A 67,958-nucleotide genomic window follows, 5' to 3' on the forward strand; every position below is an offset into this window, starting at 1 on the left:
GGACGCTTAACCGACTGCGCCACCCAGGCGCCCCTCCAGGTCACCTGAGTTTGAGAGAGGTGCTGAGATAGATACACGCGGGGGCTCTGGGGACACAAAAGTGCATTTGCAGCCCAGCCCTGCCCTTAAGGCGCCCTGATCTAGAGAGAGGAGACAAGAGGTAGAAGCAAACAGAACTCAGCACTCACACTATGAGAAACTCTGGTTCGGGGTTAAGGTGGGCAGGCTTTAGGGTCCCAGCTGCGGCACTCATAGCTACAAGGCACTTCCTTCACCTTCACTGTCCTCATCCAAAAAAATGGGGACAATAATCCCTGTCCCCTGGCAGGACCCCTGTGGAGATCAAAGGAGACAAAGGAGCCTTGGGGGTGGGGGGGCAGGAGAGGGTTCCACTGTACTTGCCTCTTGACCTTGGATGGTAACTTGACCTTGGATCGTGACCTGACCCTTAGAGCTTTTCTTCTTTCTCTGTGCAGAGAGCAAGGATACCACCAGTTCCATCCCAGGGAAAGGATTAAGACCTGGGCTCGGGACCTGGCCCTTGGGAAGGCCGCATACCCCTTAGTCCTTATAGCGATGAGTGAAATTCACAGCCCTCCATGCCAAAGGCCCTACCCCTCCGCCCCCCTCTCCTAACATCCCACACCCTGTTCTCCCTGTTCTTTCACTGGCCGAGCACATCCAACCTCAGGGGCTCTGTGTAGACCGTTCGCTCTGTTCTCAGAGAACAGCCCAGCTAGACCTTCCCTTCTTTCCAGTTGTTTGGTTTATTTCTTATTTATTTTAATTAAAAAAATTTTTTTTTAAGTTTTATTTATTTATTTTTGAGAGAGAGACAGAGAGAGTGAGTGGGGAAGGGGCAGAGAGAGGGAGAGAGAGAGAATCCCAAGCAGGCTCTGTGCTGTCAGCACGGAGCCCGACGCGGGGCTCGAACTCACACACTGCGAGATCGTGACCTGAGCCAAAACCAGGAGTCGGACTCTTAACCGACTGAGCCACCCAGGCGCCCCTCAGTTGTTTGGTTTAAATGCTACCTCCCCAGAAGGACTTTTCTCAGCCATCTGATCTAAAGAGACGTCTACTTGTGACTCCGCTCTATTTTTCTTGTTAGCCCTGAACTTCAGTTACATATTCAGATATTTATTGCTTGTCTCCCTCACCAGACTGTGAGCGCCACGAAGGCAGGGAACGATTCTGTTCCTTGCTATTTGCCCATCACCCGGAACAGTGCCTGACAAACAGAGGGAACTCAGTAATGCCCTGTGAAGCGAATGACAGAGTCAGAGTAGAGCGCTCTAGGAACACACGGGGGGGAGGGGGTAACACACGGGTAGCAGCAGTAGGATGATGCCAGGGATGACGTTTGAGCTGGTCTTGAAGGATGAATCGTTTTCCAAGTGGATGGAGGTAAGAAAAGGCATTGCAGGCAAATGAAGGAGCCCGGGCTTGGGTGCGAGGGAGCAGCACCCTGTAGATTGTCCGAGCGAGGACCGATGTCCAGTAGGGTGTCTGCCTGGCCGGGATAGGGGGCTTCATGCATTCATGTATTCATTCCTCCCAGAAATGCCTATCGAGTGTCTCCTGGGTGACAGGTGTAAGTCTTAAGCATTGGAGATACAGCTGGGAACACAGCAGACGGAAGCCCACCCCACACTCTCCAGGGCTCGTATTTTCATGGGGGAGCCAGCCGGACAAATAAGTTGTCCGTGAGGCATCTGGGATGTCAGCTGGTGATAAGCGCTATGGGGAAAAATACAGGGGGTGAGTGGAGGGGGGGGGGGAGATGGCAACCTAACTAGGGAAGCCTTCCCTGAGGAGGTAACAGGTGAGGAGCCTGGACGCGGCCAATGAACGAACGAATGAACCGATGAGTGACTCAATTTCTGGAGTTGAATGGAAGCCTTTGGAGAATATATTTTTTTTTAAGATTTTTCATCTTTATTTTTGGGAGACAGAGATGTGGCACGAGTGGGGGAGGGGCAGAGAGAGAGGGAGGCACAGGATCGGAAGCAGGCTCCGGGCCCCGAGCTGTCAGCACAAGAGCCCGACGCGGGGCTCGAACTCACGAGCTGTGAGATCATGACCTGAGCCAAGGTCGGACGCTCAGCCGACGGAGCCGCCCAGGCGCCCCATAAGCCTCTGGAGAATTTAAGCGAGAGGTGACCTGATCACATGTTTTCAAAGCGTTATTCCACGGGCAGAGACCAGCCTAGAAGCAGGGCCTTTGATTCCGTTAGAATTTTGAGTTCATGCCCGAAGCGACATTTTTATGTAAAACATCCTTGCCTCCTCTTTTAAAAATTGTCCACGAAAGAGATGAGGTTGGGGAGGGGACCAGAGGAAGTCCCTCAGCCTTGGGAGCCGTGGAAAGAAAGTTCTTTTGTTGCTGTCGCTGTAAATGGTTGTTTAGAACTGCGTGCTATCAAGGGGGTTCTCGGGACCCAGCGTCCAGCAGAACAGACCCTAACAGACGCTGACTCGGGGGTGCTGGATAGAACACAGTCGCCCTGTGAACCACTACCCTGGGCTCCTCCCACAGTGCCTCAGTGGGTGAGTCCTGGGCCCTGGGGAGGTCTGGCAGTGACACGAAGCAGCCCAGAGGTGCGTACGACAGAATGACCTCTCGGTTGTCATGAGAAGGCCACATCGGGATCAGCCCGGGAGAGGAGGTTGCTGGAAGGGTGCCCAGGTAGAGGAGACAGGAAGTGTGGCAGAAAGCAGAGTCCGTTGGAGGGACAGGAAGTGAAAGGGAGCAGGAGGTGTGAGCACAGGGAGGTGTGGGAGCCTTTAACGTCCGCTTGATGATGCAATTGCCGGATGGCTCCTCTGGGCCGAGAGAACAGAGTGGTTTGAGGGGCGCCCCAGTCAGTAGAGCTCCCCGGTGAGTGGAGGTGACAGGCTGGCGGAGCACGGCTGGCTCAGGGAACTGGTGGCGGGGATGGAGGGCAGCCCAATCTACCCCCGTAGGAGTAGAAGGGGCAAGACGTGGCGGGCGGTGGCGAAGAGCTGGCCAGAGAGGAGGAGCCAAGGGGCCCTTGGCTTAGACATTCAGACGGTAGTAATATCTTCCCTCCTAAGTTAAGGAGCCTGGGGGCAGGGTACGGGGCTCGTGCTGGGACCCTAATGCCGGCTGACACCCCCTTCCCCACCCTTCTGCTTCTGCCCCCAGCAGCACGAGACACTGGAGAAACACAACCGCTTGCTGCGGAAGGAGATCCAGACTCTGCAAGCCGAGCTGGGGTGGTGGAGCCGGACCCTGCATGCTCACGAGCGGCTGTGCCTGATGGACTGTGCCAACTGCTTGGCTCCGGTGCCCCCTGGCTGCTGGGGCCAGACTGAGCAGCCCCCGGACCCCGTGCCCTGTGGACAATACGGCTTCCAGGAACAGCCGGGCCTGTTCCAGACCCCCGTCTCTTCTCCCTCGGCTCACCAGCTCTCTTCACATCTGCGGCCTCATAGTTCCCCTGGCCGCCTCCTGTCCCCTCTGCCTTCTCTGTCCCTTGGCTCCCCCGCGGCCCCTGCACCCCTTCCCCAGCTGTCCCCCGGCCCCGTCCAGTCAGCCTCGCCCACTGGCTCCAGCCTGCTAAGGCCTTCCTCCAAGCTCGACACCCTCCTGCCCAGCCCCCCAGCCCAACCTGCCCCTCTACAGCCCCTTGGGGTGGAGCACCCCACCAGGGGGAAGCTGGGGTCCCCACCTGACAGCGCCTCACCTGCTCTGGGGCTGGCCGGCCTGCAGGGTAGGGAGCACAAGCCTGTGTCAGCAGCAGCAGACCGGCAAGGGCTGGGTGTGGATCCCAGTCCCCACCCACTCCTGGCCTTCCCCCTGCTCTCCTCTGCTCAAGTTCACTTCTAAACCACCCCCTGGAGCTGAGCCAGCCCCTTCCTGGGGCTGAAGGAGCAGCCATAGCACACAGGGACCTCCTCCATCACCCCCGGAGGTTGCCTTTCTTGGCTGACCCGCTGGCCCAGCATTTCACCAAGAAAAGAGAGTCATTCCTGCTGCCCACCACTCTGCCGGGCCCTGTCACTGCTATTATCTTATGTCGAGTCTGTGGTCACTGTGCAAAATCCGGATCGTCGCTCCCCTTTTTTAGATCAGGAGATAGAGGCCAGAGAAGCCGTGTGATGTGCCCAAGGTCACGTGGTCTTTTGTGGGCTCTGAAACCCCACCATCTGCTCCTCCTTTTCTTGGTGGGATCCTGGCCCGGGCACCCTAGGAACTGACGTCCTAGAAAGCGGGGGCTGGTGTGAAGAGGTTGAAGTGCTGGGAGCAAGGAGGAGACCTTTCTTCTGGTCTGTGCCTCCCAGGGCCACAGACCCCTGCAGTCCTTGAAACCTCGCCCTACTGGGGCTGGTCCAGAGTCCAGGCCTAGATGGGGAGAGGCCAGCCAAGCAGGAGCCCGGAAGTGGACTCTTTCTTCCCTAGCCGCACTTTCAGTGCCAAGGAACCGCACTTGTGAGTTGGAGGTGGGGAGAAGCCTAGAACAGTCTCCCCGGGGATGTCTGCCGGAGGGGCACCTATACACGTGCCAAGACCTCTATAGGAGAGTCTCCAGGGTCAGCTCTCCAGGCTCTTCCCAAACAGCTCCCTGCCTTTCCCAGGCAGGAGCTCAGCTGTAGTATCGGCTGGGATTGGGGGTGGGGGTTCTCAGACTCAGCCCAAGCTCTGTAAGGGGCCTGAGCTGAGAAACCCCAACCCTCCACCTGGATTCTCATACAGACACTATGCAAGTATTTGACACGCTCCAAGATGCTGAGCACGTCTTGGCGTACGTGTTGTGGTAAATACATTAAAGTGTTTTCCAAGTCTTTTTGCTTTGGCTAGTTTTTTTAAAGCTCTGACCGTACTCTGCATGATTGAAACTGAAGGGCCTTTGAAAGAAGAGGGAATAGTCCAGGGTCTTAGAGGTGGGCAATCCCTCATGGGCCTCCCAATCTAACCCCCTCCCCATGTTACGGATGAGGAAGCTGAGGCCCAGAGATGGGATGTACTTGTCCGGGGCCACGCAGCTAGACCACGGGTGATGGTTTCAGGATTGTGGGTGGTGCCGGGGTGGGGGGTCTGAACCACAGGTTCATGAAGAGCAGACTGGTGGGAGGAAAGCCAAGATACTTTTCACTGAAGGTCAGCGGGAGTCTGGGACAGGAGTTGATATCATGCGCCATGGACTGAGACTTAACGAGGGGCAGGCCCTGTGTGTGAGGACACTGTGGTCTGGCTTGTGTCCGTATGACTTAAAATTTGTCAGGTACTGTGCTGTGTTTCACCTGGGTTAACCCCCGGGTTGTGCCTCTAATAACTCTGTGAGGTAGGTACGGTTGTTCTTCCCACTGTTCAGAAAGGGAAACTGAGGCCTGGGGGTGTTAAGTAACAAGCAAAGGACACGTAGCCAGGAAGCGTTATAGGCTTGATGCAGCATGAGAAACACTTAAACATAGGTGATCCTGCCTTCTCCCTACCCCATACCCCAGACCCCCTCTCCCCACAAGCCCTGCTTGAAGGGGCCAGCATGCGCCGATAGACGTGAACCGAAGAGTTAAAACCCCATCTTGAGCTCAAAACATGAAAGAGGGGAAGTGACTAAATTAACGTTGGTGCACTCATCAAATGGGCTGCTGGAGAGGCGCGAGGAATAAATAATGCTTCGAAGTACAGTTAATGAGATGAGAAAATGCTCCTAACACATTAAGCCGGGGGAGAAAAAAAAAAGAATGTGTAACTGTCACTGTAGTTTGATATTCTGTTTCTTTAAAAATATAAAAAGGAGTGGGAGGAGATGTTGTAGATTCTCCCCAGAAGGGATATGAGCTAATATCTGTGAATCCTCGAATTTGTCAACATAGCTACGGTTATAGCCTGAGCCTTCCACGTGGTTGAGTAGAGCCTAGAAATTTATATCTGGGTGTATCTATCGCTGTACAACAAATGACTCCAAAACTTAGCGGCTTCACCGATGAGTGTTTATCATCTCACAGATTCTGTGGGCACAGCGTAGCTGGGGGCCTGGGGCTCAGGGTCTCCCACAGGCCCCAATCAAAGCGTTGGCTGAGGCGGCAACATGGGAAGGTTCAGCTGGGGGTAGAGGAGATCAGGTTCGAAGCTCACTCCTGTGGCTTGTCTGCCGGCCTTGGAAGGTCCACTTCCAAGCTTGCTCACAAGGCTGTTGGCGGGCTTTAGTTCTCTGAGGGCTGCTGGACCAAGGACCTCGGGTTCTTGCAGGCTGTTGGCTAGAGATATCAGTTCCTCGCCACACGGGCCTCCCACAGGGCGGCTGGATATGGAAGCTGGCTTCCCTAGAAGCAAGGAAGCTAGAGAGTGAGGCAAGGTGAGCAGTACAGAAGCCACAGTCTTTTGTGACCTAATTTCGGAAATAAGATCCTGACATTCTTACTGTATTGTATTTAGTAGAGGGAAGTCACTAGATCCAGGCCATGCTTGAGGGGGAGGGGACGACATGTAGACATAAAAACCAGGAGGGGAGATCATCGAGGGAACATCCGTCTTAGAGGCTGCCTACCATTCTTGGACCCCTTCTTTTTCCTTTCTTTTTTTTTTTAATTTTTAAGTGTTTATTTATTTTTGAGAGAGAGGGAGAGAAAGAGAGAGAGCAGAGGAGGGGCAGAGAGGGAAACATAGAATATGAAGCAGGCTGCAGGCTCCAGGCTCACAGCTGTCAGCACAGAGCCTGACTCGGGGCTCAAACTCTTGAACCACGACATCATGACCTGATCCCAAGTCAGATACTTAACCAACTGAGCCACCCAGGCACCCTTCTTTTTCCTTTCACTATCTGCATAGCAGGTGACTCTCTTTGGAAAGGCTATTTTCTGGAAAGAAACTATTTTGCCCCCTTAATCGTAGTGGCAATACCCCCCCCCCAGTAATGAGCAGAGAGGATCTGATGGGTTTGGGGTTGCAGCAATGCCCCTGGCTAGACTCATAGCCCCGAATTAGCCTTGCAGCGAGCACAATGCAGACACTCCCTCCTCACAATGACCTTTGAAGTGATGCGTGGACAGTCAGTGCTGAAATAGCAAGTATGTGCAGGGCAGGAGTCTTCTATGCTTTGAAAAGGAATCGCTCACTGGAGGACTAAAGTTTAAACTCAGTTTACACTCTTTCAGCTTTTTTTTTTTTCTTTTGAGTTTCACCTCTGCACTGGGTTGTACAGTACCTTTTGGCTCCCTAAAAGGTATGTCCACCCAGGAGCTATGCATGTGACCTTATTTGGAAAAAAGATCTTTGCAGATGTAATTAAGTGAAGGGTCTTAAGATGAGATCATCGTGGATCATCCAGGTTGGCCCTAAAAAAATAAGAGGAAGTCACCAATAATAGGGAGAGAAGATGCAGGGAAGAAGGCCACGTGAAGACAGAGTAGAGATTGGAGTTAGGAAGTCCCAAGCCAATGAACATCTGGAGCCACCAGAAGCTGGAAGAGGCAAAGTAGGCTTCTCCTTGTGGCCTTCGGGAAGAACACAGAAACAGGAAGGCAGGGAGGATGTTGTTGCAGTTGTCCAGGTGAGCGATGGTGACAGTCGTGACCAGAGAGGTCCCGGGGAGGTGGTAAGGAGAGACCAGATTCAGGATGTGCTTTGTAGATACAGCTGAGGGGGAGTGCTCATGGGTTGGGTATGGGAAAGGAAGGAAGGAAGGATGATGCTGTGGTCTGGAGCCTGAGTAATTAGTGGCTGGTAGTTCCTAAGAGCAAGAAAGACTGGAAGAGGAGCAGTTTGGAGTGAGTGTGAGTGGACGGGGTTGGGAGCCCTGTCTTGGCAATGTTAAATTTGAAATGCAGATTTGTCACCCAACTAAAAAGAAAAGAGTTTGGAGATCAGAGAGATGGTCAAGACTGGCTATATAAATTTGGAATCCAGCAATGCAAAAATGGGTGAGTGGACAACGGTGACTGGACAAGGTGATCTCTGAGGGCCCTTGTGGCTACGATTATATGAGGACTTACTCTTCTTGTGCCCTCAGACTCTCTCAGCCTGGCACTCCTTCCCTTCACCCTGGCATGCCCAGAATCTTCCCCCATCTTTTCTCTTTAGGTGCTTTTTCCTTTAGGAAGCCTCCTAAAGGATCTTCCAAGATACAAATGACCCCTTTTTCCTTAGACTTCTTGTCACACCCATGTGCCTTACCAACATCCATCGTTTTCCTTCTAGAGTGACTGTGCATTCCTCTCTTTTTTTTATTTCCCTCAGTGGCAGCAACCAGTCTGGCACATCATGAGTACCTCTAAATGGCCTGTGTGCCAGGAGGCAGTAAAACATGACGGATAGACAGCTTGAGCTCCAATGCCAGACGGGATAGGATTAGCAGCCCAGCTCCACTACTTTCTGGCTCAACTTCTTCAAGCCTAAGTTTTCTCATCTGAAAATGGGAATTTAAAAACACACTGCCGTCCACCCGATGTATATGTGTGTATGTGTATACATACTCCTCTATACATGTGTATCTAATATATGTTATAGAAAAGCATATGTTTGCCAAAATATATGAACAAGAGTGTTTATATCAGCAATATTCATAATGGCAGAAAACTGGAAACAACTCAAATACCCCATCAGCAGCGGAACGAATAAATTGCATAATGTCTTACACAAGGTAATGCTACATGACAACAAGAATGAACAAACTACAACTATCTAGAACAATATGAATAAACTTCCCAAGCATAATAGAAGCCAGACACAAAAGAGAAGACAATTTGTATGATCCATTTATGTAAAGTTCAAAAGTAGGAAAAAACTAATCTTATAATGTTCGGTTTCCAGATCTTTGTTTTGGTTACATGAATATATTCGCTGTATGAAAATTCATTGTGTTGTATGTTTATGATCTGTGCTCTTTTTCCTTATGTCTGGAAGACCACAATAAAAAGAGGCTGAATGTAAGGACATCACAGTCCCTGGGGCATAATAAGTGCTCAATGTATATTAGTTATCGTGAAGGAACGCAAGAACCCACGCCTTGCCCTCAAGTGAAATACATTAACAATCAGAACCATGGACAGATCAGAGTCTGCTCTCAAGGAAAGCGGAAGGGAAAGGAATTGATCTCAGGTCTCATCCTGGGGACTGGAAGAGGGAGAGAATCTGAGACCTTTACTCTTGGATTAGTGGTTCATTGCCTCCTGGGGGGCAACCTTCAAGGCAGAAAGGAGACTATTCCTAGAGGACCATGGGTGTGTGTGTGTGTGTGTGTGTGTGCGCGCTCATGCAGAATTTCATTCCATTTTAAAAGGTCTGCAGCTCTTATTTTTCTAAGCCAGTGAATACTGAAATCTCCCCAGAGAGGTCATTCCTGGACTTAGCATATCCAATAGCTTGCTCAGGCTCTGCAGGCTTCGCTCACTGTTTGGGCTTGGTTAGGGGAGATAGGGAAGAGAGCCCAGGCAGGATAAAAACAACCTATGACAGAAGATCTTCTCTCAGTCATGCCCAAACTCCAGGAAGAAAGACATATCTTGTTATCAGTTGAAGGAGCTGCTTTATTTGATAGTGAGTTCCCCATCACTAGGAGTATCCACACAGAGGCTGCACAGCTACCTGTCAGGATATTGCAGGGAAAACTCCTGCAAAGTGAAAAACTTACCCAGGTGACTTTCAAGGGCACTCCAAGTCTAAAATTCTATTATTTAATTCAACACAACATTCCCTTGAAGGCATGAATTGCTTCTCTATGCGTTGCCCCTGCTTATCAGTACTTTTCCTTTTTCCTGAGAATTAATATATTTCATACTCAGTAGGAAATTTGAAAAGCAGGTGAGCAGAATTACTTATACCATTGAATGAATACTACTCAGCAATTAAAAGGAATGAACTACAGATACACCTAACAACTTTGATGGGTCTCAAGGACATTATGCTGAGTGAAAAAAGCCAATCTCAAAAAGCCACACACTATATGATTCCAGTTATGTAACATTCCCAAATGCCAAAATTATAGAGATGGAGAACAGATTAATGGTTGCAAAGGCTTAGGGATGGTGGGAGAGGAGATGGGTGTGGCTATAAAGGGTTGCATCTTTGAGGTGATGAAACAATTCTGTACCTTGCATGTGGTGGTTATACGAATTTACATGTGTGAATGAATGATACAGAACTATACACACACTTTATAGCAAGGACATTTTTCTGGTTTTAATATTGTACTAAGTCATGTAAGATGTAACCATCGAGGACAGTGGATGAAGTGTATGGGATTTCTTTGTACCACCTTGACAGTTTCTTCCAAATCTATAATTATTTATAAAAATAAATAAAATTAAATTAATTTTAAAAATTTAGAGCACAGAAAACCCACTGTTAACATTTTAGCATATTTTTATGAATTATTTTCTTCACACAGTTGTGATCATATTGCATATAAATTTTGTATCCTGAAATTTTTTTCTTTTTTTTTTTAATTTTTACTGTTTTTAAACTTATTTTTGAGAGAGAGAGAGAGAGAGAGAGAGACGGAGCATGAGCAGGGGAGGGGTAGAGAGAGACAGAAACACAGAATCTGAAGCAGGCTCCAGGATCTGAGCTGTCCACACGGAGCCCAACAGGGGGTTCCGACTCATGAACCGCAAGATCATAACCTGAGCTGCTTATAACATGGCCGCTTAACCAACTGAGCCACCCAGGTGCCCCCTGAAATGTTTGTTAATAGAATATCATGGGCATTTCCTCTGTCCTGAACTACTCTACAACACCATCGCCATACTAGTTATGCCCATCAGTTGGAAAATGGGTAAAGAAACTGTAGTATGTTCATACAATACAATATTATTCAGCAATTAAAAGGAACAAACTGCACCAATATGGATAAATCTCAAAAACATTACATTGAGCAGAAGAAGCTTTACACAAAATAGTATACACTATATGCTTTCAATTATATAAAGTCCCAAAACAAGCAAACAATCTATGATGGAAAAAAATTAGGTTAGTGGTACCTCTGGGGTGGAGGTGGGGGATGAAGTGAGGGCAGGGATTGAGTAGGAAGGGGCATTGAGTAGGAAGGGATTGAGTAGGGAAGGGATTGAGTAGGAAGGGGGAACTTTTTGGCATGTTGGTAACGTTCCATATCTTGATAGGGATTTGGGTTACACAGGTACATGCATTTGGTAACATGTAGCAAATGTACGCTTAAGATTGAGGCATTTCATTTTATATAAATCTCCTCTCAAAAGTAAAAACTTGTAAATCAATACTGATCCCCATTTAATGAAGTGCATGCTGAAGTATTTACAGGAAGTATACTGATGTCTGCAACTTCTTTGAAATGCCTCAAAAAAAGAACGAATTGTTGGGGGGAAAGAAGGATGGGTGGGTGGGTGGAACGGATATGTGATGAAGCAAATAGAGTTAAATTGGAATGACAGTCTAGAATGTGGGTATATCACTTTTCTGTCTGTTTGTAGATTTTCATTATATACACATATATATATTTTTAAATTTAGACAAAAATCACTTGGAATCTTTGGTACAATGCAGAATGTCCCCCATCCCGGTCCCCCCGGCAATGTGACTCCCTGCTCCGGGCCTGGGACCCAGTGTCTAGATCAGTTTCTGTGGAAGATTCTCGGCACACTTGAGCCTCTAAGGGCTCAGTCTCCCAGCTAGGTCCAAACATGAACTCTTTCCAAGCATCCTTCTTCTAAAGAGGTTTCTCCAGAGTCTCTCCCACCTCCTTGCTAAGGTTCGCTGCTTCTGTCCTATGGCAGCCACCGCCCGCAGAAGTTAGCTCTCTTTACTGAATTCACAAAGGCCTCCAAGGTCTAAGCTGAGCCCAGAAGATTCTTCTTTCTGGGGGGAGAGGGGGTGATAAAACATAATAATACTCTATAGGGAGCATATCCAGCTCCAAGAGTTCCCCTCCAGATTATAAGGAAGTTCTCAAAAATAGCTACATTTGCTAGAGCCTGGCCCACTGCTCAAGGGAGGGAGAGGGAGTGGAATGGGCAAAGCACTGAGGTTGGTTCTCTTGTCACTCGTGGATCCGGTTCTAAGCCCAGCTCTTCCAATCTACCAGCTCTTCAGGCTGAAACCATAAGCCAACCTTCTTCTCTGCACCAGGCCAGCAAGGAATGGACGGTCCTTCAGGTCAATGTGGTGTTCCTTGAGAAGGTCTTCAGAAGCCTGAATTGATTTCATAGCAGTGAGGAGAATCCCTTTTGCTCAGAACACTTGGTGATCTCTCCCACGAGGCTGCGCTGGACCCCATCAGGGCTTGATGGCAATGACAGGTGTGTTCACTGCTGGCCATAGTCCTGGGGATAGACAGCCCTCCAGCTGCTCAGGCTGTGACTCCCGCAGCCCCTCTGGGGCTGCCGGCACCGGAGAAGCCCAGAAGGATTCTGAGGCCTCTTTGAGCAGCCCTAGCCCAACCCATTGCATCGCTGAGCTCTACAAGGCTCACACTTGGGGAGTCACAGGGTGTCACAGACTTGCTGTGAGCCAACACTCAAAGAAGGAGAGAAAAACAGCCAATCAAATGATAGTTTCCCTTAGGAACCACTCCTCCTCCCCTCCTCCTACCCCCAGGGTTGCCTCTCTGAGCCGGTTTTCCTGGTCTCCAGTCCCCTCGAGATGAGACCTGAAGAACATCCAACGTCGCCTGACTCTGGTAATTGACCTGGGAAGCCGGAAGGGAGGTGGCAGGGGCTCAGGGGAGGCAGAGCCCCAGGTGCTGCAGGAAGTGGAGCTGTTAATTTAGTGGCTTCTTCCCACCCTGGGGGAGGGAGATGGGGGCACTGCAGAGGCCCAGGAAGCAGGGGTCTTAAAGGGGACAAGACCCCTTTCTGACCCTATCAGAAAGAGCCACGTTATATCCCAGGCTTCTTCATGGGTCATACTCAGGATTTGTCCTGTCCTCTGGGGCTCGCTGGTGGAGCTATTCAATGGGAGGGAAGCCTGTTAAGGAACCCATGTGACCACGCTCCCTCTGAGAAGCCTTAGGGAGTCCCTGGGAGAAAAGGACCAGGAGAGGGCACTGTAATGCCCAGCTCCAGCTCCAAGGGGTGGGACAGAGTAAAGACTAAGGAAATCCCCTGAAGGGATCCACTGAAGCTTCAGGTGGTCAGACAAGAAACAGCAGCAACAGCAGCAAAGAGGGCCCCTTGACAATGCCCAGCCCAGGGCTTGTCTGTGAGAAGCACCTGAATTGTAACCACCGCCACATCAAAGGTTCCTTGAGTGTGGTCCTCAGCAGCAGCAGCGTGATCACCTGGGAACTTCTTTTGCATGTCCAACATGCAAATTTTCAGTCCCCTTCTCCTTCCCAGACCTATGAATCAGAAACTTGGGGGCTAAGCCCAGCAATCCACAAGCCCTCTAGGTGATTCTGACAAATACTTAAATTTGAGAACCACTAGTATAATCTGACAGATTCTGGAGCTGGGCTGCCCAGAAAACTTCTATTCACAAATGCATTCACATTCATCGAGCATTTGTGTATTTGTTTATTTTTAGTTTGTTAGCGTTTATTTATTTTTGAAGGAGCAAGAGACAGGGCACGAGCAGGGGAGGAGGGGCAGAGAGAGAGGGAGACACAGAATCGGAAGCAGGCTCCAGGCTCTGAGCTGTCGGCACAGAGTCCGACGCGGGGCTCAAACTCACAAGCCGTGAGATCATGACCTGAGCCAAAGCCAGAGGCTTAACTGACTGAGCCACCCAGGTACCCCTCATGAAGTATTTATCAGCACCTTCTATGTGTTGACCCTGTGGCAAGCGTCACGAGGAACCCAAAGTGGGGTGAATGATAGTTCCCACCCTCCAGGCAGACTGATAGTAAGTACAAAAGATGGGTGAAGAGCCCCAGGAAGGAGCCAAAGTTTCTGGTTAGGATGATTAGAGAGGACTTCCCAAAGGAGGTGGCCTTTGAGATGGACCTTGACGATTGAGTTAGAATCGACAGAGCAGAAAAGCAAGGCACTTCCGAAACCAAAATCTAACTTTAAAAAAAAATGTTTATTTATTTTTGAGACAGAGAGACACAGGGTGTGAGTGGGGGAGGGGCAGAGAGAGAGGGAGACTCGGAACCTGAAGCAGGCTGCAGGTTCTAAGCTGTCAGCACAGAGCCGGGCCGGGGGCTCAAAGTCACAAATCAGGAAATCATGGCTTGCGCCAAAGTCAGACACTTACCCGACTGAGCCACCCGGGCACCCTCAAAATCTAACTGTTAAAAGCACCTTATGGGGACGTCTGGGTGGCTCAGTTGTAAGCGTTCAACTTTGGCTCAGGTCACGATCTCACTGTTCCGGGGTTCAAGCCCCACATCGGACTCTGTACTGCCAGCTCGCAGCCTGGAGCCTGCTTCAGATTCTGTGTCTCCCTCTCTGTCTGCCCCTCCCCTGCTTGCCTTCTGTCTCTTTCTCAAAAATGAAACATTAAAAAAAAAAAAAAAAAGATCAATGAAAGGAAAGAGAAATATTCATTAAAAAATAGGTAAATAAAATAAAAGCACCTTATAGCTTTGGGGATAAATTCAAGTGTATGAGCCAAGCTTCTCCATGATCCAGCCCTTGTCTCCTTCATTAACTCTGTGTCCTGCCCCTCTCCACCTCCATCCATAGATTTGAGGAAAATTGAATTTCTCATAGAAGTGTGCACACAGCATGCTATTTCTTTTTTTTTTTAATGCTTCTTTTCTTTTTTTATGTTTATTTATTTTGATAGAGAGAGCAAGTTGCTAAGGGAGAGAGAGAATCCCAAGCAGGCTCCTCATTGTCAGCACAGAGACCAATGCAGGGCTCAATCCCAGGAATTGTGAGATCATGACGTGAGCCCAAACCAAGGGTTGGACGCTTAACCGACTGAGCCACCCAGGCGCCCCAGCAAGCCATTTCTTATTGCCAGGCCTTCGCTCAGCCTGTCTCTTCTACCTGGAATGCCCTCTTTGTGTCTCTTAGTCCAAGACCCACCCGTTCTTCAGGACTCCTTACAGGCGTTATCTTCTCCAAGAATCCCTCTCCTCCGGGTCCCCAAAGGCCTGGAACGCTGGTCCCTCGGTGCCTTCACTGCACTGTATTTAAAAATCTGCTTTATGTTAATCCTCCCCCCGTTGGAATGTGAACCTACTGGAAGTGCGCATCTTCCTCAACTTTGTGACCCTAGAGCCTAGCACAGTGCCTGGCATGCAGCGGGCTTTCAATAAATAGTTCTTTAGCAAAGGAAAGAAGGAAGGGAGAATGGTAAGTAGGAGGCTCAGGGGAAAAAACCATGACCAGAATGACGTAGGGTCTGACAAGGAGCCCATCCCGAAGGCAAAGGCACAAAATGTTTTCCTCTACATAAAACCTGGAGCAGGGGAGACGGTGCTTAACAGCCAGGAGCCTCTTGCCGCCTGCTTGCTGGCTGGACAGATCTGGCGTATGTGCTTTGAATCCAATTGTCATCTGCTGAGCATTGCTGCTAAAATGTTCCAGTATGTCAGGCCAAATGTGAATCCATATAAGTCTATTTAGCACTGTAGGTTGGTTTCTGAGTTGGGGTCCAGGGTTATTAATTCTCAGGATTCCCAAGAGCACATGAAAAGATGCTCAAAAGGTGCATTAGGGAAATGCAAATTGGATCTACAACTAGATACCGTTAATATCTCTTAGAATGGCAAAAACAAAAACAAAAACAAATATTTTTAACTGAAAATACCAAGTCCTGGGGTGCCTGGCTGGCTCAGTTGATTGAGCGTCCGACTCTTGGTTTGTGGGATTGGGCTCTGCATCGACGGCACAGAGCCTGCTTGGGATTCTCTCTCTCTGCTTCTCCGCTCATGTTCTCCGTCCCTCTCTCTCTCTCTCTCTCTCTCCCTCAAAATAAATAAATAAACTTAAAAAAAAAGAAAGAAAATACCAAGTGATATCAAGGATGCACAGCAAGTGAAACTTTCATACTCTTCTGATAAGAATGCAAACCAATACAGCCACTCTGGAACACATTTTGGTGGTTTCTTAGAAAGTTAAACATATACTTGCCATAGAACCCAGCAACCCCTGTTCTAGGTAGTTTTTTATATTTTTAAAAATGTTTTTATTTATTTTTGAGAGACAGAGCAAGAGTGGGGGAGGGGCAGAGAGAGAGGGAAACACAGAATCTGAAGCAGGCTCCAGGCTCAGCGCCGTCAGCACAGAGCCCCAGGCGGGGCTTGAACTCACGAACCGTGAGATCATAACCTGAGCCCAGGTTGGACGATTAACTAACTGAGCCACCCAGGCGCCCCTCCTGTTCTAGGTATTTACTTGAGACATATGAAAACTTACGTTCATACAACAACCGGTATGTCAAGCCTTATAGAAGCTCTATTCAAAATCGCCAAAAACTGAAAACAAACCAAATGTCCACCAATAGGCAAATAATAAAGAAATGGTGGAATATCCCTACAATAGAATACTTCTCAGCAATAAAAAGGAATGAGTTGGGGCGCCAGGGTGGCTCAGTCATTTAAGCGTCTGACTTGGGCTCATGTCACGATCTCACTGTCCGTGAGTTCGAGCCCCGCATCGGGCTCTGGGCTGACTGCTCAGAACCTGGATCCTGTTTCAGATTCTGTGTCTCCCTCTCTCTGACCCTCCCCCGATCATGCTCTGTCTCTCCCTGTCTCAAAAATAAATAAAACGTTAAAAAATTTTAAAAATAAATAAATAAATAAAAAGGAATGAGTTATGGATATATATACAACAACATGGATAAATCTGAGTGTCTCACTCAGAGAACGACCCCAACTCCAAAAGGTTACATAGTGCATGAATCCATTTATGTGACCCACTGGAAACTAGGAATGGAGAACAGGCTGCCAGTAGTTGGGGTTGGAGGAGGGTTTGATGATAAAGAGGCAACCAGGGGATATTTTTTGGAGGGCCAGAACTGTTCTCTATCCTGATGTCCTTGAATCTATGCATATGTTAAAAATCATGGACTTAGGGGGCACCTGGGTGGCTCAGTAAGTTAAATGTCAGCTCAGGTCATGATCTCACCGTTTGTGAGTTCGAGCCCCGCGTGGGGCTCTCTGCTGAAAGCTCAGAGCCTGGACCCTTCTTCGGATTGTGTGTCTCCCTCTCTCTCTGTCCTTCCTCTGCTCGTGTTCTTTCTCTGTCTCTCAATAATAAATAAAAATTTAAAGAAAATCATAGACTTATACACCAAAAACAATGAATTGAATTATATGTGATTTTTTTTTTACTTTGTATTTATCTATTTAGTTTTAAAGTTTATTTATTTATTTTGGTGGGGGAGGGGCAGAGAAGGGGGGCGGAGAACGAATCCCAAGCAGACTCCATGCTGGGCACAGAGCCCGACTCGGGACTCGATCTTTTGACCGAGAGACCATGACCTGAGCCAAAACCAAGAGTCGGATACTCAATCAACCGAGTTACCCAGGTGCCCCTATAATTTTTTTTACATGTAATACTAGTTTAAAGTAAAAAAAAAAAAAAAAAATCCCAAGGGACCAGGCAGTCTTCAGGCCCACAGGTGGTGCCCCTCCCACCATCTTGCCTGCGGTGGCCAGGTGTGGTGGCCAGGTGTCGGTACCACCTCTAACTCTTGAAGCAGGTCAGTCAGCTATACAACCCTCCTGGGGGGCTCATGAAAGCAAGCTACAATTCTCCCATCTAGTTTGATTTCCGGGTCGTCTCCATAATGACGGCTAATTTTGTCTTATTCACCAAAGTATCCCCAAAGGGCTAGAACAGCGCTTATAGTTATTCAAATAAATATTTGTTGATCGAGTAAATATTTGTTATCCCTTTATCTGACTGGCTCCAAATTCCTGAATCCACTCTCTTAATTGAAGTACTCACCTCAGCCCCCCTCCCCCTTCTCCAGTTATGTCACTCAGTTCCCTCCTGGAATTTTGGCACTTAACGTTCCTGCTCAGGGGGTGGCTCTGCCCCTTTTCTGGCCCAAGGGACACCTGTCGTCTCAGGTAAGAATTCCTCCCTATGGCTGCATCCCACGACAGGCCCTCAGCCAGAGCCCCCGTGGAGGCAGCCCTGGGCTCATCACACAAGATGGTGCCCAACATGGGGCTGACACCCTCCCCGAACAGGAAGGAAAAAACAGCGGACCACATGGGTGGAGAAGGCACCCATGCCTTGACGGAGTGTGTGCGCGTCTGTGTCCGCCAGGAGACACTTTGGTTGAATCTTCCTCGTTGAAAGTGTTTGTGTGCTCCTTTTATTTCACCCCACACCCTGTAATTGCAGACGACAGGAAGTGGGATGTTTGGTCATTTGGAGTTGTAAGTAAGCCTTTTGGTTAGAATCCCCTGGGTTCCTGCTTATTTCCCTTCCGGCTGGTTGAAACTGAAGACCCTTTGTGTCCAGTGATTATTTCCTGTTCATCACACCTGACAAGGGGCCCTCTTCCATAGGAGATCATGTACATCACACAAGTGGCCATTCAACCTTCTTTACCGCTTTGGGACAAATAATATCCAGCTAGGTAGATTACAAGTAATTAGCACATGTACACAACAGAAGCCTGATCCCTTTACCCTGCATGGATCCTATCCCCACCCGGCCCAAAGAGGGGTCTTTCTCTTGGTTCCCAAGCATAAAGAGTGCAAGAGTGCATACAACAACTGCTGGAAAGCTGCCCGGTGCTCCGACTCAAGTATCACTAGCTTGGTCATCTTTTTCTCTGTGCCAAGCAAGGTCAGAGCCACAGATGGGTGTCTCCAGAGCTGTGCACACAAATGTGTTAGTTTCAGTCCACAGTGTATTCAAGGTTTTCAATTAGTTGCCAACATTTTTTTTTTTTTTTTTTTTTTTTGGTTAATGTTTCTTTATTTTTGAGAGAGAGACAGACAGGGAGGGCACAAGCCGGGAAGGGGCAGACACACACACACACACACACACACACACACACACACACACACACAGAATTGGAAGCAGGCTCCAGGCTCTGAGCTGTCAGCACAGAGCCCAATGCAGGGCCTGAACTCATGAGCCATGAGATCACGACCAGAACTGAAATTGGACGCTTAACCGACTGAGCCACCCCGGCGCCCCTAGTTGCCAACATTTTTAAATTGGGAGATTCCCCAGGAAAATCAGATCTGGCATTACCAGGCCACACTTCCCACAGGCCTCCCTTTAGTGGAACACTGGACAGCAGATGCCTTCTTTAGATGGGGCAGATGCCCAGGTGAGATATTTTCCTCCCCTTCCATCCACTTTTCCTTTTTCTTCCTGCCTTGCTTTTCCAGGTCTTTGCATGTACTACTCAGTAGTAGGTGCTCAGTTGCCCTGGGTATAAAAAGACATACAAGACTCAGCCTTCAAAGAGCTTACTATTTGGGCATGTGGAGTCAAGTTTTCAGGTGGGGTGGGGGAGGCATTCCAAACAGAGGGAACACCATGAGCAGTGAAGAGGAAAGCAGGAGAATGCAGGAGGGCCGTAGACATAAGAGTTGGGATCGCCGGATATCTGGGCAGGTCCATTTTCAGGAAGGCAGACACCCAGTCACCCCCCCTCCCCCCAGATGACGTAGGGCCAAATCGCTTAATAATTCACATGGTCAGAATTTGATCAGCAGGGAGTTGGAGGGAAGGTGCTGGGCTTTGAAACCAGAGACCCCTGTTCCTGACCTCGCACCTCCGCAAGTCGCTCCCATTCCCACGCCTCTTTCAAAACAGGATATGAATAACTGCTTTACAGAGGTGCCCGAGTGGCTCGGTCCGTTAAGCGCCGCCTCTTGATTTCGGCCAGGTCATGATCTCACGGTTTCTGAGTTCCAACCCCAGGTCAGGCTCTGCGCTGACCGTATGCAGCCTGCTTGGGATTCTCTCTCCCTCCCTCTCTCTCTGCTGCTCCCCTGCTCGTGCACTCTTTCCCTCTCTCAAAATAAATAAATAAACATTAAAATAAAATTTGAAAAACCTGCTTTACAACACTGCGGTCGGGATTTATCAAAGAAGAGCGAGTATGAAAACTGCCTTCACGATGCTGGACACATTAGTAGGGGCTCCGCAGGACACAGCTCCCACGGCAGGCACGGACTATGCGGTAAGTGAACAAACAGTGGACAGGATGAGTAGTGACAAAAAGACCCCGGCCGGGGTGGGGCCGCGAGCCATTCGGGACCTGAGCGGCGGACCACCCACGGGGCCGTGGCGCCGCGCCGCGCACGCCACGGCCAAACCTCGGCGCGCGCTCCCACAGCGGCAGGCGAGGGAGCACATCTGCGCGTGCGCAGAACGCTCGGCCCCGGCGGGGTGGGTGGGGCGGGGAGCGCGGTTGCGCGTGCGCAAAAGGGCTGGCGGGCGCGCGGCATGAGCCAAAGCGCGAGCGAGCGCCTGAGTGAGTTCGCGAGCCGCGCTTCGTGCGCAGTCGACGCCCGCACGTTTCGCGGGCGCTCCGCGGGCGGAACTGCGGCCGAGGCCGCTTTTACGAGGCGCGAAGAACCCGTAGCCTGTATAAGGGCCCGGCCTGGCCTGGGAAAGTCTTGAGTCTGAGGTAACGGCCCACAGCGGCCTGGTGCTCCCGTGAGGGTGGCGCTTCGTGGCCTTTATTTTCCCAGGGAGAGTTACAGCCCCGGCGGCCCCTCCCTTCAGCGGCGCGAGAGGGCCAGGCTGCCGCGGCCACTTGCAGGCCGCGAGGGTGGCCCGGGGCGGTTCGGGCAGGGGGGGCGGCGGCGGCGGCCTGGGCCGACCCCCTTCGCCGGGCGAGCGGAGCGGCGGAGCCGAGGCCGAGATCGCGGCGCGCTGGCCGCTCTTCCCGCCCCCGAGGGCCGCCCCGTCTTCCGAGGGCCCCGCGCCCCCCTCGCCGCACCCTCTTTTTTAAAACCCCCTTTCCCCGTAACGAAAGCGTACCCTCTGCTCTGCAGCCTCCCGGTGACCCCAGGCTCAGCGGTTGCCACGGAAGCAAGACTTCGCCCACGGAGACGTTTCTTGTCCCCGCCATGTCTTAGTGATCTCGGGGAGTCTCTGCCTTGCCTGACTCAACCTGGGAGGGAAATACTGGAGGCGTGGCACTCAGTGAGACCGCCCCTTCCCCCGCCCCGTTTGAATCTTGGCATCTGCGAAAGTGGAAAGATTCAGCCTGCCTCGGTCCTTGATTTCCCTCAAGTTCAGTTCCTCCCCTTGCGCATGTGCAGGTGGTGAACCTACCGCAGTCTCCCAACCGTCTCCCTAAAATCGCTCTTTGGCTGGCTCGTATTGAGCACGTCCCACTAAGGAGGTCACATCTTCCCCCTGAGAAATGGACTTTCCAGGGGCGCCCGGGTGGCTCAGGAGTTGTGGGGTTCTTGATTTCAGCTCAGGAGGTCATCGGCAACCCCCGGTTGGTGAGTTCCAGCCCCACTTCGAACTCTGCTCTGGCAGTGGGGAGCCTGCTTGAGCCGTCTCTTTCTCCCTCTCTCTTACCCCTCTCCTGCTCGCTCTCTCTTTCTCCAAAAAGAACAAACTGAAAACTTTTTAAAAAATGTACTTTATAGGGGCGCCTGGGTGGCTCAGTCAGTTGAGCGTCCGACTGCAGCTCAGGTCATGATCTCATGGTTGGTGAGTTCGAGCCCTGCGTGGGGCTCTGTGCTGACAGCTGGGAGCCTGGAGCCTGCTTCAGATTCTGTGTCTCCCTGTCTCTCTGTTCCTCCCCGGCTCACACCATCTCTCTCTTTCAAAAAATAAATAAACATTAAAAAATTTTTTAAAGTTTACTTTCTAAGGCTACTTTTTCAGGAAGTGGTACTTCTTTTTTCTCTTCCATTAGCTGCTCAAGCAATTAGGAATCATCTTTGTTCTCTCTCCCTTCCCTCATCAGTTGACAGAATCACGACTAGACATCTTCGCAGGCATCGTCCAAACCAATCCTTCTTCATCTCCACTTTTGTCACTGTAGACCAGGCCACTTAATCAGCTTCTGCCTAGCACCACAGGCATCGCCTAGCTGGTCCTAGTCCTTTTTTATCTGTTCTTGTTCTGGATTATTTCCCACGTTACAACCGGATCCATACAGATGTGTACTTTAACTCACAGCTGTGTGGTCATTTCTTTATTATACCATTCAGCGCCTTCCTATTGCTTTCAGGATAGACTCCACAATTCATAACCTGGGCTGTAAGTAAGGCCCACATCCCTTCTTTACCTGCACTTTCTCCCCTGATGATCACGTCTGTTCAATAGTTTCAGATACCACCTAAACACTGATTACTTAAATTTACATTTCCATCCTGATTTCCATCTCTTGCACACTAGGAGACCACCCTCTCAGCATATCCACTGGGATGTTGAACAGTCTTAGACTTAACCAAAACAGAACTATTGAGTTTCTCTACAAATCTCTTTCCCTAGAATCCTTCCCCATCTCAGGAAAGGGTATGTACCATCCTCCACCTAATAGCAAAGGCTGAAAACATAAGAACCGTCCTTGACTCCCACATCGAGTCCATCAGTCTAAAATATACCCCCATTCAGCTATCCATTAAGACTCCCCAGTCAAAATCAGCATCATCTTTCTCCTGGACTACTACAAAAGTTTCCTCACTGGTTCCCTGCTTCTACTTTTACCCTTGTACAGTTCATCTTTCTAAAACAAATCAAATCCTTTCATTCTTTATAAAACCCTTAGCATAAAATTTGAACTCTTTACAGTGGCCTACAGGCCTTACACGATCTGGTTGCTTCTTATCTCTGACTTCGTCTTCCTCTATTCTGTTTTCATTCTCTGTGCTCCAGTCACACTGACCTTTCTGTCCATTAAACCTAAACCACCCATCACAAGGCATCTGTGATTGCTGTTTTTTTTTTCTGCTTGGAATGCTTTTCCTCTTGACTTCGCATGGTTGTTCAACTTTCCATTTGGGCCTCAGCTCAGCTGTAATCTTGCCCAAAAAGTCTTCCCTGGCCACAGTAGTTAAGCACCCTCCCAGTTACTCTTTTCTATGAAACTCTTTTATTTTCTTTATAGTACTTAGAGTACTTCAAATTACATTTATGTACTTACATGTTTATTGTTGCTTCCACACCTGAAATATAAGCCCTTAAAGACAAGTTATCATGTCTCTCTTGTTATACTCTAGACATAGAGCAGTGCGTAGTAAGGCTCTCACATGTATGCTGACTAACTCATTGCTTATCTGTATGTGTTATCTCAAAGCACTGTCCTTTTTGCCCACTAGGTTCCAAGTTTCTATACTTCTTTCTTTTGAAAGCGCCATGCTCTCTCCAAGTTGAAGACTCTTACATCTTCTGTTTCCTGTACGCACCTCAGACCTGCTCTCTTTTTGTGCGTCCCTAACTCATATTCATCCCTCAGGTATGAGTCTTTTACTTAGAATGGGCTTCCATGATTTCCTTTCTAGGGTTAGGATTCTCTGTATCATGTTCCCATATCACCCTGTTCTTTTTTGTAGCAGTCACCACGCTTGAAATGATTTGTAAGCTCTTTGCAGGTGAGGACCAAGTTCCAATCCTCTCCACTGTATCTCCAGCACTTCCGCTTCTGGAACATTGTAGGCATGTGAATATTTGTGAGCTGAACGAATGAATGTTGAATGAACATGAGATTGAGAGGCTCAGATCAGGTAAAAACTAGGAGAGCAGTTAGCATGGAAAATGAATTAGCTGACTCTACCTTTCCTACTTCAATAGAAGTTTTTGGATCTTGTGAGCTAGAGATAAGAAAGCATTATATACACTGAAAGTGCTTTATAAATATGAGGTTTGCTTGTTTGCTAAGGCCTCTTCACGATTAGAGCCCAGTGGTTTGATGTTATTCAAAGTACAAAACTTTATGTTTCTTAGCAATAATAAATGATTTGTTGTTTTAGAGCTAGGCTTAAAATGTAAAATATAAAGAATTGAGGCCAATATTGAGTGTAGGCCAGTTCATAATCAGTTGGACTGTCTTGCTTTAACAATACATCTGAGTTTTAGTCTTGTCCGTCATGGCCAAATTAGATGATCTCCTCAAGTCAGCTATATCTTTTTGTAAATACAGTTCTTATCTCTGCCCCCCGCCCCACATCTCACCAAAATTGGATTAAACTTAGTAAAATATTTCAAATTTCCTGTATGAAATGTCTCTCATTACATAAAAAGTAATTTAGTTTTCTTATTAATTTCTTCAGAATCTGCCATTGTTTCCTGGCAAGAACAAAGCTGGATATTTTAGGAGCTTTCTTTTCTTTTCTTTTTTTTTTTAAGTAGGCTCCACACTCAGCATAGAGCCCGACTCAGGGCTTGAACTCACGACCCTGAGCTGAGATCAACAGTTGGACGCTTAACCAACTGAGCCACCCAGGTACCCCTCAAGCTTTCTTTTCACACTTTCCTATATCAGTCTTCTGTCACTAAGACCATCGAGATATGTACATCAAGGACTCAGAGTTTTGAGCTCAGAGTTGTAAAAGATGTTCCTTTCTCTCTACCTAAGCATATTCTCTAAACCATTTGCCCTTCTGAAACTACTGATGCTTCCCGCCCCCCTCCCCCCCCCCGCCTCAATTTTACATATTCTTCCCTACATGTCCGGGTGAGTACAGGTCAACTCACCCAATGGTGTAACCAAAAGATAAAATGTCTCTCATTGCCTTCAGTTTTCCATCCAAATGCTTTTTGGGTTCCTGGGGTTGGTAGGATGTTTAGAGTGCTACAGTGAATTCAGTGTGATATGAATGCTGATAGGTTCATCATCATGTAACAAGCCAGAGCTTCTGGGCAGGGTGATGAGATGAGATACCATTCTATTGCTTTTCTAGAATAAGGACCACAGTTCTGGACCTATTGACTAAAGGTAGTTTTTCCAATAGCTTTTAGGATGGTTAAGATGTAAGTGGTGCAAAGGTAACTGAAGAGATTAACTTCGACTCCTTTCTGGTCTACGGAGTTGTCCATTAGGCCTTTTAATTTCACTTTAGGGCATCTTCCTACCTCTCTGTTAGAAACTTTAGTTACTCCTTACCTCTCAAACAAAACAAAACAAAACAAAATCTAACACAGTTCCAAGGGCAAATCTATTCCTGAACGAATGCCAAGAGCATTTTAAAGATTGTGTTTTACCAGAAAGAGTAGGAAGAAACCTAAAGAGAAAGAACGATACCAGTAAACACGAAAGTATTCTGGGTAGTCTTAGATCAGTCTCTCCCTGTCCCCTCCCATATCTTAAGACTTTGTTTTGTCTTAGAAAGGTTATTCTTTATTGAAAAACCTGTGTAGAGCACTAAAATAAGCAGTTATACCTGCATTATTTCATCAGCCATCCTAGCTACCCTGCAAGGTAAAGAAACGGCGAATAGTTCCTTTTGACAAGAGAGCTTGAAGACAAACAAATGTGAACACTTTAACACTCCAAGAAATAATTCTAAGAACATTTGATCAGAAAAGCTTACATTTTGGTTTGATGCCTTTATACCCAGATTGAGTTTGCCTTGAGTCATCCACAATTACAAGAGTGACCAGGGTTACAATTTAATAAAGTGACTGACAGGGTATTGTGATGTAATGGGGGAATGCGTGGGTCAAAGGAATCAGCAGTCTTGGGGAGTGCTAATCCTGGTTCCGTACTAAGTTATATGACACCTTGTGGAAGTTATTTCCTTCTTTGGTGAAATCACTTTATTCTCATACCGTCTAAAACAGAGGGCGCTTCCAACTATAGGCAACCATGAATCTCTGTTTGGAAATACAGACTTCAGAGTCTGAACATACTTCAGTAAAGCCAGGCAGACCCTGGAGACTAGCCAAGGACTTGTGAAGGTGGAAGGAGTTGCTGGTCATCTGTCTTCAATCTCAATTCTAAAACTTGGGTAGTAAATTCATAGTATCAGTGGGATTTCCCTGTTTTGTTACCCCCACTCATTAATGGTCACAGAGCCTATCATATTAGATCTGCTCAGTAAATGTATTTTGAATAAACGCTTATGAAGCTCTTTTATTCTTTAACACTGTGGAGGATTTTTCCATCAAATATCACCAGATATATTTAGTGACAGCACTTCCTTATCTTCCACCTCAATAGTCAATATTATCCTCATATAACATTCAGCCCTGCTTTAGGTTCTATGAACTGACCCAGATGTTTCTTTATGTGAAAAAATTACTAAAACCTTAAAAAATCTAACATCATTGCCTATGTGGCATTTAAATATAATTATTGGAAATTTTCAAAGAAAAGGTTCTTGATTGGGATTTGTCAGATTTTGCGCTGAAATTAAAGGTAGTCAGTTTTCCTCTCTTAAATTTGCTTTTCTAGTGAAGCATTAAGAGAGAAACTCTTCAAATCTATCAAAACAGCTAATGTTTATGTAATATTCTAGAGTTTATGGAGTGCTATTTACAGCATAATCACATTTAATCCCACTACAATTCTAGATGGGATTCCCATTTGTAGATGCAGAAATTGAGAAATGGCAAGGCTAAGTGACTTGCTCAGGATCTACTGGCTAATAAGAAGCAGAGCTAGGACTCAGGCCTTGATCCTCCAATTGCAAATCTTACGCGTTTCCAACTAATGCATTTTGCTTCTAAACTTTTCTTTGTTTTTTTTAAATTTTTTTTTTTTCAACGTTTATTTATTTTTGGGACAGAGAGAGACAGAGCATGAACGGGGGAGGGGCAGAGAGAGAGGGAGACACAGAATCGGAAACAGGCTCCAGGCTCCGAGCCATCAGCCCAGAGCCTGACGCGGGGCTCGAACTCACGGACCGTGAGATCGTGACCTGGCTGAAGTCGGACGCTTAACCGACTGCGCCACCCAGGCGCCCCAACTTTTCTTTGTTTTAACACCATCGTGTTGTTTGATCACCTAAAAATGGATTGAGAGTGACCCTTCTTCATATGTTAAGACCCCATATTGTTATCTTGACTACAGTACTTAGGTTGAAAAATAACCTTGTGAAATCTTTGAACCAATAGTACTATGTGGTTGTTTTGGATTATGCTGTCTAATCTTTATTTTCAAATGAGGTAATTAGTGTGTGGTTGTTTCTGAAGCAGGCAGCCAGCAATTAACAGGCAGGCCCCAGCCAGAAGAGGGCTGTTGTTACCTCTTTCGGACAGCCACTGTGGTCCAGTACATGAAGTTTCCTCTCTGGATTGTCATTTCCAGCAAATGTCCTTCATTTCCTTTGCTCTGATCCCCCAGCCCTCAGTCTGTGGTGAGAGGTGACTGCATTTTAGTAAAACTCTCTGAATAACTGAAAGCTAAATTTTTGTGGCAGCAACTTTTGTGGCAGGTAGGCTCCTTTCCTACTTAGAAAAGTCATCTTAGCACCGAAAACACCATCAAATCTAGCTGGGTTCCTGCCATGCCTTGGGCATGGGAATCAACAAGATTCCCCCCCCCCCCCCCCCCCGCCTTCCCCACCCCACCTCAGGATATGAACAGTATTTCCCCTCTGGTAACTTTGCAGTTGGCACCAAGTATTTCTTTTCACTTTTAACTGCAATTCTAGTCTAAATAGTCTCATGGGCTCTGGCTCCAACCCCCTGTCATTCTAATCCCAAGCAGCTGAGATCAGACACTGGGATATCTCTTTACTGGCAGCCCCAGACATGAACTCTGGAAATTGTGGGAAATTCCATTCTTTGGGCACGTAGATCTTCTGACTCCACCACACGAGAGTTTTCCCTGCTAAGTATAAATGGTACTGGGGTAATATGGAGGAAAGAGTAATGAAAATAGTCCTTTATGTGTATATAGTATTTTAATACTTACAAAATGATTTATATTCATTATCTTATTTTTTTGTCCTAAAAACCCCAGAAAGCAGAGTAGGAAAGTGGTTAAGAGGTATCAAGTCTGGCTTCATATTACTTCATTTGAAACTCAGTTCCAGCATTCATCTCTCAATGTCTCAGTTTCCTTATATATCAGATTTGGGCTGTTGATCTCAAAGCCTTGGTGTAAGGATTAGGTGAGATGATACATGTAAGACACTTAAGGTAGGGCATTTTAAAAAGTTGTTGTTAATTGTTATTATTGTATAAATAAGAAAATCAAGGCCCGGAGAAGCCAAGGAGGGATATTGGACCCGAGACTCAAACCTAAATTATTCTTTCTTTGTGCCTGTTCTGTCTACCCATCTTAGCTACCTCTGAAATCAATACTTTGTGTTGTGTGTAGGTAGCTTTTATCCTCAGGAACTCTGAACCTCTCATCCCATTATTTATTACTTACGTTTCCATATGAAGAGACAGAAAATGCAGGGTTTATTATCTCTACAAGTAAAAAGAGGCACAGAAAAGTCCCAGTGACTTAGAAAATCACTAATCACTGTGCTTAATTCTTTTTAGTGTGTACCGAATGCCTGCTTGGAGGAGAAGAGAGACGTGCCATTCTTCTTTTCCCATCTTTCCCTTTTCCTGACTCTCCCTCAAAGAGGACCTTAAGTGACAGAGATTCAGGAATAGGAAACGTAAATCTAGTAAGTGCTAGGTGGATAGTAGGTACTCTTGTGGCACAGAGCTGTCTCACGAGTGGTGAAAAGGAAGAGTGGTTGAGAGGTAGGGAAGATAAGGCATTCCTTGGCAGCACTGGGAAACATTAGCGTACATCCTTATTTGCTGCATGAGCTGTGGCAGGAAGGTGTGTTCCTTCCTTAACTTCATCTAAAATTAATAGCAGAGGTCTTCCTAATTGTGCCACCTATTGGTACATTTGGATTGTTTCATTATTTGACTTGAGTCCTCTTCCTACTGGCCTAGATTCCAAGGAAAGTGGGGACAAGGGGGGAGAATAGATTCAAGAGATGTTTGAGAGAGAGATTTAATTGTAACAAAAACCTTATGAGGCATCAGATGTTGGTTATCATTAGTCTCATGAAGAGAAGTGATTTGCCCGAGGTTGTCAGGTAAACTACAAAACTCGAACCCAGGTCTTCCGATTTCAAGTATACAGATTATTCCCAAACACCGTGTATCTTCCCCCATGCAGGTAGAAGAATGGTCCAAGTGATTAAAATAGGTGATTAATGTAAAATCTGAGACGGGACATAGGCAGTGGTGCCGAATGTTGGACATTTTACTCATGAAGAGACGCTACGGACTGGGCAGGTTCTCTTTCCCATATGATAACATAAGGAACCATCTTTAGCTTTTTAATAATTCTCTAATATTTATATTTCATTTAGGCTATCATTTGGAAGCAATGAGTTTAAAACCCTTCACCTACCCGTTTCCAGAGACGAGGTTTCTTCACGCAGGACCCAATGTGTATAAATTCAAAATTAGATATGGCAACAGTATCAGGTAATTTTGAAGCTAAGAGAATAGCCTTTGCAAATACAGGTTAGTACATTCCCACAAGTATCCCTTCTCTACCTTCACCCTGTCCAGGGGACTGGCTGAATTAGCATCTTGTAGGACTCTGTTTCCCATGTATTTTATTTTATTTTTTTAAGCTTATTTATTTGAGAAAGACAGAGACAGTGAGAGTGAGAGAGGGGCAGAGAAAGAGAGGAAGAGGACGAGAATCCCAAGCAAGCTCCACACTGCCAGCAGAGAGCCCAGCACAGGGCTCAAACCCATGAAACTGTGAGATTATGACCTGAGCTGAAACCAGAAGTCAGATGCTTAACTGACTGAACCACCCAGGTACCCCTGTTTCCCAAGTATTTTATAGTCCATATATTAATATTCACGTAAGTTTCTAAATTAGTGATGGCATACCTTTGGAGCAGTAGTTCTCAAGATTTTTTTATCTCAAGATCTCTTTGCACTCGTAAGATTATCAAGGATCCCAAAGAGTTTGGTTATGTGGGTCATACCTGTCAATATGTATCATATACAGTTTAAAACAGGAAAATTAAAATAACATACTTACTAATTTAAAAATAATATATCATTAAGGGTGCCTTGGTGGCTCAGTCGGTTAAGTGTCCAACTGCAACTTAGGTCATGATCTCGCGGTTTGTGACTTTGAGCCCCACATCAGGCCTTCTGTTGTCAGGACAGAGCCTGCTTCAGATCCTCTTTCCCCCTTTCTCAATGCCTCTCCCCATTTATTCTCTCTCTCTCTCTCTCTCTCTCTCTCTCAAAAAGTAAATAAACTTAAAACAAAAATAATATATCATTATGCTAAGGGAAATTAGAAAGATAAATATGATTTCACTCGTAGGTGGAATTTAAGAAACAAAACATGAACATAGGGGAAGAGAAGGAAAAATAAGATAAAAACAGAGACAGGCACCGAGGGATACAGGTGTGGTGTTTCGAAAGGACACATGCACCCCCATGTTTATAACAGCACTATCAACAATAGCCAGAGTATGGAAAGAGCCCAAATGTCCATCCATGGATGAATGGATAAAGAAGATGTGGTGTACATATATAAAATGGAGTATTACTTGGCAATCAAAGAGAATGAAATATTGCCATTTGCAACCATATGGATGGAACTAGAGGGTATTATGCTAAGAGAAATCAGTCAGAGAAAGACAAATATCATATGACTTCATTCATATGAGGACTTTAAGAGACAAAACAGATGAACATAAGGGAAAGGAAACAAAAATAATATAAAAACAGTGAGAGGGACAAAACATAAGAGACTCTTAAATATGGAGAACAAACAGGGATTACTGGAGGGGTTGTGGGACGGGGGATGGGCTAATTGGGTCAGGGGCATTAAGGAATCTATTCCTGAAATCATTGTTGTACTGTATGCTAACTAATTTGGATGTAAATTAAAATAAATTAAAAAAAAAAAAACAGAGGCAGGCAAACCATAAGAAACTCTTAAATACAGAGAACAAATTGAGGGTTGCCGGAGGGGTGTTGGGTGGGGGGATGGGCTAAATGGGTGATGGGCATTAAGGAGGGCACTTGTTGGGATGAGCACTGGGTGTTATATGTAAGTGGTGAATCACCAAATTCTACTCCAGAATCCCTTATTGCACTGTATGTTAACTAACTTGGATTTAAATAAAATTCTTAAAAATTGCTGAAAATAATGTCGTTAAATGTTAACAAATAATATGTTTTATTAAAAGTAACTGTATTTTGGGGCATTTGGGTGGCTCAGTTGGTTGGGTGTCTTGATTTCAGCTCAAGTCATGATCTCATAGTTATGGGATCAAGCCCTGCGTCAGGCTTTGCACTGATGGTGTGGAGCCTGCTTGGGATTCTCTCTCTCCCTCTCTCTCTCTCTGCCCCTCTCCCCTCAAAATAAATAAATAAACATTTTTTAAAAAGGTTAACTATATTTTTAAAAAAATTAATGAGGAGATTGGCACTGTTTACATTCCTGGGATAAAGACCCTAGGAATGCAAGGATGGTCCAGTATACAGACATCAGGGGCACCTGGGTGGCTCAGTCAGTTAAGCATCTGACTCGATTTTGTCTCATGTCACGATCTCTCGGTCTGTTACATTGAGCCCCATGTCTGGCTCTGTGCTGACAGCCAGAGCCTGCTTGGGATTCTCTCCCCCTCTCTCTCTGCCCTTCCCCCACTCAATCTCTGTCTCTCTCTCTCTTTTTTTATTTTTTAATTTTTTTAATGTTTATTTATTTTTGAGACCGAGAGAGAGCATGAACGGGGGAGGGTCAGAGAGAGAGGGAGACACAGAATCGGAAACAGGCTCCAGGCTCTGAGCCGTCAGCACAGAGCCTGACGCGGGGCTTGAACTCACGAACTGCGAGATCACGACCTGAGCCGAAGTCGGACACTTAACCGACTGAGCCACCCAGGCGCCCCTCTCTCTCTTAAAATAAATCAGCATTAAATACACACACACACACACACACACACACACACACACAGAAGTCAACCAATATAATACACCACAGTAACAGAATGTAAGGGGAAAAAGTCACATGATTATCTTAATTGAGAAAGAAAAAGCATTTGACCAAATCCAGCACCCTTGCATGATAAAAACACTCAATAAACTAGGAATAGAGGGGAACTTCCTCAATATGATAAAGACCATATATGAAAATCCCACAGCTAACTTACTCAGTTATGAAAAACTTAAAGCTTTTCTCTCAAGATGCTCATTTTCACTACTTCCATCCATCATAGTACTTGTTTCTAGCCAGAGCAATTAGTCAAGAAAAAGAAATAAAATACATACAAATTGGAAAGGAAGAAGTGAAACCATCTCTATCTGTGGAGACCATGATCTTACCTGTAGAAAACCCTAAAGAATTCATATTAGAGCTGATCAATGAATTCAGCAAAGTTGCAGGATACAAAATCAACACACAAAATCAGTGGTATTTGTATACACTAGCAAAAAAACAACCTGAGAAGAAAATTAAGAAAACAATTTCATTTACAGTAGTACCAGTAAGAAAAATATTTAGCAATAAATTTAACCAAGGAGATGCAAGACTTGCCCACTGAAAACTACAAAAAGTTGCCAAAAGAAATTGAAGACTTAATAGATATCTATGTTTGTGGATTGGAAGACTTAATATTATTAAGATGACAAAGCAATCTGCAGATTCAGTGAAATCCCTATCAAAATTCCAGTGGCATATTTTGCAAAACTGGACAAGCCCATCTTAAAATTCATATGAAATGGAGCATCCAGGTGGCTCAGTGGGTTGAGCATCCATCTCTTGATTTGGCTCAGGTCATGGTCCCAGGGTCATGGGTTCGAGCCCCACATTGGGTTCTACACTGAGAAGTGGAGCCTGCTTGGGATTTTCTCTCTCCTCCCACTCTCTGTCTTAAAACAAAATCATGGAATTTCAAGAGACCCTGAATAGCCAAAATAATCTCGATAAAGAACAAAATTGGAAGATTCCTACTTCCCAATTTAAGAACTTGCTACAAAGCTCCAGGTAACCCAAAAAGCTACAGGTAATGGCGTAAGAACAGCTTACAGACCATAGAATAGAATTGAGAGCCCAGAAATAAACCTTCACATTCACATCTTTGGTCAATTAGTTTTGGACTAGAATGCCAAAACTATTCAATAGTGGAGGAACAGTGTCTTGAACAAATGGTTCTGAGAAGAATGGACATCCACATGCAGAAGAATGAAGTTAGACCCTTATACTGGACACAGAACTTACAAAAAATAGATCAAAGACCTAAATTTAAGAGCTAAAACTATAAAACTCTTAGGAGAAAACATAGGTGCAAATCTTCATGACTTTGAATTTGGCAGTGGTTTCTTAAATACCATACCAAAAGCATAGGCAACAAAAGAAAATTCGATAAATTTGGACTGCATTAAATTTTTAAAAATTGTGCATCAAAGGACACTATCAACAGAGTGCAAGGGCAACTCACAGATGGGAGAAAATATCTATAAATCACATATCTGGTAAGAGTTTAATATCCAGAATATAGAAAGAAGTACAACTCAGGGAACCTGGATGGCTCAGTCTGTTAAGCATCCGACTCTGGATTTTGGTTCAGTTCATGATCTCATGGTTTGTGAGTTTAAGCTCCAAGTCTGGCTCTGTGCTGACAGTGCAGAGCCTGCGTGGGATCTCTGTCTCCCTCTCTCTGTCTCTCTGCCCCACACTGCTTGTGCTCTCTCTCTCAAAAATAAACACTAAAAATAAATAAATGAACATTAAAAGGAAAGAAGTGCAACTCAAAAACAACAAAATAAACCAGTTTAAGAATCGACAAAGACTGGGGTGCCTGGGTGGCTCTTTTAGGTGACCAACTTCAGCTCAGGTCTTGATCTCGAAGTTGGTGAGTTTGAGCTCCCCATGGGGGTCTGCACTGACAGTGTGGATCCTGCTTCAAATCCTCTGTCTCCCTTCTCTCTCTCCCCTCCCCAGCTTGTGCACATGCTCTCTCTCTCTCCCTCTCTCAAAAATAAACATTTAAAAAATAATAAAAATGGACAAAGTATTTAAATAGACATTACTTCAAATGAGATACACAAATGGCCGATAAGCACATGAGAAGATGCTCAGTATCCTTACACCAGGGACATGCAAATCCAAACTTTAATGAGATACCACTTCACACCTACTCGGATGGGTATTTAAAAAAAAAACAAACCCATAAAATAACAGTTGGCAAGGATGTGGAGAAATTGGAAGTCTTGTATAGAACTGATGGGAATATAAAATAGTGCACCTGCCATGGAAAACAATTTGGCAGTTCCTCAAAAAGTTAAACATAGAATTACCATATAACACAGCAATTTCATTCCTAGGTATATGCCCAAAAGAATTGAAAACAGGGAGTCAAGCAGATTCTTGTACAACAATGTTCATAGCTGTATTATTCATGATAGAAGATGGAAACAGCCCAAGTGCCATCAAATTGGTGAATGTATAAACAAAATGTAGTTATATGCGTGCTGTATACATATATGCAATAGAATATTATTCAGCTACTAAAGAAATTGCAAAAGAAATGAAGTTCTGATACCTGTACAACATGGATGAACCGCGAAAACATTATGCTAATTGAAATAATCCAGGAACAAAAGGAAAAATATGATACTACTTCTATGAAATATTAAACAGGAAAATTCATAGAGACAGAAAATAGATTAGGGGTCACCAGGGGAAGGGTGGAGGGGAGAATGAGGAGTTATTGCTTAATGAGTACAGTGTTTCTGTTTGGGAAGATAAGCTTTGGAAAAATAGTGGTGATGGTTGTACACCATGGTTGTGAGTCTAATTAATACTGCTGAATTGTATACTTAAAAATGGCTAAAATGGCAAATTTTAGTTTATATGTATTTTACCACAATTTTATTTTTTTTATTTTTTATTTTTTAATTTTTTTTTTCAACGTTTTTAATTTATTTTTGGGACAGAGAGAGACAGAGCATGAACGGGGGAGGGGCAGAGAGAGAGGGAGACACAGAATCGGAAACAGGCTCCAGGCTCCGAGCCATCAGCCCAGAGCCTGACGCGGGGCTCGAACTCACAGACCGCGAGGTCGTGACCTGGCTGAAGTCGGACGCTTAACCGACTGCGCCACCCAGGCGCCCCTACCACAATTTTAAAATGTAGTAGTTAATTTAAAATAATGTATCCATTAAGTGTTAACACATTTTTATTAAAAATAGCTAATTTTCAAAGACAAAAAAATTAATGAGAAGATTGGCATTGTTTTAAATTTTTGCAAATCTCATTAGTCTGGCTTAATAGAAAGCTGATAGATTATATCTGCTTCTGCATTCAGTCTGGTTTTTTTTGGTTGAATTATATGAAAAAAATCCAGCCCCACATAGATGTGTAGTCGGGGAAGGTAGAAATGTATTAATAGCCTTCACAGATTATTGTGGGCATTCTTTGACCCTACATTAAAATTTAAGAAGTGATAGTTTTTTTGTTTGGTTTTGTTTAACGTGGTGCTTTTTTAAAAGTTAGTTGCAATATGGAATCTGAAATTCTATCACTGAACTTTTTGAACTCTGCTATATTAAAATCTGTCTTGTTCTGGGAGTGAATCTTTTACCTAGGATGATTTGTAACATAATGTGTTTCATTGGTCATTTGGAAAATATTGGTTGACTGACTTATATAGATAATCCAAATGTCAACACACTTCGTTGTACAATATCAAAAAATCATATCTGTTAATATCACGATCAATCTTAGAAAAGTGTTCTAAGTTTTTGAAATTTGTCAATCTCACTGTGGTGGATTGAGTTTTCCAAAGTTCAAATTTTGCTTGAAATCCCAAAATTCATCATTGGCACAAATAAATACTGTCAGTTGTTTTGCTTGAATTGATAAGCTCACTATTCATTTTTGAGGAAATGTCACATTTCTAAATCTGTATAATGACTATAGTTTGTTAGCTGATCATTGAAGTAAAATACAATTCCATGAAAAGCAGCTCGTTTAATCTGCAACTTTAACAGTTAGTTGCCCAAGTGCTTTTCCTCAAGACACCCATCGTATTTCTGTATGCAGCAGAAGTGCTTAATGAATACTTCCCATTTTATCACATAGTGTATTGAAAAGACATGTATTTAAGGGTTGAGATTTTATAAAATTATTAATTTTTTTCTTGCTTCCTCAACTATATTAAATGAAGCTGGATTTTTTTTTCCTGTGTGGCAGTCAAGATTCCCACAACTGCTAGTACAGTTTAGTGTAACTAGCTAGATTTGTGCAAAGGCACCAGCAATTTTGCCCTCCATGGCTTTTGTACTAATGATTACAAATGTTAACACAGCAATGAAAAAAAAGGCAAATAACATCTTATTATTAGTATAAAAATAGTTATGCCTTCAAGAACACTTGACAGGGGCTTGAGGATGCCTGGTGGTCCACAGACTACACTTGAGTACAACAAGTCTAACAAATTATTAACTTAATTTCAGGTCTTGGCAAGTTAATGGGGAAGATATTTTGGAACAACCTTCTACCAGTTCTCAGACCATACCACCTAGGTGATCACTTCTTCCCATGAGCTGTTGGTCAACACACACGATTCTTACTTAGTCATGTTTCTGTAGCTCAGTGGAAGTGTCATTTTTGCTCTGCTGTCTACTCTGTACTGACAGTAGAGTCTACCGTCTTCAGAGCTTTCCTTCTCAGCTTATTTATCTCTCGTTTGTTTACCTTCTAGAGGGGAAGAGATAGAAGATAAGGAAGTCATCCTCAAGGAGCTGGAGGTAGGGGAAAAAGACAACTTCTGGGAAAGTTATTCTTTAAGCCAAGGATGCGTCCATATCCAGCTTTTAATTATTTCCTGTGAACTGAGTCACAACCTCCACTTGATCACTTGGCTTCTCCCTGCCGTAGTTCCTCTGCGAAGAAACTTAACTGTTTTTCCAAGGAAATTAAAGCCTGTATCCTTTGTCAGTTCTTCTAGTTGAAGTGTCAGCACCTTTGAGGCTTAGAGTTCTATTGTTTCCACCAGAGTTCCCAGCCCTCTGCAGCTCTCTTCTGTGGTGGCTGGCATGGAGAAAGCTTCTGGAGGACTGCCGCCTTCCAGGGCTCTGGGAAGCCTCACCCTCCCAACCACTGCCTGGTACTTGACGTTCAGGAAACTCAATTGTAAATACACATACAAGACTGCTGTGTCTTCATTTTAATTGGAAACATTTGCAATTGCTTTATTCCCACTTCATTTTCATTCCTCCTTTACCCAGCCTTACTTAGGTTCTCCCACAGGAGAAACACTGAGCAAGTGAACAGCTTTGTAAATTGGTGAACGCGTTGGACAAGGAGTCAGAGCTCTGAGCGCTGGCCTTGGATTCCAGCCCTGGCTGAGCCACTGATTAGCAGTGTGAACCCCAGCAAATCATTTCTGTCTCTTGGTCTTAATTGCCTTATTCATAAAATGACAGTTCTAAACTAGTTTATTTCTCTTCTGACTTCACAACTCAGTGATTTGGGACCGTTCAGATTTATAAAGACATACGCTGTCATATTTCAAGGAATTTGAGTACAATGAAATATACAAACACAAAACTCTATGAAACCAAAAATTTGAGTCCTGGCCTTAAAGGTATCTATGGCTCTTTGGCTAAGTGTTGAAGGTACATTAGAATCTTGTGGGAGATCAGAGACATTGTTATAAATAACAATTATTTTAATAATAGAACCATGAGAGTTTTCTGCTTATTTTAATTGTAAGCAGAGCAGAGTTTATTTCACTTTGCTTCAGTTAATGTGGGCAGAGAAAAGTGCAAGGCAGTATCTAGCAAAGTGGAGAGACCAAAGACCTCAGAGCCAGTCACACCTGGATTTGAGTTAAGTTCTGCCTTCACAATGGGACTTTTGGGCAAGCTACCTACCTTCTCCAAGCCTGCTTCCTTACCTGTCAATGAGGTTGATAAACAGTACCTGTTTTCACGATTGTGGTGAGGGTTAGAAACAGATGTGTGCAGTGCCTGCCACACAGTAGCTCAGTATGTGGTAGCTAGGGAGCATTTATATACATTTATAACCAAAGTTTTCAAGGTGCTTTTTCTGTGTTCTTGCTCTCAGCTTTCAGGCAGATGTTCTCATCTTCTTTTACTCAGAAAACATTTGTTGATAGGCATTGTGCCTAATGAATGGTTAAGAGAGTAAGCCCTGGAACCCCATTGCCTGGAACCCCATTGGTCGTATCTTGGCCCCCTCCATTACTCCCCCATTACTAAGAAAGGGCATTTCAGGCAGAGGGAACAGAGCACAGAAATGGAGGATCAGAAGGCATGTTCAGGGAACAGCACATAGTTCAGCTTTAATAGAATGAAGGGTTTGCGAAAAGCAGTGACAGGTGTAAATGGACAGATTGGCTGGGACTAGACAATATTAAACTCATTTCAGATTTTTTTTTCCAGGATTCTATTCGTGTGGTCTTGGGAAACTTGGACAATCTGCAGCCATTTGCTACAGAACACTTCATTGTATTTCCCTGTATCCTTTCATTTCAGGATAGAAATAAGCTACAGGTCACATTATAGATTCAAATGGAAGCAGCAGACTCGTAGGACAGGGAAGGGCAAGGGTCTTATCCCTAGAATAGTACTCAGGGATTCGTACTGACTGCTTTCTTCACTCCTTAGCACCATTTCTCAGATAAAAGCAAATGGGAAAGAGTGTCCCACCTGAAATTCAAATATGGGGAAATCGTCTTGGCCCCCTATCCATCTGTTTTTACTCTGTATGTGGAGATGAAATGGTTTCGTGAAAAGCCGTCACCTGGTAAGTAGAATGATGGAAGTTTTAGTGGTGGAGGAGAAATAGGGAAGGTTGAATGTCCGTGGGTTAGCAGTGCAAGGTCAGTATGGCAAAATGGCCAGCCTGACTGGGCCCTAACACCACACAGTGTAGAGGTTAGGAGCAAGTGCTCCAAGCCAGATGGCCTGGTTCAAATCCCAGTGGTTTTGCCACTTGAGAGCTGTGTGACCTTAGATGAGTTACTTAATCTTTCTATGCCTCCTTTGTGAAATGGCGGATAATAATAGCACCTATCTCACTGAGTTGTTAAAAAAAGAATAATAATAAAAATAAAAAAAATGTATATATATATATAAATTATATATATTAATAAACAAAGTCTGACTGACAGTAATCACTCAGTGAAAGAGATCTCTTATATAAAAATACTTCCTTCCAGGGGCACCTGGGTGGCTCAGTCGGTTGGGCGGCCGGCTTCGGCTCAGGTCATGATCTCGCAGTCTGTGAGTTCGAGCCCCGCGTCGGGCTCTGTGCTGACAGCTCAGAGCCTGGAGCCTGTTTCAGATTCTGTGTCTCCCTCTCTCTGACCCTCCCCTGCTCATGCTCTGTCTCTCTCTGTCTCAAAAATAAATAAACGTTAAAAACAAATTAAAAAAAAAATACTTCCTTCCATTTTAGAGTATTCAGTGACTTTTACATTAGCGGTATCTTAAAGGCATCTCCAGGTTTTTAATCTCTGAAGGCCATTGCTATTTTTACTCGTAGAGGGACAAATAGACACCTGCCAGTTTGATTTGGAAAAGAGTGCAAAGGCCTTGACTCAAAGTGTCTCCCCAATTCATTTGTCACTGATGTCTGAAGTTCTGCCTTTTTTCTTTTTTTCTTCTTAAAAATTTTTTTAATGTTTATTTATTTGTGTGAGAGACAGACAGACAGACAGACAGAGTGTGAGCAGGGGAGGGGCAGGGAGAGGGAGACACAGAATTGGAAGCAGGCTCCAGGCTCTGAGCTGTCTGCACAGAGCCCGACACGGGGCTTGAACTCACAAACTGTGAGATCGTGACCTGAGCCAAAGTCGGACGCTTAACCGGCTGAACCACCCAGGGGCCCCTACCTTTTTTCTTTTATACTAAGGATCATTCCCTTTTAAGTGGCATATCATCAGAATGTAATATAAATGTAGTATGTTTGACCTTGTAGATGACAATAGTTCTTTAAGTCTAAAAAATAGGGGAAGAGAGTTTGAAGACCCCGGATTTCTAGCAAAAGTGGTACCAGGCAGAAAACGGAAAAGGCATACATAGAGCTTTTTGTCTACGACCAGTTGTAAGAAATAAGTGGTAGCCAGAAATCCAGGTGGAACAGCATCGTGATCCATTATAACCTTCAAATTTCCATTGTAGGGAAACCAATAAATGACAGTCCTCTTGGATTGGTAAGTTTGCCTTTTCTATACAAGATGAAAATTGCCTTTATTGCCATGTCTTGTCCAAAAAGTCCTGCTCTTGTCTCTTCCTCTTACTTTGCCCCTTGGTTGCTGCCCAGGTCCAATCAGAATTGTATACATGAGACCATCTTTTTCCTCTTGGCTAAATTTCTAAGACTGTCTCTAACAACGATATCTAGCCTCACTTGCGAAGCTGGTGTTAAAAGTTGCTGTAGGCAATTTAGAGATGGGGAGTTCTCTTCACTGTGCCCTCGTGAACTGTGAGCAGGTCTGGAAAAGGAGTCACAGGAGTCTGGTTCCTCTCTGAAGGTGCCGGCGGAGACGAAAGCAGCAGGAGCCATGATGAGAAAACGAGCACGAGTGGAAGTACCCAGCCCCCTGCACAGGCCAGAGCTGGACAGGTCAGTGGTGTTGGGAGAGAGTTGAAATCCTGCATCCTCATCAGGCTTTGCCAGCTATTGCTGCTGGCCGATCTTGTCCTTCGCTGAGTCACTTTTTGTCTTCAGCCTTCATTGGTACCTGCTTATTTCCGGGGGTGGACTAAGGGAAGGAGACACGTTGATGTTTGCAAAGTAATTTGAACACAGTTCCTTCCTCGGCAAAGTGGGAGTCTTCTGCTCATCAAGACAGTGACTATGAGGAAAGGCGATCACATCTATGTACAATTGAATCCAACACATACTCAGCACTCAGTATGGTCACACTACCAGAAGGCCCAAGACTTAAGAAGTCCCAGCATATTATATAAGAACACAGAGAAATCCTCAAGAGAGTGAGAAAAAAATAACATAAAATTCTATTTTACCTAGTAAGCTGTGAAGTTTTTTGGAAATCTGCCTTTAAGAGAGAATGTGAGCTAAAATGTAAATATGTACAAGAGGGTATGTATCAGTCAATGGGTGAAATACTGCAATATTAGGGTCAATGTTGAACATATCCTTAACATGTTGAAGCTGCTATTGTGGAGGCTACTTACTTTATTCTTTACAATCTCTGTCAGGGACAGAGTGAATCAGTAAAGATAAGATAATTCAGTCATTCTTAACTCGCACCCAGAGAGGGCAGCTGGAATAATCCAAGGTGTGGTTTGCTCCCCAGCCCAAAGTGCTTTCAGCCCATGTTCCCAGAGAGCAGCTGCTCCTTTCCTGGGGTCGTGTGGGCAGACAGTTCCGTGAGGGAACTGAGGCCTCTACCCTCCAAATGCACATGTCAGGGAAGGGTCAGGAAACTTCTTTCCCAGACAGGTGGAATGTGAAGGTACTTGGAGGTGTGAAGCTTTGCTCTGTTCTATTTGACTGAATTTTCCATGGAGATGAGGCCTCACATCTTCCCTTTCTCTGGGTTTTGATGCAGTCAAGTATTTCAAAATCTGATTACCTGCTGTCAATCACATTTTCCCTTTCTCAACCCCTAGATCCTTAAATGTTTCAAATTGGGATTCTGCTGTGAATTAAAGCAGCACCCAAAGAAAATTTGGCCACACAATTTATTCCGTAGGCCAGGAGTGGTATAAAAATAGCCAACCTGCTGAAATATTCATTTAGGCCACATTTGCTTAAATGTGATGTTGCTGCTGCCAGTAACATTTCCTGGGCTTTTTTCCCCACCTCAGGGCCAAGATGGGGATTTCCAGCCAAGGCCCCAGCAAAAAGAGGCCCCTTATGGAAACCAGGAGGGTAAGCACCAAAATGGAGGCTTCAAGGCTTTTGGCTGTTCCTGTTCTGTAACAAGTCATAATTCCTGTTACCAGCACATTTTGGTCCTAAGTACAGACTGAATTGACTGAACTCATTCTCAGGTTTCACCATCTGCGGAATAACATTCAGCCACTCTACTTTTGCCACAACTTGTCCCAAAAGTAGCCACATAATACACACATCGATGGATCCTTTTGTTAAAAGGCCTTTTCTTCTCAGCTTAAAAAGCTGCTGCTTGTACTCTGCAGTGAGAGAAGAAAATAGGTCTGTTGAATCGGGGTGGGATCTGGTATAGAATTTTTTCATTTTAGAAAACTTTTTGCCTTCATCTGCACCGGGGTCTGAGTCTGGGAGCATCTAGTTTTTATAGACAAGCTAGGCACACATCAGCATGGGATACTGGTAAGAGAAAACTTCACTTAGAGCAGTGATGGGCTGGCCCCAGTGGCATTTGATTTCATTTGTGAGGTTTATTCCACATTTAGATATTCATATACCTGCTACTCATGCATTTCAGGGCTTCTTTTTTAGTAGCCTGTAGAAGAGTCCCCTTTTTCTTTTCTTCCCCTCTTGAAATAGCTGTTATTTGTGCCTTTTTCTTACTTTTCACTTATCTCTCCAAAGTAGCTCTGACCTTAAGTATTTAAAGTTACTTAAGGTCACACTCCCTGTTCACCTCCCTCGCCTTCCCAGAACCCGTAGCATGATCAGTTATGCAGTAAGTATCTGTAAAACATGTGCATTTATTCGACAAACTGACTGCGTGTCTGCTGTGTGCCAAGTACTAGAGATCTCCTGCTCTCCCCTAAAAATGCCAACTGTGTAAAAAGCTAGGCAATTATTGATAGATGTGCTACGTGCAAGAATAAAGGAAGCAAAGGGACCACAAAGGAGAACCTCACCCAAACCAGGGGGATGGGAGGGAGGCTTCTCAGAGAAGCTCAGAGAACTAAAGCCAAGAGGAACGAATATAGTGCTTTTGGTGACTGCAAGCCAGTGCACCTGGAGCTTAGAGTCCAGTGCTAAGAAATGTTATTGGAGAGATCAGCACAGGCTGGATCTTGAAAGACTTAAGGCCAACTTCAAGATCACAGGCTTTCCCCTAAAACGTTTTTTAAGTAGGAAAGTAAAGTGATTTTCATTTCTATATGATTATTCTGCCTCCTGTTTGCAAGGTATCGTGTTAGGTGCTGGGGTGCACCCAAACATGTAAAACGTGGTTTTTCTTGCAGGAATTTATTGTTTAGTTAGGGAAGGAGAGAACCCTTAGGGACTCAGTCCTCTGGCTCCGTGGGTAGGGGCAGGGTATAAGACCCATTATGCCATGGCCACCTGGCCCACTGAGTGATTGTAGACAGATGATTGCCCTCTTCTATACTCCTGTCCTTTCAAGAGGGAAGAAAAAGAAATGAGAAAGTACAGGAGGGGTACATGAAGCTCTGAAGAACAAAGACGCTTTATACAACCAAGATAATTACTATTAAAAGAACATTTCCCTCACTCTCTATCCTTCATACCTTCCTATTCTTAGTTTGACACATCATCTCCCTCAAGAACAGTACCCACAGTTTCTTACTCAACATAATTACCTTTTCAACCTGATACTGGGTTTAGAAAAAAACTCTGAGTCCAAAAAAAAAAAAACAAAAAAAACAAAAAAAACACCGAAACAAAACCCAAAAGGAACATGTTTATTGATTTTGACTCAAAGCCCAATGACAGTCTCCATTGTAGACCCTGTTCCCAGAAAGAGGATTTCTCTTGAATTAGAGTGATCATAGTGGCTCTCAGTGTAAGTCACTTGAGATGGAAAAATCGAATTTGCTCCTATGGTCCAATGCTTAATATTTTCTCTCCCCTTTGGGGAACTCAAGATGTAGGGACACAGTCAGTGTGGACTGTCATGTCTTAACAGGACACCAGTGGGAGCTGATACAGGGAAAGCTTAGAAGAACATGGCTCATATCTAAATAAGGTCTCTGTTTCATAAGAGGTGTTTTGGGGAGAATGGGAAGGAAAGGCAGACCCATTCCCTTTATTACCCGAGGTGCCAGACTAGAGATCCAGACTTTGTAAGGACAAAAAGGGGGAGAGCAGATGTAAAACAGACTGCTGTGTGTGTGTAGCTTTTTTTTTTTTTTTTTTGCCACTTCTGCTTGAACTGCTTGAACTTTTTTTTAAATTTCTTTTTTTTTTTAAATTTTGAGAGAGAGCGTGAGCCAGGGAGGTGCAGAGAGAGCAAGGGATAGAGGCTCTGAAGCAGGCTCTGCACTGACAGCAGAGAGCCCAATGTGGGGTTTGAATTCAAGAGCTACAAGATCATGACCTGAGCTGAAGTTGGACGCTCAACTGATTGAGCCACCCAGGTGCCCCTCGAACTATACTTCTAAGCAGATCCGGCCCTGAACATATAGAGGACAGTTTTGTGTTGGGTTGTCAGTATATTATTATGTCTTGTTGGATGTCCCAGATGGTACCATCAGTTTAATTTCAGGCTATGTTTTTCTTTTCTTGTGACATTTTCCTGAGGAGACATCTGGCAGGATTTTAGGAGAACACAAATGCTAACCTATATTGTGAGGGGAATCTGCCCTGGTTGAGAGATCTTTACCTCGGTCCCAGGGCCTTTGAACCCTTCTATTCCCCACTGCCACCCTTAGTAGATGCTTTCATTAGAGCCAATGCAGCAGAATTTAAGCTCCAAACCATAGTTTCATTAAATTTGTAAGAATCATTTTCTCAAGCTAGAAGTTAGAGCTGTGCCCTCTCAATTCCATCTCCACCCTGTGGTGGACTGCAAGCCAGTGCACCTGGAGACTTAGAAGAGGTAAGAGTTCCCCTTCACTTTTATAGGAGTATGACCCAGGTAGCAGCCTATGTGTTCTGGAAATTGAGGGTTTATGGAAATGTTTATCTTAGAAATACAACTCATGCTTAAGATGGAGGCTACATCCTAATTTCTTTCTTTCTTTTTTTTTTTTTTTTTCATCCTAACTTTCCTAGAGGCTTATCATACCTCTGCCTCCCAGACCCACCTTGATAGTCCACAGCCCCTGGCTGTAGAATTCTTCACCAGCACAATGGCTCAAGGAACTTCCCAGCACTGCTAAGGTAGTCAGGCCCTTTCCAGGTGAGGGGAGTGGCCAGTTAGCAGAGAGTCCCAAAGAAAATATATGAACCATGATTCTGAATATTGGGGTATCAACTGGAAATGTGGGCTTGGAACCAGGTTATAGGATGTCCTCCTCAAAGTATTAAAAGAAGTTCCGTAGGGGCTCCTGGGTGGCTCAGTCGGTTAAGCGTCCAACTTTGGCTCAGGTCATGATCTCACGGTCCATGGGCTCGAGCCCCGTGTCAGACTCTGTACTGTCGGTTACAGAGCCTGGAGTCTGCTTCGGATTCTGTGTCTCCCTCTCTCTTTGCCCCTCCCCAACTCATGCTCTGTCTCTCTCAACAAATGAATAAACTTTAAAAAAAGAAGTTCTGTAAAGGAGTAGCCCAGGGAGAAGACTGAGTTATAGTGTGCTGCCTGCTTATGCCATAGTCATATTTCCACTACCCCAGCTCTAGCCACACTCATCTTTTTAGTTGTTAAAGGTAGTGCCTCCTATACACCATGTCCCTGTCTAAAATGCCCTGCTCTCTCTGACCGTCTCCTCACCCCCATTATGATAAAATTTCACTCATCTGTCAAGACCCCATTCAAATAGCACTTTCCCTACGAAGTCTTCCTTGACTAACCACCAACCAACAAATAGCATCCTGCCCGCCAAGATGTATGGGAGTCAAGTTTAAAACTTTTCTTGGTCCTCTTTTTATCAGAACATGGAAAGAAAAACCAAGCAGAAATGTCAGGAGAGCCCAACGTTTGATATCACTGATGTCCAGGAACAGGGTAGGTTCTGGGAAATTTATTCTCTTTTAATAATCATCCTGACCTCTTTCGTTCTCTGATGAGCAGAGCAACACAGAGCTGAGTCTGGGCACACTTGCTGGGTGATATACCTGCTCCCATGAAGACTCTTGTTGGCCATCCTCTGGTGTGGGGGCCTGCCCTCGAATAGTAAAAGCTCCCTCAGCTTCCAAGAGAAGTGAGAGGAAACGATGCATGTCCTTCCTGTGCAAATGATGGTGAAATTGATGCTCCCACTATTTGAAAACATTTCTATACGGGTGATAAGTTTTACAGAAAAGTTGGGAGGGATGTGTTTCACTGTTCTGTCTCATTGGAGAATAATCTCCAGGAAGCTGTCTTTCCTTCTCTTCCCTTCAGGGCATTAGTGTGAATATTGAAGGTGCAGTAGATGTTCAGCAAAGGCTGGAAATGCTTGTTAAGATGTCCAGCATGAGGATTCAGTATGGATTGTAGTTATCACAGATGCAGGGATGTAAGCACATGAGTTCTTCAACGAGTTGTCATTCCATGAGAAAACATCATGGTGGGTGGCTAGGACTTAAGCCGTGTAAAAATCTCAGGGGCCCAACTAAAAATCGTCCAAGGTCAGAGTAGTATCTTACTGGGCTGAGATGAAATTGGGAAGGTGTCAACAAACAGTTTGGCTAGCTTCGAACAAATGGTGTGAGGCTGCCCTTGGCCCATACTAGATGTCATGTGAAAATCCCTGGGCTAATACCTTTTCCCTGCCTGAGTGTTTTCCTTGCAGATTCTAAGCTGGGGGACAGCCTAGTGAGACAGATCATCCCCCCATTGCAGCAAGACAATCCATCTCCACCGGAAAGGCCCGCAGAGCTGGCAACCAATGGCTTCTTTGGGTTTCTAAGGTAGGATGGATTTCTCTCCTGTCATTAAACTGAGACCCAGAGCAACCTAGCTCCAGAGTCCGCCTCATTGAATCTTTTGGGGAAATTAGAAAAGCAAGCAGATTCCCCACATAATCTCTATTTTTCCCGGGATACGGGATGGAAATGAGACAGCACAAGGGCCCTAACTGAATTTAATAAAGACCGTGTCTTGTTCGCTTTTACACATCCCACCCCACCCCACCCCAGTGTGCCTAGCATTGGACCTTGTCCCATAAATGCTGCTTAAACAGAGCCTGTTCTTATCGTTAGGTCATTCAGATGCTTCGGTTACCAAAATGTTTCCATTCTCCTCTCTGAATCGAGGCTGTCTTCGGAGTCCTTTTTGCAGAAGACAATTAGCAAATCCCTTTATCCATCTAGAGCTCAGCCATCCCACTGAATTCTCCTTCGTTTGTCCCTCCTGAGTATAATTGAATTTGGGTACCTTTTCAAATGCTGTTCCAGACTTGAATCCATTCAGTGGTTCCCCGAAGCAAAAATGTCCTAGCTAATGGAGCCCTAATGGGACTGGGAGAAGGGAGGGACCTCTAGAATCTCAAGCCACTCTGGTCTCCTTCCTGCAGCTCTCTCTTCCCCTTTCGTTATTTCTTCGGAAAGAGCAGCCGGTGAGTCTTCCAGATGCAGCAGTGGGAAGAGCGTCCTCTCGCAACGACTCTTCCCATTCCACCCTCCATGCGTGACATTTCAGTCAAGGGGAACGTGGGCCCTAAACCCTCTGAGTCCTCTTGTGGGTTTGTCCTATCCTTTGCCTCTTTACAGTGGATTTTTTTTTTCTTAATTTAAAACACTAAGAAAAGAACTTCCTAAAATGTTCTAGTCTGAGAATTGTACGCTCTGAGGGCCAGTTTAGGTCTTTCGTCTCCAGCACTTAGGATCCTAATGAAAATAAATTATTTATGAAGAGTTATTGACTGAATTTCATGAAGTAGAGAGAGAGAAAACTTCTCCCTGAAGATACAGGGAAGCAATGCCTGAAACCTCCCCTGGGTCTGCCTGGTCCTTGTTGGTGGGATGCTTTGGGTGGGTGGGGTCTGCACCTGACCACAAACTTTAGCCTCCCTGCCGGGGCCTAGGGAATGAAGTTTGTAAGACTCAAGAGCCCCACAGACCCCCAAGAAATCATCTGTCCCCAGTTCACCCAGTTTGGCCCCAAAGTGCACCCTCAGTGCATAAATGCTTTCCACTCACCTACCCCCTCTGGCTTTTGATAGGAAAACAGTTTAGCTTCTCAGATCAACTGCAGGTCAGCCCAGGTTAGGGCCCCTGGAGAAGACCAGGGCACCCCAGCTCTGACTTCATGTAACCCAAAGGCTGGTCTGGGACAGACAGATTAGACTTGTGTTGTGTGGCCACAGACGACCAAATAGATGGGAATTTAGGGAAACTCAGTTTAGCTCAGAACAAAGGGTTCTAACTGTTATACATGTCCAGTATTAGAATGGGCCACCTTGTGAGGTAATGAGTCCTTGTCACCTCTAGTCTTTAAACAGAGCTGACGGTCCATCAGATGCTAAAAGGTTCCCATGATTAATGGCAGTGTTGGGGCCAGAATGCCTAGGTCCCTTGCAGGCCCCTTGTTAGGCTGCCTCACCCTGGATGGGGAGAAGAGGTGGATGCTGTGGACATGCCCAGGTCCCGAGGAGAGAAGTGGAACTGGAGGATTAAGGACAAGTTGCGGTTACGGCCTTTGCCCTGTGGTCCCAAACATGGCCTGCTTTACAAAGCTGCTGAAGGCACACTGCAGAACCTAGCGAAGTGAGTGCCATTCTGACCCTGAGTAGCTTACAGCGAAGCCTTGGCAAAGTCACCTTCCTCTCTGGTTCTGATTTTCTCATCTGAACACTGAAGGGGAGATCCAGTGAGCTCTCAAGCACCTTCAGGCCATGGCAGTCCGTGTGGCCGGCTCTGCCTTTCTGAGCAAATCAGTGAAGTAGTGGCCCTGGGGTGTAAGGGGCCAAATCACCATAGGCTTCTTCCTGATGTCCTGCAGCTACTGCTGATGGGGAGCTTTTCCAACTTGCCACACTCTTGCCCCGAGTGTAATTTAGCACCATGTGTGGATAGCAGATTTAGCCTGATGTTAACTAGCTGTGTGACTTTTAGCAGCTTTCCTTCTCGAAGACTTAGCTGCTTTACCTGTAAGACCAGAGCCAGAGCTGGACTAAACAATGGGATTTACTGGGGTTGACAGCTCCAGACTGTTCTAGGAGTCAGGACCCTGTCATTCCAGGAACTAAGGGGATCCCCACTCTGTGGCTGACGCCCAGGATGAGAAGTCATCCACCTGACAGTGAAAGTGAAGCTCTAAAGATGGACTTAGAGCCCTCTGTTCCCCCCCAACTCTGCCACCAAGCATATCTCAGGAGGCCCTTACTGGTGTCATTTCCCTTGTCCCTCTGCAGTGGCTACAGGATAACCTGGGAGGAGCTTAGGAGCTTTAAGTTTGGGGTGGCAAGGCCCTGAACAGGGGAATGTCCTGTCCACGGTCACACGGCAAAGAAGAGTACCCTCAGCCCACAACTCGGCCCGGTCTTGAGCCCTCTCTCCCCAGCTGCCTACGAGCCACCCATTCCACGGGCTTGTGGGCTTTTTTCCACATCTCACTTCCCCCAGCCCTGGACCTCAGACAGCAGAAAGCGGCAGAAGCCATTCTCTGAGGACCGCACCTCAGAGAAGAGCCTGGATCTCCCAGGTGGGATTTGCTCTAAGGCCTCTGGCAGGGAGGCAGGCATGAAAGCTGATCCCCAAGAGGGCGTGGCTCCAGAAAGCTGGCAAATAAAAATCCGGAGAGCCAGCACCGTCTGGAGACCAACAGAGGACCTGAGGAACCCGCTCAGCAAGCCACTCGGTTCCTGGGCCTTGGAAGTGGTAAGCCTCCTGAGGCAGGAGGAGCCCGGGGAGGACCTGGGGACTGCGAGTGGGGCAGATGGAGGGAGGCAGATGTTTGTGCCCCGATGGTAGAAGAAATTCCAGGGGAGAATCACTGCAGCGAGCTGACAGCTGCTCACACTCCCACCCAGCAAGGGAGACCCCCAGGCAGACACACACCTGCGCCCAAAGACGGATACCGGGAAAAGACAGCCCCGCTCACAGGCTTGCCTCACCCCAAGCAGAAAGAGCGGCCCAACCCTGGCTCATTCACCCGGAGGCACACAGTAAAGAGCCCCCCCCCCCACCCGCACGCTGATCTAGAGCCCGCTCTTTACCCGCCGTGTTTCAGATACCCATGGCCTCCCCCCAAATGCTGCTCCTCTGCCTGCTGGTCCTGGCAGTCACCGAAGGCTGGGGTCGGCAGGTGGCCATCCCAGGCTGCCACTTGCACCGTGAGTAACCCGGGGAGCAGAAAGCTGGGTGGGAGCAAACAGCTAATGGACCGGACCGAAGGTCAGGCAGCACCCTCAGTGGACCCCCCCTGAGGTTCCCGCAACAGGAGCTAGGCGAGGCTTTGCAGAGGCTCCGTCTGCCACTTGCCCGTCTCCTTCTAGCCTTCAACGTGACAGTGCGAAGTGACCGCCAAGGCACCTGCCAGGGCTCCCATGTGGCACAGGCTTGTGTGGGACACTGTGAGTCTAGCGCCTTCCCTTCCCGGTACTCTGTGCTGGTGGCCAGTGGCTATCGGCATAACGTCACCTCTGTCTCTCAGTGCTGTACCATCAGTGGCCTGAAGAAGGTGAGAAGGCCTAGCCCGGTAGTGGCTCATCGGGGGTGGGGAGAGACCAGAGGAGATGGGGATCTAAGATGGCCCAAGGAAGGCGAATGGAACATGGACCCCCTTCTCCCACAGGTAAAGGTGCAGCTGCAGTGTGGGGGGGACCGGAGGGAGGAGCTGGAGATCTTCACGGCCAGGGCCTGCCAGTGTGACATGTGTCGCCTCTCGCGCTACTAGCCCCTCCCTTCCCTTCCTCCTTCCCCTTGGTCAGAGGGTTTGAGTTGGAGTATATCCCAAATATCCTGAGCCTCGTTGAGGACAACAGCTCCAGCTCTCTTAAGAGTCCGTGATTGTCACCTCCTGAGAAGAGGGGAGTTTCTCTCTCTCCCCTGCCTCTGCCTGGCCTCGTAACCAGCCTATCTAATCATTTCACTCCATTCTTTGTCCCTACCCCTAAATAAAGCAAGCAATTCTCAAGTTTCTCTCTTTATTAAGTCTACCCCCAGGCAGGGGAAGGGGGACAGACCATGGTAACTGTGACACCCCCCCACCCTAGGACACGGGGAATCTCTTCTGCCTATGCCCTCACCCCTCCCCCTGCCCAATAAATAAAAAGGGGACAAGGAAGTACAGGGTGAGGGAGAGGAGGGAAAGAAAATGCCCCAGGCCCAGGACAGCATCTGTGTTGGGGGTGAGCTGGGGAGAATAAATAGACCATGGATCCCATGGTGGGGTGAGGAAGGACCTCGTGCTGGCACGAGGCAGGGCAGGCAAGGGGCTAAGTGCCCTCGCTCTAGGCAGGAGCCGGGGTGGGAACCTGCCTGCAGTCTGGAGCCCAGCTTTGCGGGGCAGGTGCAGTCCCTGATGGCAGCTTCCTGGTCAAGCCCGCCCTGGTCGAGTCCTGCCACAAAGGCCTGAGAGTTCTGTTGCCAGGACCACCATCTCTCCTCCTCTCCCCATAGCAAAAGCTGCCCATGCCGGGCCAGGCAGGGAGCCCTCCAAGCCCGCTCTGGCAAGGCCAGGGGTAGGTGTGTGTCTCTCTGGGCCCCTGGGCAGGAGAGGGGATGGAGGGACTGAGAGCTCCGAATTTAGCTCTTCCCCTTCTAGGGGATCTCTAGCTCTGACCCCCACTGGTGGCCACCTGGGGTGTAAGCCGCTGGAGGGGGGCCTCTTTGGCCCCTTGGGTCCCCTGTAACCGGCGTAGCCGTAGCTCCTCCAGGCCTTGCCATAGCTCCTGACGCTCCCGGGCCTTCTGCTGCTCCCTGGGGAGAGAGGGTGAGGCAGCTCCCATACCCGGGCCGCTCTACAGTCCAGCCTCCCTTACCACCACCCCCACTGTAAAGGGGCTGTATGGGAACCTTCCACTTAGGGCAGAGGGCATTGGGAAACTGGCCCCGGTCTGCGGTGGTGAAGCTGAAGGGGAGGAAGCTCCATACCTGGAAGGACGTGGGAGCACGACTGGAGGAGGCAGTGGGGGGCTGGGCGTGGATGGCCCGGCACTTGGCAGGAACACAGGGACACTAAACATCTGATCAGATAGGGTGTGGGGCCGTCCTCTTAGGCTCCCTCCAACCACGAGGAGCTAGCTCCTTCCTGCTTTTTCCCCTCTCCCCCCATGCCCAGCCCGACACTCACTGCTGCTTCTCTAGCTTGTAGGAGGCTGTGAGCTCATCAAACAGCTTTCCATTCATCTCCATGAATGTCTTGAGCACATTGTAGATCAGAGATACGATGGTTCTTAGCAGGGTCCAGCGAAGGGGGAGGGGAAGAGAAGAACTTCAGTTAGGTGCCACCTCCCTCTCTAGGACTCTGCCTGTCCCAGACAGCATGCAGCCATGAACAGCACAGGCACTGCTCTCTCCCTGCCCCCTTTACCATCCCTGACCCTCTCCAGCTAGGAGTCATCCCACATCTGGACTGGCCGACCCTGGAACCAGCTTCTGTGGGGTGGGTCAAGGCCTGGGCACTCACTGATTCCAGTGTTCCTTAGAGACTTGGTAGAGGGTCCCAAACACAGCAGGCAGCACAGTGTGGCAGTTGTCCTCAATGAGGCTCAGGATATACTCGTTGTTCCAGAAATACAGAGCCCGCTCTGCAACCTGGGGGCAGGGCAGCAAGGTAGCAGAGTGGGCGCCTGGTAATGGCTTCCCTGCGTGTGCAAGGGCCCGGTGTCCACCCCCACCTCAAAACCCAGGGAGCTCTGCCTCAGCTCATCTGACCCACTGGAGGAGGCAACGCAGTGAGGAGAAAAGAACACTGGGTTTGGAGTCCAACGCTCAGGGCTGAATCCTAGCTCCACTACACATGGGACGTATGACCTAGGGTGAGGCATTTAACCTCTCAGCCTCAGTTTTCTCATCTGTAAAATGGGGCTCATAATAGCTCTCTCCCCCCACCCGGGGCTGCTGTAACCATCAAATGAGGTGTTTAATAAATTTAAGTACCAGAGTCACTGTGAGAAGAACTGACTTCCACCAGATTGAGGCTCATAAGATTGAGGGAGACAGTCTGCACACACGTGCAGGAAAAGAGCAGTTATGGCCAGCCTGAGAAGTGGAACCGCCTGGCTGTGCCCTGGAGTGGGACTGATGAAATCAAAAGCCACTAAGAAGAGGGAGCAGGGATAACAAGCCATTCTGGAGCACACTGCAGCTTACGAAATAGGTTTGCACTACGTAGTTCTCGGACCTCATCACCATCTGGGGAGGAGATCCCTGTGGTCCCCTTCACAGATGAGGAAGCTTCGTCAGATTCAGGTGGCGGAGTGATTGCCTGTGACCCCTTAGCCCCTCGGGAGTACAGCTGAAGCCTGACCCTAGGTCTCCTGACCTGAAGTCCAGCATCTACCCGTCACCAGACCCTGGAGGGTCCAGGGGAGACACTGAGGGCGCAGGGAGCGGTGTTTGTTCAACTGGCCAGCCCTCCTAGTCCCTACCCTGGCTCCCACTCTTACCTGTTCAGACCCCATACCTGGAAATGGGGGCTAGACACACAGCGGGCCACCTGCTTGAAGAGGGGTTCCTGGATCTTCACAAACTGGGAAGGCTCGATGACGTCGAGAATCTCTTCCATCTCCCCCAGAAACATCACCTGGAGGTAGGGACACAGGACACAGCAGTTCCCATCTCCCCCCCACACGCATCTGACCGCCCTCCAGATCCCTCCCCCTGGTGGGCATCAAAGCCCTTCTTCGTACCTCCTTCTGGGTACAGGTTTTTGGCCAGTATTTGAGCAGCCCCCGGATCACCTGTGGAAGTTGAGGCAGAGAGGAGTCAGACCCGCAGGGGTGGGGCCTGCCTTGCCCCCCAGAGGTACTCACGTGCTCTGTCAAGGTGGCGTCTTTCTCCAGGAACTGCACCACACAGTATGCCAGCTGAGGGGGGAGGCGGGTGGGTGGAGAGAAGGAGGACTGGGGTCAGGAGGGGACCAGGACAGGAGGCCAGATGTCTGCTCACTTACTGTGTCTACTCTCTCATTACTAAACGTTTACTGACTGACTGCCTATGATGTGCCAGACGCCGTGCTCTGTGTGCAGGGACATAACCGTGTTCCCCCAGGAGGAACATTCAGCACACCAGTCCTTATACATATTACAAAAGCTTCCATAATTGAAATCTGTATCACAATCTGTGGGACCGTGGCAAGAGAAGAGTTTAATCCTGCCTAGCGCAGGTCAGGAGGGAAAGGGCTGGGAAGTCTTCACAGAGCTGATGTCTGAGATCAGCCTTAAAGCGTCATGGAAATTCTCTAAGGTAGACGGAACAGAATTAGTAAAGGAAAAGAAAGTAAGGGAGGGAGGATCCCATGAGTTCAGGACTTAGTGTATGGCTGGAGCAGGATGTTGGGCTGACCCGGATGACCGGACGGCTGCCCTGACTGTGTCAGGACCTCTCTGCTGTGGCAGGGCCAGGCCTGGGCCTCACCTGGGCGTGAAAGACAGACAGTGACTTGACAGAGTGCAGGGGAATCAGGACCCGGACCAGGAACTGCTTGTGCTCGGTCTTCAGGGGCAGCGCAAAGCCATTGATGATGCTGAGGTGGGGGCAGAAGAGAGGAGGAGGGCTCAGAAGACCGGGCCTCAGTCTTTCCTCCCAGAATCCTGATGCTCCGGCTGAGGCCCAGAGAGAATCACCTTCCTAAGATCTCCAGCAGCTCAGCCACACCATTGAAGTGCTCGAGTTCATAGATGAACCTGCAAGAGAAAGAGAAGGATGCGGAAAGGCTCAGAGGGGTCGGAGCAGGCCCGGCCCCTTCTCAGCCATCCTGCCTGCCACCCCATCCTGCACACTAATCCAACTGTCTCCCAGCCCAGAGGCTGAGCTCCCTTCCCAACGCCCCAAACCGCGCCCCACTGAGATCCACACCCACAGCTGAATCACCCTCCTCAGCCCAACCGCTGGTGCTCAAACCTCTCTTCTAGGAAGCACTCCAACTCTTCTCTTTCTCCCCCAGACCCTAATTCTCATTTTCTGGCCCCCCATCCAGTCAGCAGGCACCCAGGCTGCAGCCTTCCCTCTTCATGCCTTTCAACCCAATGAATAACAGACACTAAGAGCATCTAGTCTGTGCTATGGACTTCTCAAAATGATCCTGAGAGATAGGGTTTATTAGATCCATTAAACAGATAAAGAAATCGAGGCTCGGCAGTTTGATGACACCCGCCCCAAAGTTAATAAGCAGGATTATTATTGAACTACAACTCCTGGAGGACGGGGATCAGGTCTCACCTATTCTGTAGCTAATAACAACGAGAACAAATGTTTCAGCCTTGGTCAAGGAGCTATATGCTGTGTGCTTTGGAAGCACTGCCTTGTTTCATCGTGATGACTGTCCCTGGGTTAGCGTAGCTAGCATTCCCATTTTAGAGATGGGAGAACTTAAATAATTCGCCCACAGTCACCCAAACATTTGAACCAAACTCAAAACAGGCCACCTAGCTCCAAAGCCAATCTCAACTCCTTCCTACCCTTGTCCAGACCCATAGGGGCCCCTGATGCCCAGTGGGCATCATTGCTCAATACACATTTGCAGAAAGAATCTCTTCATTTGGGTCTTTATGGTCCAGCACAATAAAGATCAAAAGATTTGGATCCTAGGCTCCTAGGCTCCCGGGACTGACCGAGTCCCTGCAAACTACTTCATCTCCCTCAGCCTCTATTTTTTTCATCTGTAAAATGGAAATAAATACCCTTTCCCTGCTGACCTCACGGGAGCCTTTGCCTCTGTCTTCTCCCCTGCAGCTCCCCTCCCTCCCCAGGTCTCAGCTGGGCAGGCAGCAGGCACCCACCGGAGGAAGATGTGGCTGCACTGTTTGCGGATGTAGGCCCGGAGCCCCAGGAACTTGCCATAGACCCGGTGCAGGATGGTCTTGAGGTACTCACGCTCCCGGGGGTCCTCACTATCAAATAGCTCCAGGAGCTGGGGGACCCAGGGTCAGGGGTCAGGGGAGAGGCCAAGCCCAGGTTGCTCCCATCCTATCCCCACACCCCTCAGAGAGCCTGCCCTGTCCCATGGCACCACCCGGCCTGGTCTCCCCACTTCACCATCAGGACAAACTTTTGATCCACATATCTCTTGGCCACAGAGGGTTGGAAGTCTGGGCTCTCCAAGAAACGCAGGAAAAACTCATATACCAGCTGAGAGAGGGGAAAGACAAAAAGGTGACTTCAGGAACAGCCTCCCTCCTCCCCCTACCCGCCCTCTGCCAGTCTAGGAGGCCATCCCCCCCTCTACTGAAACTCAGCTCCCTGCCTTCCCCAGCCCCCGTACCTGCAGATGTGGCCAGGAAGGCTCAAGGTTGGGCTCATCCTCTTCAGGATCAAATTCAGGGTTCTCACTGGGTGGCAGGGTCCGGAAGATATTCACTGAGATCTGAAGGGCAGGGGCAGGGTTCTTTTAGGAAGAGCCCTCGAAGGCAGAAAAGCCAGGAGGTCCCTTATCCAAAGGTCTAACGAGCCTCAGCACCTGCCCCGGCAAGCAATTCACTCCTCAGCGATCATGACCTGAACATATGGAAGCCCTGGGTTGGGGGCTGGGGACCCAGGGATAAACAAGTCACATCCCTGCCCTCTATCGGGTACTGGGGTCCAGCGGGGATGACAAGATGTTAAGCAATAAGGTCTATGGACATCCTAGTCAGCAGAAAAGGAGGTGTCTAGCCTGGACACGGAGACGCTTCTCTTCACTGAGAAGAGGCTGCACCTGAGCTAGACCATGGCAATAAGGGACACGATGGGAGTGCACGCCAGGCGTCAGGAGAGCATAAGCAAAAGTGCAGGGTGGGACAGGCCCAGGAGGCACCGAGGGACCTACACTGGCCAGATGCAGCAGGGCTGCGGGGAGGAGGGGAGGAAGATGTAGGCCCTGAAGCTAAGCCAAAGAGCATGGGGTTATCCTTTGCAGAAAAAGGGGAGCACAGGCAGGTCAGTAGGGTTCCATGTCCCCCAAGCCCTCCCCCAGAGGCCGGGAGCCAGGCAGGTGCTTACCATGCGGATGATGTCAGGGTAGACAGGCTCAATGAGGACCCCCCGGGTGCTCCCCACACACTCCACCAGCTCATTGAGCGCTGCCCGCTTCACCTCCTTCCCCTTCAGGTCAGCCACACAGTCCAAGAAGTCAAACATCACCCCACATTGGGCCAGCTTCCGGCTCAACAGCTCGTGCAGCTCAGAGGCTGGCACATCTGGGGAGAAGGGAGGGGGCTGAGCCTGCGCGCCGGTTACCACAGCTCTGGGCATGGACGAACCTTCCTAATCCATAGAGCAGCCTCCCCCTGCCCCCAGCCCCAATGCTCGTGTCATCCTCCACTCTTTGCAGACAGCAAATGCCTCCTGTCCCACCCTCCATTCCTGCAGGATAAAGGAGCTGCTTCTCTTCCTAACCCGGGCTCAGAGAGCAGGATGGCCTGACTCAAAGCAAGGTAAGAGACCCTGGATGCCCGGGCTTGCCACGGGGGCCCAAAACAACCATGCCACCCTTTCATAGGTGGCACTCTGTTCTAAGAGCCAGAGATGAGAAGGAGGGTGGGTGCTGAGGATCTCCAGGGTACCCTCTGGCTCAGCCAGTCGAGCCCCGTGGCCCAGAGGTGAGGACCCTACGTGGCGATCACAGGGAGCTGTGCTGAGCACCTGCTCCAGGACCCTGGCGGTAGCCTCCTGGAACCCAGACTGTGGGCCCCACCCTCGGCCGTGGTTTGCCCCCCCAGGGTGGTGCCACTTCCAGATGCCCCACCTCCAAGGATGACAGGCCAGTCAGGCTATGCGTCAGCAGAGGGCTGGAGCGCTGGGGGTGGGGGTCATCTCCAGTGCTGGAGTCCCCAGCCCAGAAGGAGCCATCTAAACCCTCTGATCACAGTGGCCAGCTGCTTCTCACTACCCGTCGCAGCGTCGCTGGCCCGCTCTGGGACTCGGGTACCCTGGCAGCCTGCCGCAGGGCTCACCTTTGAGCAGGGGCAGTGGAGTGAGCTCTTGCTGGTTGCTCTGATAGCGGAACTGAGAGGAGCTGTGGGAGCGCCGGGGCCGGGCCCTGCGGAGGGAACGGCGGGAGAAGCCGTCCACCTTGTCGGGTGGGGGCACAGGCGACAGCCCGGGGGAAGAGGGGCTGGTGGGGGTGCTCGCAGGGGGCAGCTTTGTCTCCATGGTGGCCAGGCGGTGGGTCAAGCCTTCAGGGCCCCTGGGATTCCCTCTGGGCCCGGAGGATGCCGAATGAGGTGAGGCTGACTAACTTGGGCCCATCCTGGGGCGGGGGGGGGCACACAACCACAGTCTGGGCCCCCCCCCAGGGCCTTCGGCAACTGCCCAGTCCTGGGGGGCAGCAGAGTAGAGAGGAGGATGGCTCAGGCCTCAGGTCCTGGGGTTCCCGAAGAGTCCAGTTAGAGTTCCCACCCTGGTTCTTTTGAAAATGAAGTCAAGGCAGAGACATCAGCAAGAGAGACAGAGAGAGCCTGTCAGTTCTTCCCAGAAAGACCGCGTGTGCGGCTGCTCCAGTCTTCTATTCCCTCCTACCTTTGCCCAGACCCTAAATACAGGTGCAGCCCATTCCCACAGGAGCATATCCCACCTTCTCCTAGACCTAAAGGCCCCAGGCTCCAAAACAATCCCTCCCCAGTCCCTACCCAGAATGGGGAAACCCCATCCTCATCCCTGGCCCCTAACAGCATGGGGCCCCCTTCTGCTCCACTAATTCAGGCCACCAGCGACTTCCCCAAGAATGGGGTCCCTAATCCCACACACCCCCCTCCCTCCTAAAACCTGGCATCCTTCCCCACCCCACCTCCTCCTTCCTTGCCCCGCAAATCTCATCTGCCTCCCGGTGCGGGGACACTCACTTCTCAGAAGCCCAGACTTCCGTCCCCGACCACAGGGGACTGCGGGTGGGGAGGGGGCGGCCGATCAGGGCTCCTTCGCAGAGGTTCCGCTCCGGGCGCTGGCGCTGGGTGGCGGCGCTCCCGGGTTCTCTCTTGGGCTCCGGAGGGGCCGGAGCATGCCCCCAGCTCAGCCCCTGGTCGGGGTGCGGACGTCTGGCACGCTCTGGGCTGACCCGAGCAGCGCGCGGACCTCTCCTCAAGTCGTGGGACCCGACCCAGCACGGCGCGACGCCGCGGGAGCCCCGGCTCTGGGCGCACCGGCACCCGCCGCCCAGCTGCTCAGGATGACATCAAGTCACCTCCCCCCTCCCGGCCCGCACCTCCCCGAGGGCTGGGTAGTTGCGGGGGGGGGGGGGGGGGGTGCGGCAGGATGTTCCCGGGGGCCGCTGGGAGATGTAGTCCCCGCACCGCTTAAAGAGGGCTGCCGGAGCAAAGGGAGAGCCCCTGCACGGTCCTGGGGTCAAAGCTTAAGCAGAGCGGGATGACGTCCAGCTGGGGCTAGGCTCCCGGGTTCTAGAAGGGAGACTACCTAGGAAGAGAGGACTCAGGAGTCTGCATCGAGAAGCTGGGGGTGATGCTGGGACCCTGGCAGGAAAGAGGCCCGATCCTATACCAGAAGCAAAGATTTGGCCTGCTCCCTCTGTGCTCCAGGCATTTCACCCCCATGGGAATCCCACCCTCACCCCAGAATGGCAGGACACTTGAGAACCCACTAGGAAACTGGCACTGAACTGGTTAATAATCTGCAGTGAGCAAGAGCCTGCTGGGAGAGGTGTGGTGCATTCAAGACTGCTGGGAAATGCAGTCCATCCTTAGGCCTGCAGTCCCCCTCCCGTCCTTTGCTGTCTATGGTGACATCATGGTCTGGGGTTTAAAGGGCCAGCCTTGGAATGGCAAAGCATCAGAACAGAAGGTGCTGCCTGGCGCTGCCACCCCACCCCAGGCAAGCTGGCCTCCCTGGACAGACCTCCCTTAGCCCCTCTGGGCCCTAAGATGTGCTAGTGGGGTCTCTTGTTCAACACCTTACTGTAGGTATCCAAGGTACAGGTGGGATTTCAAAAGTTTGGCATTCTGGCCAAAAGTTCCTGGCCTGCAGTCCTGGGTCTCCTTCTTAGGACCCTAGACCCCAACACTCTTTTATTTCTCTGAACTCCATGCCTTACAATGCACTGTGAAATCTCCACCCAGAAGTTTTGCCTGGCTGAACAACTAACCGGTCCATGTAAGCAGCAGCAATGGGCAATAAGAATTGACACCGAGGTCAGGGAGGGGACTGGGGCAATTTTCAGAGTCTTCTCATTCTGCCTTATACCTTAGCAGCCATCTTCCCTGCTACAGAGGGAGCCCGGGTGCCCACCTGCTGGTGCAACAGAAAGCAAAGCCCATGGATTAGCCAGATGGGGTACAGGGCCGTATGACTTGCGAGCTGGCCAGCAATCCCTTGCTCAGAAATCTTCAGCAGGCCTTATCCACCTGACCCTTGGTGTCCTCGTCTGTCAAATGGAAACCCATAATTTCCTCCTTGCCCACCTCCCAGGCTCAGGAAGTGAAGCCTTGTCCCACATCCCTGCAGAAAAAAACTGGGGGACAACAGGCCCACGGAGCCTTCTACAGCCAAGTGAGGACCCCCACGCCCAGAGAAGAGAAGTGCTGTGCCCAAGGTCACAGAGTCTGTCATCAAAAGCTGGAACCACAGGCCTCCCAGCCTGAGTCAAGAGGGCACCACCTCCAGCCTCCCATCCTTGGCTCCCTGGGCTAGGACCCTGAACTCTGAGGGTCTCCAGGCCAGAATGACTGTGGAGGGTTTGTCCTTTATATAAAGGGTACTATGCTCCATTTGAGGATACTGGGGATTGAATGGTGGAAGAGGTAAGACTTCTTACAAGACGTGACATTTGAATTGGGTCTCAAAATAGATACAGTGTCACCTGGAGGTTATGGGGTAAACATTATTTTTATTTATTTATTTATTTATTTATTTTTAATTTTTAAAAAATGTTTATTCATTTTTGAGAGAGAGAGAGAGAGACAGAGCGTGAGTGGGGAAGGAGCAGACACACACACACACACACACACACACACACACACAGAATCCGAAGCAGGCGCCAGGCTCTGAGCTGTCAGCTCAGAGCCCGATGTGGGGCTCAAACTCACGAACCGTGAGATCATGACCTGAGCCAAAGTCTGTTGCTTAACCAACTGAGCCACGCAGGAGCCCCAACATTATCATTTTTTAAATCATCATTATTAAGATACCACTCACATAGTATACAATTCACCCATTTTGGTATTGTTTAATGCGTATAGAGTTTCAGTTTTGCAAGACGATAAAGTTCACAGTGTGAATATCCTTAACAGTACTGTATGCTCAGAAATGGTTAAGGTAGTAACATTTGTTATGTGCATTTTACCACGGATCAGACAAAATGCCAAATCCAAGCCCTCCACCGTGGACCCAGTCAAAGGCACAGCCCCCAGGCTATCTTCCATGATCCCTTCTACACCTATCGAGACCCCATTGAGGGATTTTCCTGAGGGATATCTTCTGGGTGGACCATCCCCGGGAAAGGGAGAGCCTCAACCCCAGGGCCCCTGAGGCCTACAGCACCCAGTTTGCCTGATGAGTTTCTACCTAATCTAATTTGGAGAAGTCCCCAAGGGGTCCCACAAACCCTGACCCTCTCCCTTTTCTCTCTCTGGAGAGGAACCGTGCCCTGGATCTTCATCCCAGGAATACCCCTGTGAGGCCCCGTCCTGAGAGAACACCATCCTCTTTACTCTGTTCTCTCTCTCTTTACTCTGTATTATTTATTTTCTCATTCAGCTCCTACTCCAAGGCCTGGGTCAGGTTGCGGAATGACTACATCTTTGGAGTTGGGTCTTCTGCGCATCTCATGGCACGTTGCAGGAGGCAGCATGAAAGACCTTTGTGTCCTTCTAAGTCCTAGTTATTCCTCTGCTGTGGCACAGACACTGTGCTGTGTCACAGACGTGAGTGCAGCCTCCCTGGAGGGAAGCTGGCCTAAGAAACAGCCACCCAGACTGAGGGCCTAGATGCTGGGAGTGGTTCTGTGTCCCCAACCTTTGCACGTGACGCACCCTGTTCCCACAGCAGGGGAATAGTTGCCTCTCCAAGTCTGGACTTCAGGACTTTTCCTAGACTCCAGTATACACCCTTCCGCTCCCACTGCCTTTGGGAGAAGTGATGCTTGTTCATTCACTTGCTCCACAGGCGCTTACACACAAGGCCTCAGTTTTCCTCTCCTGTAAAATGGGGATATTAATAGTACCTACCACCAAGGACATAGTGAAGAACAGATGAAGTAATGCGTATAAAGTGACAAGCCCAGGGCCCAGGACATCACACAGGCTCAATTCATGGTGTCTATCATTTTAATTGTTTAATTTTTTTAAAAATCTTAATTTATTTTTGAGAGAGAGAGACAGAGTGCAAGCCAGGGAGGAACAGAGAGAGAGGGAGACACAGAATCCGAAGCAGGCTCTGGGCTCCAGGCTGTCGGCACAGAGCCCGACACGGGACCCAAACTCACAGACATCGAGATCATGCCCTGAGCCAAAGTCGGACACCCAACTGACTGAACCACCCAGGCGCCCCTATCATTTTAATTATTAAAAAAATGTTTTTGGGGCGCCTGGGTGGCGCAGTCGGTTGAGCGTCCGACTTCAGCCGGGTCACGATCTCGCGGTCCGTGAGTTCGAGCCCCGCGTCGGGCTCTGGGCTGATGGCTCGGAGCCTGGAGCCTGTTTCCGATTCTGTGTCTCCCTCTCTCTCTGCCCGTCCCCTGTTCATGCTCTGTCTCTCTCTGTCCCAAAAATAAATAAAAAACGTTGGAAAAAAAAATTAAAAAAAAATGTTTTTAATGTTTATTTATTACTTTGAGAGAGAGAGAGACTGCACGCTAGGGAGACTGCATGAGTGAGCGGGGGAGGGGCAGAGAGAGAGAGTAAGACACAGAATTTGAAGCAGGCTCCAAGCTCTGAGCTGTCAGCACAGAGCTTGACGTGGGGCTCCAATGCAGGGCTCAAACTCACAGACCTTGAGATCCTGACCTGGGCCGAAGTTGGTTGGACGTTTAACTGACTGAGCCACCCAGGCACCCCTCTCGTTTTAATTATTATTAATTTAATAAATGTTGGATGAACATAACACTGCCCCTGGCCTATTATGGGAGAAAGGTTAATCTCTTGATTCATTCCACATTTTCCTATTAATCTGCCTTGAATGGAACCTTCCCAGTACTTCCCAAAATTACCTAGGAGGCTGTTCCTTAGTCCCTTCCAGGTAAATGGACTGTACCACCTACCACCCCAACTCCAGGTTACCGGGGATAAAACAGGCTCTTGGAAGAACAGTGACTTGCCTGAGGCCACACAGAGCTGGGACTGGAATCCAGGCCCCTGGCTCTCAGGTCAGGGTGGTTGCCCTTGCTTCAGGCTGCCTTTATTAGATTGCAGTAGAGTCCCCCTCCCTAGTAAGGCTAAAATAGAATTATAATTACCTGTCGGTATCCTTTAAATCACCTATGATGTCAGAGGGCTTGGGTGGCCAACCCTGTAGAATAAGAGTTGGCAAACTTTCTGTACGTGGCCACGAAACAATTATTTGGGGCAACAGCTCCCCACCTTCCAACAAACAGCCCCAGACAGTACTTAATCGAGCGTGGTTGTGTTCCACTAAAACTTTATGGATACTCACATGTGAATTTCATGACATTATCATGTGTCATGCAGTCTTATTCTTCTTTTGATTTTTTCCAACTATTTAAAAATGTAAAAAAAAATTAAAATTAAAACTAAAAAATGTAAAAGCCATTCTTAGCTCACTGGCTGTACAAAAACAACAGACCCCTGCTCAAGGGATTAAGTCCATCTGTTATTAATTTTAGGTTAGAGATAAGAAAAACTAATTGTTTTCCCCCAGAGAGGAGCTGGAGGCTTGACCAAATGCGGAGAGAAGGGAGGGTCGGTAAATCTCCTGCCCAGTATTCCAGGTAAGGGGGGGGGGGGGGGGGGAGACTTCCTCGGTGATGGACTTAAGAGTATTTATAAATCGGTTTTCTTATCTGTAAAAAGGTTTTCTTATCTTTCAAATCTCCACCTAAAAAGGTCATGAGGGTTGAATGAGATAAAAGATGGTAAAGCGTTTTGTAAAATGCAAATGCTTACTCACTTAATTGTTTCTATGACGCGCGCTGGGGCTCTCACACAGACTATTCCTCTGGGAAGCTTAAGTTTGATGGGACACTGTCCCTTTAAATCCTGCCTAACTACCTCAAGTACTTGGAAGAGTCGGCACATGCGCATTCCTCTGCGGGGCTGGTACCTCCTGCAACAGCCTTCCCAGAGCCCGTAGAAGGGAGGTTAAAGGTCCTCCCACCGAGAAGTTTTACGCAAGCGTAAATCAGGATTAGGAGCACTGTGTCGTGCGGAGAGCCCAGTCCCTTTTTCGTGCTCGAAGACTCCGCCCCCCGCGGCCAATCAGCAAGCCTCGCCCTTTACAACGGCGAATGGCATTGAGCGTGGGGGGCGTGGCTGAGGGTCCGGGGGGCGCGGCCTGGCGCTGAGAGAAGCGGCGGGGAGAGCCGGGGGCTCTAGTGAACAGCGAAGCCCGACAGGCATCGCCGGCGGGTGGCGAGCGCAGGCGGCCCGGGCCCGACGGTCTCCGAGATGTCACGATGGCTGTGGCCATGGTCGAACTGTGTAAAAGAGCGGGTATGCCGCTACTTGCTGCACCACTACTTGGGTCACTTCTTCCAGGAGCACCTCAGCCTGGACCAGCTCAGCCTCGATTTGTACAAGGGCAGCGTTGCCCTGCGGGATATCCACTTGGAGATCTGGGTGAGGAACCAGGCCCGAGCTCGCGAAAGGGGGCGGGGGGCGCCGCAACGACCTAAGGATTCTGACTGAAGGGTGGGCTGGGGACCGGGCATACGGCGTGGAGAGGCCATGGGAGTCAGGCCCTTTCCAGGCGACTGATCGCTTCCAGAGCCAGAAGCTGGGTAGGACTGGGTCCCTGCCTCCACAGTAGGAGAAACTGAGGCTGGGGAAGGGGATGTCACTTGTCTGAAGAATGCCAGAATAAGCACATCGAGTTTGGGGCCTGAGTTGGGAAGCGTGGTTCTCAGGGGCTAAGGAGAAGGTGAGGAGGGAGCGGAGCAACTAGGGGGCCAGGGCAGTGACAGAGTTGGGGCCTTGCAGCTGGTCAGGGAAAGCTGGTAGGGGTCCGGAGTCCTGCGGAGAGCACCTGTGGGAAAGGTGCTCTGACCTCCTGACCCTAAGATCCTGGGCCAAGTGGGTGGGGTTCCCGCCTCCGGACGTGGATGTCAACAACCGCGTCAGCGCCGGTGTTGATCAACACCTCGTGTGACTGGCGACTGCCGCCCCTGCCTACTTCCTGCTTTGGGGAGAGTGGGATGGACCCAGTAGCGTTTGGGGAGGGGCTTGGGAGTTAGCATCCGTCCCCACCTGCCAGAGAGTCCCTGAGGAAAAATGGAGGGGTTGGGCTTCAAGCCGGGAGGAGGCCAAGGGAGATGCTGGGGAGGCGGGAGGAAGAAGGTCTGGGTCAGAGGCCTGAGGCTGGGGGCGGTGAGAGGCAGTGACTCACAACTCAGCTGAACTGGGAAGTTGCAAAGAAGCCACCAATTAGAGGCATCACTGGCACTGGGTCAGCCCTCCAGTCCAGAGCCGCAGGGGTGGGCATGGGGCAGGGGCTTCTCAGTTTTCTGGCTGGGCCGACAGAGTGCCTGGCCTAAATGCAACGTGGGGCAGGAAGAGCTGAGCTTTAGGGGTAGGCAGGCCTCCCTGGGCAAATGTAAGGTAAGGGGAAACTCCTGAGCCCAGAGCTGGGGACACTTCCCGATAGCTTCTTGCCTGTGAATCCTAGTGGAGGAGGCCTTTTCTGACCTCTGACTTCAGCCTCTTAGGCTGGCCTGAAAGAAATGGCCAAGACCTCTAGGCTGCCTCTTCCTACTTCCAGTCCCAGAAAACACTCCCACCCTGCCCAGCCCTGCCCTGCCCTCTTGGTGGAGATTGAAATGGCTCCTAGCTAGGATGCTTTCTGGGCTGGCCTCAGGAGTTGTCCCTTGGAAAGCAGGTGCTTTCCCCATAGCCAGCCCCTCCTCCAAGCTGCTCTGCCTGCCGCTCCTGCCTTGAAGACCCCAGAAGAAGCTGAGTGCCTGGGGATCCTGGGATGGGGTGAGGAGAGACACTTCAGTCACAGTCCTCACCCCACACTGAGTGGTTAAACTAGGCCCTTCTCTCTAGGCTTCAGTTTCCCATCTATGGATCTCTGGGTAAGGAATTTCAACTTGACCTCTATGAGTCTTCTAGTTCTGCCATGCGTTTGTTTACTCACTGATCCAACAAGCGTTACTGGGATCCTCTCTGGGTGGTACCACACACTACCTGGGGTCACGTGAAGCAGGCAGGTGAGTTCCTGCCTTCAAGAAGCTCCCAGACTGGCCACGGTGCTATTTCCCCATTTGTAACCAGGGGTTCTCAGCCTCATACCTCAGAGAGGTACAGCTACACCAAATGTTTGAAGTTGGGCAGGGGTCCCCTCCGGCTCAGCTCGGCCCTCTGCCAGCCTCTCGTGTACACTCCCCTTGAACTCCACACTGATCCAGAGAGAACATGGGTGCTGCTGCACTCCGCTGTGCCTTTGCACGTGCTGTTCCCGTGCCTGGAACATACCACCTTCCATCCCCTCTGCCTGGCTTCCTCCTTCTCATCCTTCAGCTCCCCCTCCTCTGGTTTAAAGGATGGACCACGTTTGGATGGGCCAACAGTAGGGATCAGCTAGAGCGATAGCAGCAGTTTATAGGTAGCACAGGGGCAGTGGGTGGGAGGTAGGGAGGGGGCAGGGAGAGCGAGGGAGCTCTCGAAGGTCGCGGCAACCCACCAGGAGTGCTGCAGCCAGGGAGACAGCCACATTTGGAGGTTTCCCTGAGCCGGATCTGTCCCTTCCCTGCTCCCAGTCTGTGAACGAAGTGCTGGAGTCCATAGAATCACCCTTGGAGCTGGTGGAAGGCTTTGTGGGCTCTATCGAGGTGGCCGTGCCTTGGGCTGCGCTGCTCACCGACCACTGCACCGTGCGGGTGTCAGGCCTCCAGCTCACTCTGCAGCCCCGCCGGGGCCCAGGTGAGGGCTGGGCAAGGCTAGGGGCAGGGGGCTGGGGAACAAGTGGTAGGAGTAGGCCTGGGCACCTCTTCTGAGACCCTCTGCCTACTCACAGGGCCAGGGGCTGCTGACTCACAGAGCTGGGCCTCATGCATGACCACGAGCCTACAGCTGGCTCAGGAGTGCCTTCGGGATGGGCTGCCCGAGCCCTCTGAGCCACCACAGCCCCTGGAGGGACTGGAAATGTTTGCCCAGACCATTGAGACTGGTAAGTAGCCTCCCATGGCCACCCTGCTCCCTGCCCCCCTGTAGCCCACAAAACAGGGGCCCTAGACAGTGGGATGGCCACTCCGCCGCCCCAGTGGGGAAACTCTGCCTGCTCCCTTGCGGCTCTACCTGGCCTGAGACCCCTTTCTGCCCCTCAGTGCTACGAAGGATCAAGGTGACCTTCCTGGACACTGTGGTGAGGGTGGAACACTCACCGGGTGACGGGGAGCATGGCGTGGCGGTGGAAGTCCACGTGCAGAGGTAGGGGCATGCCAAGCGGGGTGTTCTGGTGCGAAGAGGAGGGGGAGTGAGGGGCTGCCGCATGGCCTTGGCGGTGCCCCTGCCCCTAACCCCAGCCTGGGCTCCTGAGAGGTAGCAGGGCGAATTTTGGGTGGTCCTGGTGGTGGCTATGGTGGTGGGAGGACCATATCGTGAGCCTGGAATGGGGCCCGAGGGCCAGGGTGACACAGGCCCAGAGTGGCTGGGGCCCTAAGGAGCAGGTCACACACCAGCGTCTGAGGAAGAAGGGCCGGCCATGGAGGTCCAGGATGGCCTGGCTCTGGTGGGGAAGCTCTGCTGTCCAGACTCTGACCCCAGACCCCTAGAACAAAGTGCTGTGTTCGGAGAGGGGCGCCAGCCTGAGGTGGCTGGGGCAAGGGCTCATCCTCCACTCCCCAGACTGGAGTACTGTGACGAGGCAGTGCGGGACCCAAGCCAGGCCCCCCCAGTGGACGTGCACCAGCCCCCTGCCTTCCTGCACAAGCTGTTGCAGCTGGCGGGGGTCCGCCTACACTTCGAGGAGCTCCCCCCACAGGTGGGCTGACTCTGATCCCCACAGTTTCTTTCTCCTTCTGATCCCTGTCTTCTCTCCCATCTGCCCCCACTGACCGTTCCCCCCATTCCTTCTGACCGTCTCTGACCTCAAATGTTCAACCTGTTCCCTCCTGTACCCTCTTGCCTCCAGGAGGAACCCCCGAAACCCCCCTTGCAGATTGGCAGCTGCTCAGGGTATATGGAGTTGACAATGAAATTGAAGCAGAATGAGGCCTTCCCAGGCCCCAAGGTGGGTCCCAGGCCCCTGTGGA

At 48.6% G+C, this 67,958-nt stretch overlaps 5 protein-coding genes across 19 annotated transcripts in view; 4 read left to right on the forward strand and 1 right to left on the reverse strand.

The window, feature by feature from the left end:
- The window catches only part of BATF2 (basic leucine zipper ATF-like transcription factor 2), a 6,851-nt gene extending 1,957 nt beyond the window's left edge, over nucleotides 1–4,894 (forward strand). The window contains exon 2 of one of the 3 annotated variants that reach the window (XR_007460335.1): nucleotides 477–2,108. Coding sequence is in view for 2 of the 3 variants with exons in the window: in XM_049643170.1 (XP_049499127.1) it covers nucleotides 3,170–3,853 (684 nt within the window). In the remaining variant the exon portion in view is untranslated. Of the gene's footprint in view, nucleotides 1–476; nucleotides 2,109–3,169 lie in introns of those variants that run through there. The other 2 variants (XM_049643170.1, XM_049643172.1) reach the window with 2 other exon arrangements.
- A 15,365-nt stretch (nucleotides 4,895–20,259) lies between these two features.
- On the forward strand, nucleotides 20,260–47,356 carry MAJIN (membrane anchored junction protein). 8 transcript variants are annotated; one of them, XM_049643216.1, is made up of 13 exons: nucleotides 20,261–20,449; nucleotides 20,820–20,970; nucleotides 28,225–28,355; nucleotides 29,061–29,178; nucleotides 36,441–36,486; nucleotides 38,146–38,221; nucleotides 38,384–38,509; nucleotides 39,889–39,920; nucleotides 40,221–40,333; nucleotides 41,545–41,608; nucleotides 45,452–45,524; nucleotides 46,294–46,411; nucleotides 47,017–47,356. In XM_049643216.1, exons 4-13 carry the CDS (start codon nucleotides 29,078–29,080, stop codon nucleotides 47,060–47,062), a joined length of 795 nt encoding a protein of 264 aa, XP_049499173.1. In that variant the 5' UTR covers nucleotides 20,261–20,449; nucleotides 20,820–20,970; nucleotides 28,225–28,355; nucleotides 29,061–29,077; the 3' UTR covers nucleotides 47,063–47,356. The 8 variants fall into 8 exon arrangements, with proteins under 8 accessions (XP_049499181.1, XP_049499173.1, XP_049499171.1 ...); XM_049643224.1 differs by lacking the exon at nucleotides 28,225–28,355 and having other exon boundaries at nucleotides 20,260–20,449; XM_049643214.1 differs by lacking the exon at nucleotides 20,820–20,970.
- A 109-nt stretch (nucleotides 47,357–47,465) lies between these two features.
- Nucleotides 47,466–50,399, forward strand: GPHA2 (glycoprotein hormone subunit alpha 2). Its single transcript, XM_049643230.1, has 4 exons — nucleotides 47,466–49,321; nucleotides 49,674–49,776; nucleotides 49,939–50,123; nucleotides 50,238–50,399. Exons 1-4 carry the CDS (start codon nucleotides 49,184–49,186, stop codon nucleotides 50,337–50,339), a joined length of 528 nt encoding a protein of 175 aa, XP_049499187.1. The 5' UTR covers nucleotides 47,466–49,183; the 3' UTR covers nucleotides 50,340–50,399.
- A 179-nt stretch (nucleotides 50,400–50,578) lies between these two features.
- PPP2R5B (protein phosphatase 2 regulatory subunit B'beta) lies at nucleotides 50,579–58,788 on the reverse strand. Of its 4 annotated transcripts, XM_049643207.1 has the most exons (15): nucleotides 58,429–58,788; nucleotides 57,541–57,992; nucleotides 56,588–56,784; nucleotides 55,872–55,973; nucleotides 55,646–55,738; nucleotides 55,390–55,520; nucleotides 54,235–54,294; nucleotides 54,026–54,134; nucleotides 53,422–53,475; nucleotides 53,299–53,349; nucleotides 53,073–53,192; nucleotides 52,074–52,201; nucleotides 51,738–51,839; nucleotides 51,539–51,630; nucleotides 50,579–51,364 (listed from the first exon to the last, which is right to left on the reverse strand). In XM_049643207.1, exons 2-15 carry the CDS (start codon nucleotides 57,737–57,739, stop codon nucleotides 50,982–50,984), a joined length of 1,821 nt encoding a protein of 606 aa, XP_049499164.1. In that variant the 5' UTR covers nucleotides 57,740–57,992; nucleotides 58,429–58,788; the 3' UTR covers nucleotides 50,579–50,981. The 4 variants fall into 4 exon arrangements, with proteins under 4 accessions (XP_049499164.1, XP_049499163.1, XP_049499166.1 ...); XM_049643206.1 differs by having other exon boundaries at nucleotides 53,299–53,475; XM_049643209.1 differs by lacking the exon at nucleotides 51,539–51,630 and having other exon boundaries at nucleotides 51,124–51,364.
- Nucleotides 58,789–64,014: 5,226 nt separating this feature from the next.
- Nucleotides 64,015–67,958, forward strand: part of ATG2A (autophagy related 2A) — a 19,853-nt gene continuing 15,909 nt past the window's right edge. For 2 of the 3 annotated variants that reach the window (XM_049643238.1, XM_049643243.1), the window contains exons 1-6: nucleotides 64,016–64,326; nucleotides 66,465–66,627; nucleotides 66,722–66,874; nucleotides 67,032–67,134; nucleotides 67,552–67,687; nucleotides 67,838–67,936. In XM_049643238.1, the coding sequence (XP_049499195.1) occupies nucleotides 64,156–64,326; nucleotides 66,465–66,627; nucleotides 66,722–66,874; nucleotides 67,032–67,134; nucleotides 67,552–67,687; nucleotides 67,838–67,936 (825 nt within the window). In that variant the 5' untranslated portion in view covers nucleotides 64,016–64,155. Of the gene's footprint in view, nucleotides 64,327–66,464; nucleotides 66,628–66,721; nucleotides 66,875–67,031; nucleotides 67,135–67,551; nucleotides 67,688–67,837; nucleotides 67,937–67,958 lie in introns of all 3 variants that reach the window. The other variant, XM_049643247.1, reaches the window with a different exon arrangement.

This window comes from Panthera uncia, chromosome D1, assembly GCF_023721935.1.
Source record: "Panthera uncia isolate 11264 chromosome D1, Puncia_PCG_1.0, whole genome shotgun sequence".
Lineage (NCBI taxonomy): Eukaryota > Metazoa > Chordata > Mammalia > Carnivora > Felidae > Panthera > Panthera uncia.

What these genes read in the sequence shown, in the direction of transcription:
- MAJIN (XM_049643211.1), top strand. Translation starts at nt 21,194, where the DNA reads ATGGACTTTCCAGGGGCGCCCGGGTGGCTCAGGAGTTGTGGGGTTCTT. An exon ending in AGATATGGCAACAGTATCAG is followed by an intron (nt 29,179 to 36,440) that starts GTAATTTTGAAG and finishes TTTACCTTCTAG; the next exon opens with AGGGGAAGAGATAGAAGATA. An exon ending in TCATCCTCAAGGAGCTGGAG is followed by an intron (nt 36,487 to 38,145) that starts GTAGGGGAAAAA and finishes TTTTTTTTCCAG; the next exon opens with GATTCTATTCGTGTGGTCTT.
- GPHA2 (XM_049643230.1), top strand. Translation starts at nt 49,184, where the DNA reads ATGAAAGCTGATCCCCAAGAGGGCGTGGCTCCAGAAAGCTGGCAAATA. An exon ending in GTTCCTGGGCCTTGGAAGTG is followed by an intron (nt 49,322 to 49,673) that starts GTAAGCCTCCTG and finishes GCCGTGTTTCAG; the next exon opens with ATACCCATGGCCTCCCCCCA. An exon ending in CCATCAGTGGCCTGAAGAAG is followed by an intron (nt 50,124 to 50,237) that starts GTGAGAAGGCCT and finishes CTTCTCCCACAG; the next exon opens with GTAAAGGTGCAGCTGCAGTG.
- PPP2R5B (XM_049643206.1), bottom strand. Translation starts at nt 57,739, where the DNA reads ATGGAGACAAAGCTGCCCCCTGCGAGCACCCCCACCAGCCCCTCTTCC. An exon ending in AAACCTGTACCCAGAAGGAG is followed by an intron (nt 53,193 to 53,298) that starts GTACGAAGAAGG and finishes CCCTACCTCCAG; the next exon opens with GTGATGTTTCTGGGGGAGAT. An exon ending in GTGCTCCCACGTCCTTCCAG is followed by an intron (nt 51,365 to 51,538) that starts GTATGGAGCTTC and finishes CTCTCTCCCCAG; the next exon opens with GGAGCAGCAGAAGGCCCGGG.